Source organism: Bos javanicus, chromosome 1 (genome assembly GCF_032452875.1).
Source record: "Bos javanicus breed banteng chromosome 1, ARS-OSU_banteng_1.0, whole genome shotgun sequence".
Taxonomy (NCBI): Eukaryota; Metazoa; Chordata; class Mammalia; order Artiodactyla; family Bovidae; genus Bos; species Bos javanicus.
Genome location: NC_083868.1, coordinates 54,755,231 through 54,827,319, shown reverse-complemented (window position 1 = coordinate 54,827,319; position 72,089 = coordinate 54,755,231). Strand labels below are relative to the sequence as shown.

General features: G+C 38.9%; 1 pseudogene; it reads left to right on the top strand.

Moving 5' to 3' along the window:
- Positions 1–44,458: 44,458 nt before the first annotated feature.
- On the top strand, positions 44,459–45,257 carry LOC133254390 (cysteine dioxygenase type 1-like; annotated as a pseudogene).
- The last annotated feature ends 26,832 nt before the right edge of the window (positions 45,258–72,089 follow it).

The window sequence follows — 72,089 nt, the reverse complement described above, 5'->3', positions numbered from 1 at the left end:
AATGAACACCCAGGACTGATCTTCTTTAGGATGGACTGGTTGGATCTCCTTGCAGTCCAAGGGACTCTCAAGAGTCTTCTCCAACACCACAGTTCAAAATCATCAATTCTGTGCTCAGCTTTCTTTATAGTTCAACTCTCACATCCATACATGACTACTGGAAAATTCCATGTTCTAGCTACTGTAAATAGTGCTGCAATGAACAATGGGATACATGTATCTCTTTCAATTTTGGTTTCCTAGGGAATATGCTTAGGAGTGGGATTGTTGGGTCATATGGTGGTTTTATTCTTAGTTTTTTAAGGAATCTCCATACCACCTTCTATAGTGTCTGTATCAATTTACATTCCCACCAACAGTGTAAGAGTGTTCCCTTTTCTCCACACCCTCTCCAGCATTTATTGTTTGTAGACTTTTTGATGAGGGCCATTCTGACTGTTGTGAGGTTATATCTCATTGTAGTTTTGATTTACATTTCTCTAATAATGAGCGATGTTGAGCATCTTTTCACAAGTTTGTTAGCCATCTGTATGTCTTCTTTGGAGAAATATCTGTTTAGGTCTTTTTCCCACTTTTTGATTGGGTTGTTTGTTTTTCTGGTACTGAGTTGTATGAGCTTCTTGTATATTTTGGAAATTAATCCTTTGTCAGTTGTTTCATTTGCTATTATTTTCCCCCATTCTGAGGGTTGTCTTTTTCACCTTGCTTATAGTTTCCTTTGCTATGCAAAAGCTTTTAAGTTTAATCAGATGACATTTGTTTACTTTTGTTTTTATTTCCATTACTCTAGGAGGTGGGTCATAGAGGATCTTGCTTTGATTTATGTCATCAAGGGTTCTGCCTATGTTTTTCTCTAAGAGTTTTATAGTTTCTGGTCTTACATTTAGGTCTTTAATCCATTTTGAGTTTATCTTTGTGTATGGTGTTAGGAAGTGTTCTAACTTCAGTTTTTTTACATAGCTACATTTGTTGAATAGGCTGTCTTTGTCTCATTGTAAATTCTTGCCTCCTTTGTCAAAAATAAGGTACCCATAGATGCATGGGTTTATTTCTGGGCTTTCTATCTTGTTCTATTGGTCTATATTTCTGTTTTTGTGCCAGTACCATACTGTCTTGATGACTGTAGCTTTGTAGTATAATCTGAAGTCAGTAAGGTTGATTTCTCCAGCTCCATTCTTCTTTCTCAAGACTGCTTTGGCTAGTCAGGGTCTTTTGTGTTTCCATATGAATTGTGAAATTTTTTGTTCTAGTTCTGCGAAAAGTGCCATTGGTAATTTAATAAAGATCATATTGAATCTGTAGATTTTATTTGGCAGTATAGTCATTTTCACAATATTGATTCTTCAAACCTAGGAACATGGACCATCTCTCCATCTGTTTATGTCATCTTTGATTTCTTTCATTAGTGTCTTATAATTTTCTGTGTACAGTTATTTTGTCTTCTTAGGTAGGTTTATTCCTAGATATTTAATTATTTTTTGTTGCAATGGTGGATGGAATTGATTCCTTAATTTCTCTTTCTGATTCTCATCATTATTATATAGAAATGCAAGTGATTTCTGTGTACTGATTTTGAATCCTGCAACTTTGGTAAATTCACTGATTAGCTCTAGTAATTTTCTGATACTATCTTTAGGGTTTTCTATGTACAGTACCATGGCATTCACAAACAGTGAGAGTTTTATTTCTTCTTCTCTGATCTGGATTCCTTTTATTTATTTTTCTCCTCTGATTACTATAGCTAAGACTTCCAAAACTATGTTGAATAATAGTGGTGAAAGTGGACATCCTTGTTTTGTTCCTGATAGTAGGGGAAATGCTGGAGAAGGCAATGGCAACCAACTCCAGTCCTCTTACCTGGAAAATCCCATGGATGGAGGAGCCTGATAGGCCGCAGTCCACAGGGTCGAAAAGAGTTGAACACGACTGAGCAACTTCACTTTCACTTTTCTTTTCACTTTCCTGCATTGGAGAAGGAAACGGCAACCCACTCCAGTGTTCTTGCCTGGAGAATCCCAGGGACGGAGAAGCCTGGTAGGCTGCCATCTACGGGGCCGCCCAGAGTCAGACACTACTGAAGCAATTTAGCAGCAGCAGTAGTGGTAGGGGGAATGCTTTCAGTTTTTCACCATTAATAATAATGTTTGCTATAGGCTTATCATATATCCCCTTTACTATGTTGAGGTATGGTCCTTCTATGCCCATTTTTTGAAGTTTTAATCATAAATGGGTGCTGAATTTTGTCAAAGGCTTTTTCAGCATCTATTGAGATTACCATATGGTTTTTTTTTTTATTCAATTTTAATTAAAAAAAATTATACATGTGTTCCCCATCCTGAACCCTCCTCCCTCCTCCCTCCCCATACCATCCCTCTGGGTCGTCCCAGTGCACCAGCCCCAAGCATCCAGCATCGTGCATTGAACCTGGACTGGCATCTCGTTTCATACATGACATTTCACATGTTTCAATGCCATTCTCCCAAATCTTCCCACCCTCTCCCTCTCCCACAGAGTCCATAAGCCTGTTCTATACATCAGTGTCTCTTTTGCTGTCTCGTATACAGGGTTATCATTACCATCTTTCTAAATTCCATATATATGCATTAGTATACTGTATTGGTGTTTGTCCTTCTGGCTTACTTCACTCTGTATAATAGGCTCCAGTTTCATCCACCTCATTAGAACTGATTCAAATGTATTCTTTTTAATGGCTGAGTAATACTCCATTGTGTATATGTACCACTGCTTTCTTATCCATTCATCTGCTGATGGACATCTAGGTTGTTTCCATGTCCTGGCTATTATAAACAGTGCTGCGATGAACATTGGGGTACACGTGTCTCTTTCAATTCTGGTTTCCTCAGTGTGTATGCCCAGCAGTGGGATTGCTGGATCATAAGGCAGTTCTATTCCAGTTTTTTAAGGAATCTCCACACTGTTCTCCATAGTGGCTGTACTAGTTTGCATTCCCACCAACAGTGTAAGAGGGTTCCCTTTTCTCCACACCCTCTCCAGCATTTATTATTTGTAGACTTTTGGATCGCAGCCATTCTGACTGGTGTGAAATGGTATCTCATAGTGGTTTTGATTTGCATTTCTCTGATAATGAGTGATGTTGAGCATCTTTTCATGTGTTTGTTAGCCATCTGTATGTCTTCTTTGGAGAAATGTCTATTTAGATCTTTGGCCCATTTTTTGATTGGGTCATTTATTTTTCTAGAGTTGAGCTGTAGGAGTTGCTTGTATATTTTTGAGATTAGTTGTTTGCCGGTTGCTTCATTTGCTATTATTTTCTCCCATTCTGAAGGCTGTCTTTTCACCTTGCTAATAGTTTCCTTTGATGTACAGAAGCTTTTAAGTTTAATTAGGTCCCATTTGTTTATTTTTGCTTTTATTTTTGTCTTCCAATTTACTAATATGGTGTATCACATTGATTGATTTGCATATATTGAAGAATCCTTACATCCTTGGAATAAACACAACTTGATCATGGTGTATGAGCTTTGATGTGTTGTGAATTCTGTTTGCTAAAATTTTGTTGAGGATTTTTGCATCTATGTTCATCAGTGATATTGGCCTGTAGTTTTCTTTTTTTGTGTTGTCTTTGTCTGGTTTTGGTATCAGGGTGATGGTGGCCTCACAGAATGAGTTTGGAAGTGTTCCTTATTCTTCAGTTTTTTGAAAGACTTTTAGAGGGATAGGAATTAGCTCTTCTCTGGTGATTGACAGGGATGCCTGGTGTGTTGCAATTCATGTGGTTGGAAAGGCTTGGACACGACTGAACGACTGAACTGAACTGAAATGTTTGATAGAATTCTCCTGTGAAGACATCTGGTCTTGGGCTTTTGTTTTTTGGGAGATTTTTGATCACAGCTTCAATTTCAGTGCTTGTAATTGGGTTGTTCATCATTTCTATTTCTTCCTGGTTCAGTCTTGGAAGATTGAACTTTTCTGAGAATCTGTCCATTTCTTCCAAGTTATCTATTTTATTGCCATATAGTTGTTCATAATGGTCTGGTATAATCCTTTGTATTTATGCATTGTCTGTTGTAACCACTCCTTTTTAATTTCTAATTTTATTGATTTGACTCTTCTCTTTTTTTCTTGATGAGTCTATCTAAGTTTGCCAATTTTGTTTACCTTCTAAAAGAAACAGCTTTTAGTTTTACTAATCTTTACTATTGTTTCTTTCATTTCTTTTTCATTTATTTCTGCTCGGATCTTTGTGATTTCTTTCCTTCTACTAATTTTGGTTTTTGTTGTTGTTGTTGTTCTTTTCCCAGTTGTTTTAGGTGTAAAGTTAGGCTGTCTATACTATGTTTTTCTTGTTTCTTGAGGTAGGATTGTATTGCTATAAACTTCCTTCTTAGAACTGCTTTTACTGCATCCCATAGGTTTTGATTTGTCATGTTTTCATTGTCATTTGATCCTATAATTTTTTTGATTTCCATTTTGAGTTCTTCAGTGATCTGTTGGTCATTTAGAAGCATGTGGTTTGATCTCCATGTGTTTGTTAAAGCTTTTTTCTTGTAACTGATATCTAGTCTCATAGCAGCATTGTGGCTGGAGTAGATGCTTGATATGATTTCAATTTTCTTAAATTTACTGAGCTTTGATTTGTGACCCAAGATGTGGTCTATCCTGGAGAATGTACCATATGTACTTGAAAAGTAGGTGTATTCTGCATTTGGATGGAATGTCCTGAAGATATCAAAATGATCCATCTCATCTAATGTATCATTTAAGACTTGTATTTCCTTATTAATTTTCTGTTTTAATGATCTGTGTTCATTGGTGTGAGTGGGGTGTTAAAGTCTCCTACTATTTCTGTGTCACTGTCAATTTCTCCTTTTATGTCTATTATTGTTTGTCTTATGTATTGAGGTGCTCCAATGTTGGCTGCATAGATATTTACAGGTGTTATGTCTTCCTCTTGGATTGATCCCTTGATCATTATGTACTGTCCTTCCTTATCTCTTGTAATCTTTATTTCAAGGTCTATTTTGTCTGATACAAGGATTGCTACTCCAGCTTTCTTTTGCATCCCATTTGCTTGGAATATATTTTTCCATCCTCTCACTTTCAGTCTATATGTGTCTTGAGGTCTGAAGTGGGATTCTTGTAAACCACATATATATGGGTCTTGTTTTTGTATCCATTCAGCCAGTCTGTGTCTTTTGGTTAGAGCATTTAATCCATTTACGTTTAAAGTAATTATTGATATAATTACTATTATTGATTACTATTGCCATTTTCTAATTGTTTGGGATTGATTTTGTAGATCTTTTTTCTTCTCTTGTATTTCTCGACTATATAAGTCCCTTTAATGTTTGTTATAAAACTGGTTTGGTGGTACTGAATTCTCCTAACTTTTGCTTGTCTGAAAAGCTTTTTATTTCTCCATCAATTTTGAAAGAGATCCTTGCCAGGTACAATATTCTTGGTTGTAGATTTTTCCCTTCCAGCACTTTAAATATATTCTGCCATTCCCTTCTGACCTGCAGAGTTTCTGCTGCAAGATCAGCTCTTAAGTGTATGGGGTTTCCCTTGTATGTTACTTGTTTCTTCTCCCTTGCTGCTTTTAATATTCTTTCTTTGTGTCTAGTCTTTGTTAGTTTGATTAGTATGTGCCTTGGCGTGTTTTTCCTTGGGTTTATTCTGTGTGGGACTCTTTGTGGACTCTTGGACTTGATTGACTATTTCCTTTTCCATGTTGGGGAAATTTTCAACTATAATCTCTGCAAAAATTTTCTCATACCCTTTCTTTCTCTCTTCTTCTTCTTGGACCCCTATAATTCAAATGTTGGTGCATTTTATATAGTCCCAGTGACCTCTGAGACTGTCCCCAGCTCTTTTCATTCTTTTTACTTTATTCTGCTCTTCAGAAGTTATTTCCACCATTTTATCTTCCAGCTCACTGATTTGTCCTTTTAGATATTTTATTCCTTCTAATTTATTTTTAATTTCAGTAATTGTGTTTTTTTGTCTCTGTATGTTTATTCTTTAATTCTTCTAGGTCTTTGTTAATAGATTCTTGCATTTTCTCCATTTTGTTTTCAAAGTTTTTGATCATCTTTACTATCATTATTCTGAATTCTTTCTCGGGTAGTTTGCCTATTTCTTCTTCATTTATTGGACTTCTGTTGTTCCAGTTTGTTCCTTCATTTGTGCAGTATTTCTCTGTCTTTTCATTATTTTTTTTTTAAATTATCGTGTTTGAGGTCTCCTTTCCCAGACTTCAAGGAAAGTTGAAATCTTTTCTTAAAGAAGGTTGAGTTATTTCTTCCTTTTGGCTTCTGCCCTCCTAAGATTGGTCCAGTGGTTTGTGTGAGTTTTGCATAGGGTGAGATTTGTGCTGAGTTTTTGTTTGTTTGTTTTTCCTCTGATGGGCAAGGCTAAGTGAAGTGGCCATCCTGTCTGCTGATGCCTGGGTTTGCATTTTTGTTTTGTTTGTTCTTTGGATGAGGCATCCTGCACAGGGTGCTACTGGTAGTTGGGTGATGCAGGGTCTTGTATTCAAGTAGTTTCTTAAGTGAGTTCTCACTATTTGATACTCCCTAGGGTTAGTTATCTGGTAGTCTAGGGTCTTGGATTCAGTGCTCCTACTCCAAAGGCTGAAGGCTTGATCTCTGGTCAGGAACAAAGAGTCTACAAGTGGTTTGTTATGGCATTAAGTAAGATTAAAACAAATATCCAAAAATGAGAAACCAAAGATGAATTCCAGACAAATGGCAGTTACAAAATCAGGCAAATAATAATTAATATAATGGAATATACACATATACATATACACCCATAAGAAAAATCAAAACAGCCCAACAAAAATAAAGTACAACAGACTGACCCAGCAAACAAAGGAAACCAAAAATTATATCTACCAGAACAAAACTAATTAAAGCACAAACTGGAAAACAAAACTAAAACAAGGTGCCAATTGGGGAATAGAGCAATGAAAATAAAACTAACAAATATGTTGAGAGGAAAGGAGAGAAAGAAAAGAAAAGAAATAATAGATATGCAAAGTTAAATAGAGGTATATAAAGATTTATATATGTTAAAGATTAACTTCAAGGGGAAAAGAACAGTAGGAAAAGCAAACAATAGAATAAATGTAGGAAAAAAATAGGTTTAAAAAAATTAAAATTAAAAAAAGAGATAAGAAAAAAAAAATAGGAAAACTCCACAGAACTGCAAAAGCCCAAAGTAGACTCAGAGGTTTATGACAGCAATAAAATACGTGACTGAGGGGAGAAAAAAAAAAGCTCAAATGCTTAGGTGGGTTTCTTAGTGCCAATAAAATCGACAACTACAACAGACAGGGGAAAAAAGGAAAAAGAAAAAAAAAAATCCAAAAGACTCTACAAAACAAGTCAGAAAATAAGAATAACAAATGTTTCTTTGAGACACTGCTGTCAGAGTCCTTTCCCTCATTGGGAGTCACAGTCCACCTTACCTCCCTAGGATGCCCTCCAACACTGTGCTGATCTCTGGACCTGCTGTGTGGGCAGCTCAGATTCTAATCTGGTCCTACTCCTGTGTGTTCTTGCCTCCAAAGTCCACTGTTATCAGAGCTAGTGTGTTTTCTTTGTGTCCTTTTATATATTCCATCAACACAGTGTCTGCTTAGTTGATTATGTGGATTTAATCTGCAGCTTGTACAGCTGGTGGGAAGGTTTTGGGTCTTCTTCCTTAGCCACACTGCCCCTGGGTTTCAAGTGTGGTTTTATTTCCACTGCTATATGTGGGTTGTCCACTGGGGTTTAGCTCCCAAGGCTGCCCTGGAGGGCTTGGGTTTGCCCCTGTGAGGGTCAGGTGTGGAGGTGGTGCAGCTGCTTGGGTCGCAGGGGTTCTGGCAGCACCAGGTACTCAGGGGAGTTGGCCACTAGGGCAATAGGAAGTATAGTGCTCTGGAAGGGTATGACAACCAGTATTGGCCAATATGCTCCAGTGTTCTTGCCTGGAGAAGCCCCTCTCTGACAGAGAAGCCTGACAGACCACAATCTACAGGGTCGCAAAGAGTTGGACATGACTGAAGCAACCCTGTGTGCATAGACGCAAGACTTTTTTTGCCTGTGGCAGCTCTGCCTCACTGAAAGTTGAGCGGCACAGCTTCTTGGCTTTTGGGGACCCTGGCAGCACCGACTGTGCAGGGACATGGACTGCCTCCGCCACAGGAGTTATGGCCCTATCAGGGTCTTTTTTTGAGCCTCTTGTAGTTGGAGATCAGAAGGCCTCTTTGGCCAGTCTTTCTCCATAGCTCCACCTGTTCATGCACTTAGAGGGCTCCCTTGTCTGCAGTCCTCTGTTGTTCAGCTCATCAGGCACATAGAGGGGTTCCCCTGGCTGGGGTCCTACTCTGTAGATCAGCACATCAGGCACTTAAAGGGGCACCCTGGGTGGGGTCCTACTCTGTAGTTCAGTGTGTTTGATGGGCCAGCCTCTTTATTGTTCAGCTGCCGATGCTGATATGTGGGGAGAGAACGGCTATGGGGATGGCTCTACCCACTATGTGTGACTCAGCAGTATCGCCTTGCTTCCATGGCTGCCTGACTTTCCTCCACTGGCATTTCCCACGAGGATCTCATCCTTCATATCCCCTCAAGCCTTCTTTCCATGGTCAACAGCAGCCCTCGTTCTGGGATTGCACCACAATCCCTAAACTCCAGCTCCCAGCTACTGTGCCTTCCAAGAGACCAGTGTTCTGGTCCCAGGTATGTATGGCTGCAGCAAGGACTGTCTGATTCTCAAGCCATTTAGGCTTCCACAGATCAGCTGTTTCACTCTCAGCCTTAAATGTTTCTCCTCTGACTCAGACAACTGTCCCACTGTGGGGATCGACCCTTGTTTCATTTCCCCCACCCGCTGAGGGTAGGTCCAGTCCTACTAACACTCCTGTTCTTCCCCGCTTTTCCTTCATCCTACCAAGTTTTGTGTGGTTCTATATATTCTTTTCCACTGGTCAGGTACTCCTGTTCCCTTTCAGTTCTGTTGTTCTGCATGCACTTCTGTGACTGAAGGTATATTCCTGATGTATCCGTGGAGAGAGATGTACCCCACATCTACCTACTCCTCCGCCATCATGTTCTCCTCTTGGTTTACCTTTCTAAAAAGATTCTTCCCTCTTACCCATTAGGGAAAGTAGCTATCATGTAGGTTTGTCTTTAATCCTCTTCAGTCTCCCCAACAATAACAAAAAAATTCTCTCCCTCACTCAGCATTCATTAAAAAAAAAAAAAAGAGAGAGAGACAGAGAGAGAGGACTCTGATCCTACTTTTAGGGTTGTCAACATTTGGCAAACGAAAATACAGGACACCCAGTTAAAGCTGACTTCAGATAAACAATGAGTATTACCTGAGTATGAATACATCCCACTCAACATCTGACAAAATTACTACAGATGTAAAAAAATGCCATAGCTGAGGCCCCTCATCATTGTTTATCTAAGTTCACATTTAAGTGGGAATCCTGTATTTTATCTGCCAACCCTATATACTTCAGCCAAGCTCCCATCACAATCATTGCTCTCCAGGAATTGGGATCACGATGCTTGTCCATACCAACCAGTCCATCCAGTCACCATGAAAGTCAAGTCTGATATCAGAAGAGAGGCATATCCCACTCCAGAACAGAGATGAGTAGAGGTGGGTGAAGGGGAGCCAAGGATAATAAGACAAATTTATTCACCACAGGCATAGGGCTTAGCCTACTAACAGAAGATGCTGGTCAAATATGGTTTTCACTGTCGATAATCCACATTATTATACTTCACTGCTGATTATAGGTCCAAACCACAGAAAACACTCTTCTGATTTATTTTTTCTTTTTAGAAAACAAATTAATTCATATGTAATTGTACATTCTACAAAAAACAAGTGGTAGGAGTGGACTAAATAACTATGCTTTAATATTGGGGGCATTGCCAAAATGGTAGGCAGTCTTATTTTATGGTTTTCCTGGAGTTCAAGAAACTTCCTTGAGCTTCTCTAAATGGTATTTATAAAATAATAAGCAAAAAAATGTGTTGGCTCTGGCATCAGGCAAGATGACAGAAATGCAGGCTTGTCTGAATTTGGCAGCAGCACTCTTAATTACATTGACAATGTGTGGCTGTGTCATTTCTTAGGAACTAATTATTTCATTCCTTTGGAAAGAAAATGTCCCTAAGGACACAGTTTTTGAAATACAACTTTTGGACCAAAGACCTCAACAGAGTGAATCAAATTACGATCGTTGACTGCTAATAGGATAGTTTTAAACTTTAAAATAAGGATGTGTGTATTAGTCATCCAGTCATGTCCAACTCTTTGTGACCCCATGAACTGTAGCCCACCAGGCTCCTCTGGCCATAGGATTTTCCAGGCAAGAATACTGGAGTGGATTGTCATTCCCCTTTCCAAAGGATCTTCCTGATCCAGGGATCGAACCCATGTCTCCTACATTACAGGCAGATTCTTTACTAACTAAGCCAACAAGGAAGCCCCTTATAAATGTCTATCATCCTTTACAGAGATAATGTAAGTAGATATGTCTGTTAAATGACTACAAAATAGTCTCCTCGTAATATTTCAAAGGTTCAATGTAATTCATCAGTGGAGGATCAGGATTTAAAATCAATATTTTTTTGCAGATTGGCAACAGGAATGAAGTTTCTTACTATCAATTTAAGTGGGAGCAACCATTTCTGTGGGTACATAGTGATTTGTCAAAGATGGTTTGGCTATGATAAACTTAACTGAGAATAAAACTGAAAGAGATAGTGACAAAAATGAATGTACAGGTATGTGAAAGACACAGAGAGAAAAAGAGAGAGAGAGTGAGTTTACATCAGGAATAGAAGGCAACAGACTGCCTTCACTTTGAAACATTTGGACATCATGTAGAGGAATAGACATGGACTATGTCAACTGCACTCTTTGGAAGCAGTTGTGTTTCTCTGACTTCTCCCTCTTTCCCTTGTTGGCTTATCTTCCTTCTCCTTTTATCCTCTAAATGTGATCATTTCTCAAAATGTTTTCTCCATATATTCTCTCTTGGTAAATGTCCCTGAACAGAACATGCCTCTTATGGCATACATTCCCTACATGCGTTTGGTCAGTTGGTGCAATGTACGACTCATGGCCCACTCACACTGTAGTTCATGTGCCCAGCAAACTTATCAGCTTTTATGTGGCAGCTTGATGTGGGTGATCCAAATCTATCTCTACCTCCACTTTCTTCTGATTTCTACTCATGAACCTCTAACTTCTTACCCAATTATTTAACAGAAAATAAACACCAATTTTACTTATGCTCTTAGAGCAGGAGGAACTAAGAGCAGAGGTCTTCCTGCTCCAAAAGAAAATAAAAATTACATGAAATCATCCCCATTTGGTCAGTATTTTTGAACAAGTGGGCTGCTATTACTACTTGCACACATTTCCTCTAATACCATAGACACACAGTACCAAAGGAGATTCTCAAAGGACTTGGTTCTAAGAACACCACACAGTCACAGCAGTAAGGAGGGGCTGCTTGATGGGCAACTCCGTACATTAGACTGGAATGACACTATTCCAGGCTTTCAGCAGTTTCTGACTACTGGGGCAACCTCCAGTGGTAAGTACAGAGAAGAGAAAAATGTTCAGCTGAGACATTTGGGAGCGCTAGCAACACACATAGCAGCTCACTACCCAGTCTGCTCTGGTAGTCATGCTCCCGCCATTGCCCAAAGACACTATGTGAGCCCAAAGAGCCAGTACAGCTAAATGATCTGCCTGCTCAATGAATGATCTTATGCTCAGCTATCTTTCAGGTTATATGTTTCTCCCAGATCATGAGATCAGTGTGAATTTAGCAACTGCCACCTTATAAACCCAAAACTTTGACCTCCTTCCCTTGCTGATTTCCTGACTAAATCTGCATTGAGGCACTCTAAAACAAGTACAAATGACACACATTTTAAAATCTAGAGCTATGCATGCAAAGGTCCTTTCTGATGCTGCAAGGGTGCTTTCATCTCAGTTTTCTGAGGGAGACTACCCCAGTAACTCCAAGTTGTTTCACTTTGAAGTGAAGCTTTCTGAGTATCTGAGCGAATCTTCAATAAGACCTTACCTTCAATATCTTCCAAGTGGAGTTTTTCTTTAACACTTTTCTATTTAATGCCAGGAAAAACAAAATTTCCAATAACCTCTTTCAAAATTTTAAAGTAACCCTTATATCACCATGTCACTTATTGCTAAAACTTTAATTGACTTTCCATCATGCACAAACCTGGAATACTTCTTGGTGGCTCAGTAGTAAAGAATACCCCTGCAATGCAGGAGACCCAGGTTCGATCCCCAGGTCAGGAAGATCCTCTGGAGAAGGGAATGGCACCCCACTCCAATATTCTTGCCTGGAGAATTTCATGGACAGAGGAGCCTGGCGGGCTACAGTCCATGGGGTGGCAGAGAGTCAAACACAACCGAGCAACTAATACTTTCACTTTCATACACAAAACTTTTTAAAAAAATGATTACAAAGATTTTCTATCATATATGTACAGCACACAAATCTTATCTCACTTCACTGCCCTAGAATTACTGCACTGGACACCATTTCTCAATGCATTCCAAAACTGTATAGTAAGTTGTCATTATAGTCCCTGTACCTGAAATTCCATCCACTCTGCTGTCAAAAAGCTGCTCTTCATTCAAAGGATGACAGTAATTTCACTTCTTTCATGAAATAATTTTAGTCACCTTCAGACAATAGTAATCTCTCTATCTTTTAAATTCCACCAAGTACTGTGCCAAGATCGCAGGCTCTGAAACTCAACACAATGTTGTATGAATCCCATTTTCACCACTCAGCTCTGTGTCCAAGGGAAATGTGGGTAATTTCAAATTTTACTTAACATCTTTTTTTTAACTTATAAAATGGAAATAATGTTTTCCTTTCAGGATAACTATAAGAATACTGTAACTCACATAGCAGAGAGCAATGCACAAAATATGTAATTAGACAGCAGCCACTGCTATCACTATGAATCATATCTTCTATAACTTTGCCGGGTAAGTAATAAAAGACAATGCAAAAATATGGAAAACAAAGTGGGTCAGTTATAGGAGACGAAGGGTAAATTCTTAAGGAGTAACTGAAATAAAACAGGTCAGAATTTGAGGAGTGTTCATAATTGGCCCTGAGCTCAGACAAAATTCTAACCAATGTTTGAGTGCTGTTATTATTGAGCTATATTAATACTTCTTGTTGCGTATGTGGCTGTTTCTGCCACAAGAGTGCCTTAAGGATGTCAAGTTGCAATTTATGAAGCATTATAATCAATTACTATTCATGATCTAATTGATTACCATTGCTCTGCTTATACAACTATCTAAAAATTTCCTATGCTTAAGACATTTTCTCAATTTAAAATCTTATTGGGGATGACCATATCATGTTTTTTAATTCTTTATATTCCCCTTAGATCTGGATAAAGAATAGGTGTCAGGAAAGTACCAATAAACTGCTGAATTGGACTTAACTGCATACAAAGAAATGTTACTGACAAAGGCATGTTGGCATCTCTCATAGGGAAATAGCATATGTTAGTGTCTAGCAAAATAGAAGCACTTTTGGGCTATCCCCTTAAAGTACTATATGTGCATACGTGCTAAGTTGCTTCAGTCATGTCCAACTCTTTGTGACCCTATGGACTGTAGCCTTCCAAGCTCCTCTGTCCATGGGATTCACCAGGCAAGAATATTGGAGTGTGTTGTCATTCCCTTCTTCAGTTCTTACCACTAGCAGCACCTGGGAAGCCCAAAGCATTATATGTGTGTTTAGTTGCTCAGTCATGTCCAACTCTTTGCAACCCCATGGACTGCAACCTCCCAGACACCTCTGTCCATGGGTATTCTCCAAGCAAGAATACTGGAGAGGATTGCCATGCCCTCATTGCCATGTCCTCCTCCAGGGGATCTTCCCAACCCAGGAATTGAACTGAGGTCTCTTGCATTACAAGTAGATTCTTTACTGACTGAGCCACCAGGGAAGCCCAAGAATACTGCAGTGGTAGCCTATCCCTTCTCCAGGGGATCTTCCTGACCCAGGAATCAAACCAGGCTCTCCTGCATTGCAGACGGATTCTTTACCAGCTGAGCTACCTAATCTGGGGCAAATTTCCAACTCTCAGTGTCATTTATTCCTCTGTAACTTAAGACAGGAAAATGACAAAGTAGCTCAGGTGCAAAGGTAAGAAACTCCTTACAGTCTTGGATACCAATACTTAAATAGGAAAGAACCACAATTGAATCTTTACCAATGAACTGAAAATGGTTTTGATTTTTAGATTCTTATTTTCTAAAAAAAAAAAAGAAAGAAAGAAAAGAAATTCACTAACTGAAACATCCAAACCAAATTTTACCCAGGAAAATATTGATTCAGCATCTAGTATGTGCATTAATATGTTAAAGGTTGTGAAAGGAATAACATTTCACAATTTAGTGGTAAAAATATATATGTAAAAAGTTCAATGAATTAGGTGCTAGAGTAAATTATAAAGCCAATAAAGAAAAATGCATAGGCAAGAATAATTTATCTAACTTGGGGTAACCAGCAATGCTGAAGGAGGAGGTGGTATTTTATTTAATGCTTCAAGGATTTTTAGCTTTTGAACATGTGTAGGCAGGAATGAAGAATATTTTATGTAGAAGGAAAAATATGAGAAAAGACAAATGAGAGTGAGTATATGGCTTGTTTGTGGGCATCATGTATGAGTGATGTAGATCACATGTATTCTGGTTAAATGAAGTGTGTTTGTTTGTTTGTTTTTCTCTTTGCTGTGGAGCTGTGACCTGCCAGACCTGCCATCAAAAGTGTGGTGCACAGGCAACTCTTCCTCCTAACCTCCTATATCTTCTCTCTTTAATGCTGATCAATATAATTCATTAATCACATGACAATCATCATTTCATATACCTTTGATCACAAGTGCTCCATCTTCCTTCAGCTGTTTCCATAGTTCTTCTATTTAGCTGTTTTCTATTTCCATCAATAACCAAATCAGAAAAATAAGCACACCTAATGTCCTTTAAGGGGACTTCCCAGATGGTGCAGTGGTAAAGAATCCACCTGCCAATGCAGGAGACTCGAGTTTGATCCCTGGGTCGAGACAATCCCCTGGAGTAGGAAATGGCAACCCACTCCAGTATTCTTGCCTGGAGAATCCCATGGACAGAGAAGCCTGGGGGGCTATCGTCCAGGGAGTCACAAAGAGTCGGACACTACTGAGCAACTAAACAACAACAATATCCTTTAAGAGTTATGTAGAATTTGGCTATTATATTTTAGGGCATACCATCTTGTGATTGTGAAAAGTCTACTCTCTTCCCCAGTAAACCAGCATTTCTTAGAGGGCAAGATGAGGTAAGTATTTGGGAGTGAGAGTGTTGAGGTCAGATTAGGATGGGTATACATGTCCCTGGGCATCAGTGTCCCCAAGGTGCTGCTCATGTGGAACTCTCCATCTCAGTATCTCCTTTCAGCTCTTCTCTCTCTGTAACTCACTAATCTAGACATAAAGCACAAATCTCTTTCTTTAATCCTTCTGTGACACCATGCTGCTGCTGCTGCTGCTAAGTCGCTTCAGTCATGTCCGACTCTCTGCGACCCCATAGACGACATAGACCCCATAGCCCACCAGGCTCCCCCATCCCTAGGATTCTCCAAGCAAGAGCACTGGAGTGGGTTGCCATTTCCTTCTCCAATGCATGAAAGTGAAAAGTGAAAGTGAATTCGCTCAGTCATGTCTGACTCTTCATGACCCCATGGACTGTAGCCTACCAGGCTCCTCCGTCCATGGGATTTTCCAGGCAAGAGAACTGGAGTGGGGTGCCAATCCCCCCCTCAAAAAACATAGTTCCCCTGAGACTTTTGTGAATGCAACAGAGTATATTGACATTTGTAGCAATGGAAGAGATTTACAACACAAAATGCAAGTGCATTAGTTTGCTAGGGCTGCTGTAACAAAATAGCACAGACTGGATGCTTAGACAGATACTAATTTTCTTACAGTTCCGGAGGCTAGAAGTCTGAGACCAAGGTGTCAGCAGCCTTGGTTTCTCCTAAGGCCTCTCTCCTTGGCATGCACATAGCCACATTCTCACTGTGTTTTCACATGGCCTTTTCTCTACATACATATATCCTTGAAGTCACTTATGTCTCCAAACTTCCTCTTCTTATAAGGATACCAGTCACATTAGATTAGGGCTCAGCCTGATGGCCTCCTTTTAACTTAATTGTCTCTTTCAAGGCCTCATCTCCAAGGACAGACACATTCTGAGGCCCTGGGGGTTAGAGCTTCAACATACAAATTTTGAGGAGACATAATTCAGCCCATAATAACAATTAACTTCAAATTTAGTGTCAGGTACACTTGTTCCTGTTAAAGTTTCTTAGCACTCAGACACCAGGAATTCCTCCCAGGCCATTTTTCTTCAGAAATTCCAGCTTCTGTATAAACCAGTTGATAACAAATTTTCTTTTGTTTGCTCCCCCACCCAGTTATATGGACATAGAATTAAAACTACGGTTTATCCTTTTCAGAACATATTGATTCTAGCATCTCTCTGCTAATACTCAAAAAATCCATATATAAGTTTCCATTAGATTAAGCACCAAGAACTTTTCAATTGCTAATTATGTTTGCACTCAAGACAGGCTAATGCTGAAGTGAAGGAGTACTTAGCCTGGGATTCACACTAAGCATATCTAATCAGTTAGTTGTATGAGGGCTGGGCTGAATGTCCTTAGAGGAGGATACACTTTATGTATCAGTCAGAGGTCAGTAAGGAAACAAGAAACACTTTCAGTGTTTTAAACACAGGGGACTTAATACAGAGAAGAGGATATACAGATGATGAGAGACATGAGAAGCAAAGCAGGGTGTGGTGGAGTAAATAAATAATTGGAAACAGCAGAAAACCACCCATCACTTCTGGGACTGCAGGAACACAACAGAGAAGTGGTACTTCCAGAAATCACACGCTTGGGACATCTGGGAGTAGCTAGAACCCCAGAAGGGTTTACCTGTAGGGGCTGGGTTTACAAAGGGCAAGCTGTTCAGAAAGAACCTGTTACCCTAAAGACACAGCCACTCACAGAAACTGTTGTCTGAGGCAGAAGAAATTAAATTTTAGAAATACCCCAGCTTCTTTACTCCTGAATCCCTCCAGGATCCACCAGTGCTTCCTACAAGCCAAACATATCTGGAAACCCAAACCAAAGACAACATACAGAGAGTGTAGACAAAACAAGAAACATAACAGGGTACAAACTGGATCTTAGTGTAAACAGGCAATGAGTAGAACCATAAATTCAAAGAGAATTAAGGAGAGCAGAGTAAATCTCTATCACACAGATTGCATCCTCAGGTATAATAAATGGATTATTACCTGAATTTTACAAAGGCCAGAGGAACCGAAAAACACAATGGAAACAGTTGTTTACACCAAAACCTCTGTATGCTATTGGGGAATATGGTTGGCAGAATAATGGGCCCCCAACAATGTCCAGGTCCTAACCCTTGGAATCTGTGAACATGCCAAAGGGACTTCATAGATATGATTAAGATTAAGGACCATAAGATGGAAAGGTTATCATGGATCATACATGTGGGCCAAATATAATCACATGGGTCCTTATAAGAAATGAAAACACCCTTGTATGGTCAGAGAGGGATGTGACTATGGAAAAATTATCAAAGAGGCAATGTTTCTACCTTTGGAGATGGAGGAAGGGCTCATATGTCAAGGAATGTGGGCAACCTCTGGATGCCAGAAAATGCAAGGAAACAGACTTTTCCCTAGTCTTCAGGCAGGAACATGGCCCTGACAACACCTTGTCTTGAGCCCAGTAAGACCTGGGTCAGATTTATTATTTATACAACTAGAATATAATAAATTTGTGATGTTAAAAAGGCACTAAATTTGTTCCAGCAGCAACTGGAGGTAAATACAAGAAACAAAGAACTCTGCTTGGTATTGGTAACAACGTTGAGCTGAAAAAGGAGAAAGTGTAAAGAAGCATTCTCCCAACCTCTGCATGGAAAGCAAGCTGGCTTCAGTGCATTACGGTCTATAAAGAAGTCAACAACAGCATAGAGATCACCATGCAGAGCACAAACAATGCCTGATTAAAGACAGAGGAGTCCAGGAAAAGGCAGCTAGCTCAATGGCCAGCATTCACACAGCTAGTGGTGATAGGTTTGAAAGCAAAAAGATTTCAGCAGGAAGCGGCATTTGGATCCCAAGTAATGCTAAAAGGGGGCTTCTCTGATAGCTTAGTTGATAAAGAATCTGCCTGCAATGTAGGAGACCCCAGTTCAATTTGTGGATCGGGAAGATACCCTGGAGAAAGAAGAGGCTACCCACTCCAGTATTCTTGTGCTTCCCTTGTGGCTCAGCTGGTAAAGAATCTGCCTGCAATGTAGGAGACCTAGATTCAATCCCTGGGTTGGGAAGATCCCCTGGAGAAGGGAAAGGCTACCCATTCCAGTATTCTGGCCTGGAAAATTCCATGGACTGTATAGTCCATGAGGTCTCAAAGAGTCGGACACATCTGAGCTTTTACTTTAATGATAAAAGGACCTATGAGTTCCATATAAGGATGGACACGAATCTTTCATGAACACATGTGAAACTCACAGTGAAGAATTCTGATGGCCTTTTTCTATTCCTTTATTCTTGAATGAAGTCCTAAGTAATAAAGTGATACAATTTTGTATTCAAAACAATTCAAACAACTAAGAGATACTTGGAGAGATAAATTAGTTTCTAACAAAAATGCATAAAGAATTCTCCAATAGAATTACTGCTAATTATTTATCTGCACAAGAATAAATTAGACATGATAATCTGTTTATAGCAGAATGTAGTTAGCAGGCTTTGTTTAAGTCTACCCTAAGACTGGCTTGTTACTTTACCCTGAAGAACAAAATCAAAAACATTACTTATTCTTGAAAATATTTCTGCAAATATAATTTGGTATCTAAACATTATATCTTACTATCTTAGGTAATTGTACAATTCTGTAAGGACGCATTCCCAAGGATTCTATCCTCTCTAAAATATCCTCTACCCAAACCTGAGTCTCATTGGAGAAGGAAATGGCAACCCACTCCAGTGTTCTTGCCTGGAGAATCCCAGGGACGGGGGAGCCTGGTGGGCTGCCATCTATGGGGTTGCACAGAGTTGGACACGACTGAAGTGACTTAGCAGCAGCAGCAGCAGCAAACCTGAGTCTCACTTTTTCTCTATACCATCCCTTATATTGCACGGCAAAATAAAATGGTCAGGTAATGGAAGAAAAGATGGATAAAAAGCACTTGAATCTTTTGGAATGCTGAGTGTCACTGTGAATGACTAAGTATAAGAGGAAAATGTGCTTTTTTTACCTCGAATGAAATGTTTCTTAAACTAAAATGTTTTGATAGTCAAAGTAACAAGCTAAATCAACTTTTCAGTCTACAACTTTAGAATGTTTTTCTCCATGATGGAATTACTCATACTCTTTAGATTCATCTTCTTTCCAGGATGGAGGTTTAAAAATGGCTCTAATTTTAGCAACCAAAATACCATAACAAACCTGGGCAACTATTTTACAGAATGCATAAACACCAGAGTAAAATGCTCTCTATTTTCTACCCTTTTATTCATCCTTTGTTATTGGCCATCCACTTAATGGCCCATCTTTGATCAGTTCCAAACCATGGCAGTAAATTTCACTTCTTGCAGGATTTACATTGACAGTAGGTATGTTAACAATATACTATTTTAATTATCCTGCTCCCCAGGGGGTGATCACTTTTTTTTAATCTTTACCATATAATGCCCATCACTAGCATCAGGATTGGTAAGAAAAACAACAACCACAAAAAAGCAAAGACTGGCATGGCGTTTAGGATCCTAAAATATTTATGATATTTAGTCAATTCAGCAATGCTTGGTTGGAGATCATGAAAGTTATGATTTCTTAGGCTTAGTCAAAGATATAATTTTGGAGACAAGAAAGTGCTCTTTAACATTTTAAGTATTTTTTTCTTAATATAAAACCAATGCACAGCTTTGTATTGACTTCCTGGGTCCAGAAGATCCCCTGGAGAAGGGAATGGCTACCCACTCCAGTATTCTTGCCTGGAGAATTCCATGGGCAAAGGAGCCTGGTGGGCTATAGTCCATGGGATTGCAAAGAGTCAGACATGACTGAGGGACTTACACTTTCACTTTTTTCAAGTAATATGTATGGAATAAAAAGCTAAAGCCAAGGCAACAATGGTCACTATTTTAAATATTATTATAACCTTGTTCTCAAAGTATTATACAATTAAGTTATCTAAGAAATTATATTAAAACTATTGAGGGATAAAAGGGGGAAAATACTCATTTTTAAACGGTGATATAACTACACTGGAATCAAGATTGCCAGAGAAATATCAATAACCTCAGATATGCAGATGACACCACCCTTATGACAGAAAGTGAAGAGGAACTAAAAAGTCTCTTGATGAAAGTAAAAGAGGAGAGTGAAAAAGTTGGCTTAAAGCTCAACATTAAGAAAACTAAGATCATGGCATCTGGTCCCATCACTTCATGGGAAATAGATGGGGAAACCATGGAAACAGTGGCTGACTTTATTTTTCTGGGCTCCATAATCACTGAAGATGGTGATTGCAGCCATGAAATTAAAAGACGCTTACTCCTTGGAAGGAAAGTTATGACCAACCTAGATAGCATATTCAAAAGCAGAGACATTACTTTGTCAACAAAGGTCCGTCTAGTCAAGGCTATGGTTTTTCCTGTGGTCATGTATGGATGTGAGAGTTGGACTGTGAAGAAAGCTGAGTGCTGAAGAACTGATGCTTTTGAACTGTGGTGTTGTAGAAGACTCCTGAGAGTCCCTTGAACTGCAAGGAGATCCAACCAGTTTATTCTAAGGGAGATCAGTTCTGGGTGTTCATTGGAAGGACTGATGCTAAAGCTGAAACTCCAGTACTTTGGCCACCTCATGCGAAGAGTTGACTCATTGGAAAAGACCCTGATGCTGGGAGGGATTAGGGGCAGGAGGAGAAGGAGATGACAGAGGATGAGATGGCTGGATGGCATCACCAATTCGATAGACATGAGTTTGGGTAAACTCCGGGAGTTGGTGATGGACAGGGAGGCCTGGCATGCTGTGATTCATGGGGTCGCAAAGAGTCAGACATGACTGAGCAACTGAACTGAACTGAACGAAATTACATAGGTAGGGTTTCTCTTGTGGCTCAGTGGTAAAGAATCTGCCTGCCAATGGCAGAGACATGGATTTGATCCCTGGGCCGGGAAGATTCCACATGCCATGGAGCACTAAGCTCGTGAGCTATAACTACTGACCATGTGCTCCAGAGCCCAGAAGCCACACTACTGATCCCACATGCCACAATTACTGAAATCCATGCACCCTGGAGCCCATGCTCCACAGCAGGAGAAGCCACTGCAATGATAGTCCGTGCACAGCAACTACAGAGTAGCCCTTGCTTACCACAATTAGAGAAAAGCCCACACAGCGATGAAGATTCTGCTGCTGCTGCTGTTGCTGCTAAGTCACTTCAGTTGTGTCCGACTCTGTGCAATCCCATAGACGGCAGCCCACCAGGCTCCTCTGTTCCTGGGATTCTCCAGGCAAGAATACTGGAGTGGGTCGCCATTTCCTTCTCCAATGCACAAAAGTGAAAAGTGAAAGTGAAGTCACTCAGTCACGTCCCCATGACTCAGTCTTAGCGACCCCAGGGACTGCAGCCTACCAGGCTCCTCTGTCCATGGGATTTTCCAGGCAAGAGTACTGGAGTGGGGTACCATTGCCTTCTCCTGCATAGCCATAAATAAGTAAACAATTAACACATGTAGAAAACTGAGAGAATCAAAACTACATAGGACAGAATTTAGTAAAGCAGTTGATTACAAAACTAATATATAAAAATCAATAGCAAATATGCAAAGAAATTTTTATTGAGAGCAATAACAAATGGAAATATATTTAAGAAAGGTGCTGGGCCCATAGAAAACTACTATAAAAATCAACTGGAGGAAATGACAAAAATTGAAGTAAGATACATCATGTTCATGTCTAAGAGATGCTCAGTATTGTGAGATATGAGTTCTCCATAATTTACTATTTTATACAATCCTAATTAAAACAGCCACAACCTTGATGATTCTATAGATTATGGTGACAATTCAGCATTCTCTGGAGTACCACTTGAGTGCCTTTCTGGCAAGCAGTTTGGCAATAACTGTTGAATTTTAAACCTTTATGTCATATGATCTAGTAATTTATCTACTGAAAATTAACCCTATGTATATTTCAGTAGTCAGAATTCCAATGTAAAAATAATCATCAAAACCTTGTTTGCAACAATAAAACAAAAGAAAAAAATGCATCAATAAGGCACTGAATAAATCCATACTTTTGTATGAATAAACTCTTAGTAATTACCTTTAGATAAAAGAACATTGGTCTCAAATCTATGAAACAAAACCTGAAGCTTCAATAAAAAAAATAACAGCCATGACTGTAAGTAGACCATGCCCTATTCTGAAAGTATAAGAGTCAAGGTTCAACATTAAGAATTTGGGAAATCTATGTTTGTGTATATATACGTATATATATACATATATATTACATCAGAGATCAGATCAGTCGCTCAGTCGTGTCCGACTCTTTGCGACCCCATGAATCGCAGCAGGCCAAGCCTCCCTGTCCATCACCGACTCCCGGAGTTCACTCAAACTCACGTCCATGGAGTCGGTGATGCCATCCAGCCATCTCATCCTCTGTCATCCCCTTCTCCTGCCCCCAATCCCTCCCAGCATCAGAGTCTTTTCCAGTGAGTCAACTCTTCAAATGAGGTAGCCAAAGTACTGGAGTTTCAGCTTTAGTATCATTCCTTCCAAAGAAATCCCAGGGCTGATCTCCTTCAGAATGGACTGGTTGGATCTCCTTGCAGTCCAAGGGACTCTCAAGAGTCTTCTCCAACATCACAGTTCAAAAGCATCAATTCTTCGGCGCTCAGCTTTCTTTACAGTCCAACTCTCACATACGTATATATATATACATACATATATTACGTATATATGTATATATATATATACATATGCAGAGAAAATTTTCACAAAATTATGACTTAAAAGAATATTGGTCTAAAGACAGGAAAAGACTTTTCCTATATTTCACATTCTCCATTGTTAGATCATTTTTATTACCATTTGCATATAAAAGCATATTGACAAGGATCACCTTTATGGTAGACTATGTATGGGTAACTTTAATAATATATAATGCTCTGTACACCTAATGGATGACAGAACAGTGTTAACATAACTTTTATAAGCACTGGGAAACCAAAAAACTTGTGTGACTCAAGTTTATTGCAAGATTTGCTTATTGTGTTGGTCTGGAACTGAACTCACAATATCTGAGATATGTCTATATTCCATCAGACATTTTCTAGGCATTCACACATGTGATTAAAGACATAGAAAATAAGTGAAGATGATATAGACACAGGCACACTGACTACATTCATACAAGCAGATGTTTAACAGGAACTGAATAATATACTGTGTTACCTGCTGCTTCCCTCTAGTTTTTAAAAACGCATAAATTACTCAGAGATCTTTTCAGTTTTTTTAGCAACTACACACTCTTTTCTAGTATAGTTGAGTTGTAGTTATTTAATCACTTCCCTGTTCATATACATTTGAATTGTTTAAACTTCTCCATAATCACACATAAAATTGCAAAAAATAATTCTGAGCATGTACAGTAGGCCCTCCATATTTGTGGGTTTTACATTTGTGAATTCAACCAACAGTGGATGGAAAATATTCCCCTCAAATTTCAGAAAGCTCCAAAATGCAAAATTTAAATTTGCCACACATCAGCAACTATTCACACAACATTTACACTATTAGGTACCATAACTAATCTAGACATGATTTAAGGTGTATTGGAGGATGTGCATAGGTTATATGCAAATATTTAATACTATATCATCTTACATAAAGGACTTCAGCATCCACTGACTTTTGTATCCACAAGGTGTCCTGGAACCAGTTCCCCATGGATACTGAGGTATGACTATATCAGAAGCAAAATCTTTTAACTGATGTATATGTGCTTCTGAAGTTTTGATAACATCAATTTTCTCATCAAGATGTACAGCACTATCTATAAAATACCTACAGTGGTGCTTTAATCATTTCCAATTTTAGTTATAATACTTCAAATATTTTCAATATTTTTGGTTTCATTAATATAGTTTTCTACAGTTTTAAGATCTCCCCTAAATCCTTTATAAGCTGAAGAAAGTTTCATTTCTATAGCTTACTAACCATTCTTATCAGAAATTTTCATTTTTAATACAGTTAGCATTAATAGTTCATTAGATTGCCTAATGACTAAAAATATTCCATTACTGTGATAAACTCTATGTTATCAAGCTGATTTTAATCAGTTGAAGTTGTGCTTAGAGTTAGCTGCATTTCTGTTAATAAAGGAGACTGATGTAAATTTGTCTTTCAGTTTACTGCATTTTATTTTGTGTATAAGCACTGCTTTACAATTTGGGCTTAGACACGACCTAGTCTTGAAATGAGCTGAGAAGTTTCGAAAAGTATTATCTCCCCTTCAGTTCTCCACATTTTCCCTTCCCATCTTGCAGTTAACTATGCAGTTAACATAAAAGCAGTGGGGTTAAAATACTGAGGCACAAAATATGAGCAGCCCTGCTGACTAATTCACCACATCAAAGAGGGCTGCCTGAAATTCTTGCCTGTGACCTCAACAAATGTCATCCGACCAACAGGTAAACTTTTCTGTGTTAAACCACTGACGTTACTGGGATGTTTGTCACTGTAGCATCCTGAATTGTTTAGAAGCTTTCCTCTATTTAATGCTCAGACTATTTTAAATACTGTATTTAAATATTTGGTAAAATCACTGTAAAATATTTGGGTCCAATGAAATTTTTAGTGATGAAATTTTCCCACTTTTTGTTTCCTGTTTTGCTTGGGTATTCTACCTCTCCTTAGGTTTAGAATACTGTGTACTTTAGGAAACATCTTTTTTTTTTTTTAACTTCATGACTCAATTTCCAAAGTTATTGAAATGAAATTACACAAATGCTCCTAAGTTTTAAATCTCTATATTTGCATCTGCTTTATTATACCTATGTTCATTCACAATTTTATTTCTCCTGTTGATCATGCTCTCTTCTTTGTTGGCTTCTTCTTTTTCTCCTTTCCTTGGGTTTATATGGCTGTTTTATGTTTTTTTGTTTTTTTAATGAAGACATAGTTCATAAGGCTGTATTTTTTCCCAGCAAATTGTATTCAGTTCAGTTCAGTCACTCAGCCATGTCCAACTCTTTGTGACCCTATGGACTACAGCATGCCAGGCTTCCCTGTCCATCACCAACTCCCAGAGCTTACTCAAACTCATATCTATTGAATCAGTGATGCCATCCAACTAGCTCATCCTCTGTCATCCCCTTCTCTTCATGCCTTAAGTCTTTGCCAACATCAGGTTCTTTTCCATCAGGTGGAAAAGTTCTCTTCGCATCAGGTGGCCAAAGTCACATATATGACTATAACTTTGTTATTTTCCAAAATTTTTAACAATATATTTCAGTATTCCCTTTAATCTACTTATATAAATGCATTTTTAATAATTTCTAAGAAATGTCAGAAGTTTACTTTGAATATGAAATGAATGCATTTATTTCAATATACTTTTATGATTAACTTTTATTTTTACTGCAGGTGGTTCAGAAAACCTGTTTTGTGTAATTTCTCCTATATGGAATTAATAGAGATTATCTTTGTAGCATAATGACATGTTCAGTTTTTACAAATGTTTCACAGATATTTAAAAGAATGTATAGCTTCTGTTTATTTGTACAAAGTTACACATTGATACTTATTACACTGAATGTACTGATTGTGTTTGCTCCAAAGTTTGAAACTCCCAGCCTTCAGATTGCCCAGCCGACCTCTTCCACATGTTATTCAACTTTACATCACAACCCATGGACTTCCTCCGGTGTCCAGAACTGATGACAGTCTAGGAACCAAGTTATTAAGACCTTACCTGTATCCTTGAGACAAACGAAGACAAATTTTATTAAAGAAACAGTTTTTCTGGGTGATGCTGTCTAACAGACAAGGATAATACCAGATGCAGAAGATGAGGCTGTAGCCCCTCTTAATCTCTGACTATCTCTGATTCTCAGCCTCCAATACCTGAGCAAGTCCATCCAGAAGAGCTCCCCATCCCAGTTCAGAGCAAAACCATCTTCAGCAATGCCCGTAGTAGAACTTAGGTAAATAATCCTTGAAATGCATCCACAGAAGCAATGATTGTTGACACAGATGGTCTAAAAAGTGAGAGACTCTGACAATTCCTAGTTATTGTCATTAAATAAAATTTAAACTCAATGGTCCACAGTTCTTTTGATTTAAATAACTATGTTATTCTGTGTGCTCTCTTAGGTTCTTCCCAGCTGAATATTTCTATGAGCTACAGCAAAACAATGAGACATATTTCCCATAATGCTTGACGAGAAACATCTGATTTTAGAGCAGTGTGTTTGATATCCACATTTAGGACTTAGTATCCCTGTAAGTCAAAAGTTTCTGCATTTGATATAGTCTAATAATGAAACATAGGCTTCCCAGGTGGCTCAGTGGCAAAGAATCTGCCTGCCGATGCAGGAGATGTGGGTTTGATCCCTGATCTGGGAAGATCCCTTGAGAAGGAAATGGCCACTCACTCCAGTATTCTTGCTTGGGAAATTCCATTGACAGAGGAGCCTGGTGTGATATAGTCTATGGGGGTTGCAAAGAGTTGGACACAACTTGGTGATGAAACAACAACATAATGAAAAACAGCCTTGATAAATAGCAAATAGCTTGGAACTACAAATAAAGCCTTAAGGGGTTGTCCCACTCCAGTACTCTTGCCTGGAAAATCCCATGGACAGAGGAGCCTGGTGGGGTCGCTCCGAGTAGGACACGACTGAGCAACTTTACTTTCACTTTTCACTGTCATGCATTGGAGAAGGAAATGGCAACCCACTCCAGAGTTCTTGCCTGGAGAATCCCAGGGACGGTGGAGCCTGGTGGGCTGCCGTCCATGGGGTCGCACAGAGTTGGACACGACTGAAGCGACTTAGCAGCAGCAGCAGCCAAAGAATTAGAGGTGGGCTAAATTGAAGAGTCTTATTTCCCAGATCATGGTGAAGATCATTTTAGGTACAGCAAGAAGTTTGTCAGAGGCTCGTCTCTGCTGACGTCAACAAGGTACCGTGTAACAACAAATCTCAGAGTTGACATAACTGGACCGGAGGTCAGATTTCATTCAGTTCAGTTCAGTTCAGTTCAGTCACTCAGTCGTGTCCGACTCTTTGCGACCCCATGAATCACAGCACGCCAGGCCTCCCTGTCCATCACCAACTCCCGGAGTTCACTCAGACTCACGTCCATCGAGTCAGTGATGCCATCCAGCCATCTCATCCTCTGTCGTCCCCTTCTCCTCCTGCCCCCAATCCCTCCCAGCATCAGAGTCTTTTCCAATGAGTCAACTCTTCACATGAGGTGGCCAAAGTACTGGAGTTTCAGCTTTAGCATCATTCCTTCCAAAAAAATCCCAGGGCTGATCTCCTTCAGAATGGACTCCCTGCAGTTGGATCTCCCTGCAGTCCAAGGGACTCTCAAGAGTCTTCTCCAACACCACAGTTCAAAAGCATCAATTCTTCGGCGCTCAGCCTTCTTCACAGTCCAACTCACATCCATACATGACCACTGGAAAAACCATAGCCTTGACTAGATAGACCTTTGTTGGCAAAGTAATGTCTCTGCTTTTCCAACTATATGGGCTTGGGCAAAGAAATTACCCTCTCTAATGTTGTTGGTTTAGCTGTTAAATGGGATATTTTTATGTGTATTGCTTGCTTCAAAAGGTTATTGTGAAGCAAAATTATTTAATACATACTAAAAGGATTTGGATGGAGAAGGAAATGGCAACCCACTCCAGTGTTCTTGCCTTGAGAATCCCAGGGACGGGTGAGCCTGGTGGGCTGCCTTCTATGGGGTCACACAGAGTCAGACACGACTGAAGTGACTTAGCAGCAGCAGCAGCAAAGGGATTTGGAAACTGAAAGGATACATGTAATTAATTTTAAAGCTGTGTTTAGGGGAAAACTTAAGTGAGCAGAATACACTTCACATTTTTCAGAGGTCATAATCCTATTCTATGGCATGGAGCCGACTGATTAAACATCTTTTCCATGTCACATGTTAACAGCAAAGATTATAGGCCCTCATACTCATTTTTGTGATATTAAAATCCATGCATTAAACCACTATTTCTTTTTGTGCTATGAATCTCCCATCTGCTGTGTACTCTCTCCCCAAAAAGAGATGGGTTTTATTTATCACATGAGATGTCAGCTTTCAGGCTTTGGGGTTCCTAAGTGCATACAAGCTGGTGCAACCTCCACCACCAGTCATCAGAAGATGGATCTTATTAAGCCATTCAGATTACTGGAGAAGAGCAAGATTTGGAACATGGACCTGCTCAAGGAATGTATATATTTAGTAAAACACAATAAATGTGGTTTTAATTGAAATCATTTTTTCTTCTTATTTCCAATATTAAAAATAATAGTAAATAAAAATAGCTTTCTACTCATAGCACTGAAGAGTCCAAAGAAGGACCAGAAATACTTGGCATTTTGATGTTGAAGGAAAACCAGTCCTTTTTTGTTGTTATAATAAGTGAAGCCTGAAAGGAACATGCAGAGAGGGAGATGAATCTAAGCTACATTAAACTAGCAGGGAAATGGCACCTGTGAAGAAGCCTATTGCCAACTTCAATGATGATTTGTCAGGTTTTATTAAAACCTGAATTAAGCAGTTCTCATTAGAACCTCAGAAGGATGAATTATGCTGTGTAAATAGATTACTCACGCCCTGATAGAAACACAGGCACCACACACCCTGCTAGTAACTTTCAATTACATTGATAAATGAGAAGTTAAACTGTAATTTTTTTAGCACAATCCATTTTGTCTCTAATATCCTGCCACTTCTGTTTGCATTGTGACTGAAAAAATGAGGCTGCAATGAAATAAACAGTCCTCTAGATTAGTGTCACACTACAAACTAGGAGATCATCGAGGTAGAGTTATGGTTGGAAAAGGGACCCCAAGAAGAGTGAAAAGTGTTCTTTCTATATCTCCAATCTGCCCAGATATTTATTAAGGTTGTATAATAAGGGGATTTAGGGCTCATCTTCACTCATATCATAAATAAAATAGCCAGATAAAGGAAGAGAAGAACTAATGATAGTGTCTTGAAAGTACTACTGGAAAATTTAACTTCATTGGCCAGGGACTGGACTTCTTAACTAGCCAGTGAGTCAATAGGTTTCATTTGCCATAGTTAATCTTTATAGCATTTCAACAAAAGAGACAACAGCAAAAGCACTTAGCATATTGGTCACCATTTCTTCCTCTCAGCTGTTTATAAGCATTAAATAAATTTATATCTGATCTTATCCTTTTGGTTTGACACACAGTCATTTTTCTTATTAATGCTGATTGTTAAAAATTGGGCTAGGCATTCTGGGAAAGAGGGAAAACACCAAAAATGGACAGTTGTATTTTCCAAATGAAACTTTGATTTTTTTCCCTTGCTCTAACTTTGAGGATCATTTTAGCAATCCAGGGACTTCCCTTAAATGTAACTTAACCCAGTTAAGACTCTGCACTGCCACTGCAGGGGGCATGGGTTTGATCCCTGGTCAGGAAACTACACGCTGCACTGCACAAGACTTACTTATTGTAAAGCTACAGTAATAAAGACAGTATGGTATTAGTGAAAAGACCGACAAGTCAATGTCCAAGAACAGAGAGCTCAGGAATAGACACACACAAATACAGCCAGCTGATCTTTGAGAAAGGAGCACAGGCAATTCCATGAAGAAAGGATAATCTTCAAACAAATGGCACTGAAACAATACAGTCACATGCAAAAAATAAATAAACAAATCTAGATGCAGACCTTGCACATTTCACGAAAATAAACTTAAAATATATCACAGACCTAAAATTTGCATTTCACAAAAATAAACTTAAAACATATCACAGACCTAAAATTTAAAGTGTAGAACTATTAAAAAAGAATCCCAACTCCTCCAAGACTTGAAAACCAGTATGCCTACAGGGAAGTCTCTTTTAGAAGCAAAAAAGGAAGAACTCTATTATTGAACGACTCACAAAAGAACCTTCTTAAAATCTCTCCCCATATCTGTCTCTCTCTGGACATCCACTACAGGAAGGGGCTGGTAAAATTCTTCTTATTCAACCTCAAAATTCCTCCAAAATGTCTGAGTCTCACTACTTCATCTCCTCTCTTGCTGCCTTCTCCTTGCTTCTAAACCTTTTCTCCTCTTCTGGTCCCAATGAAGGCGGAGAATATAAATTTAAGTTTTCTCAATTTCCACCAGCTGTCTTCTCCATCCATGACTCTAATTAGACAATAAAGAACCATGATCCAAGTGGCATAATGAATGCTCCCGGTAAAAGAGGAGAAAGGATCTGAGCAGTAACCTCCGATATTTTCACCACAGTTCTATTCCACCAAGGGGCTGTGAAGACTTCTCCAAAAGAAATGAAGGCTAGAAATCAAACTGCTGGTGGTTTCTCCTGTCAAGGTTTGAAAGCAAATTCCTCTTAGCTTTTTCACCTCACCCCATAGTAGGTTTATGCCAGCTTACGCCAAAGGCTTTCAGAACCTTCTCCTTTTTATATAAAAGAACTTCCAACTTGAGAGGAAAGACATGTGAGGGGAAATTTTCAGTACAGAAACTTAGGAAAAAAAGAGAAAAAAGAAGAGAGATGCAATTTTAGGTAAGAAAGCATTGAGAACAAACTATATAATTCAAAGATTCCTGAAGCTTGGAGAAGGAAAAAGACCATAAAGAAATAAAACTCTGAATTCTGGAACTGAAATCCTGTTCTTCCATTTGTATTAGGAAAATCACCTACCTGGACCTCCATTTACTGTAAAATTATGGAATTTGACAAAAAGGAACTGATCCCTTGATCTTATGACTTCTTCATCACCTAACCTGCCTTCCTACACCTCTCTACCCACCTTCATCATTGCTATAATCCTCAGAACTTTAACTGTGTGCTTGTCCACACAGTCAGAAGACATGTTTTGCTTTATGTTCTGTGCAAACTATACCAGTCCCTGAATACCTGAACATTATCTCTAGTATTAAATTTACTTACAAAAGATAGTTTACTGGTTGATTATGATACTGCACTAAGTCTACAAAATAATGACCTCACAGGAATTAACAAATTAATATAAACAAAACTCCTATGAATGCTGGTAAAGAATCTGCCTGCAATGTGGGGGACCTGGGTTGGATCCGTGGGTTGGGAAGACCCCCTGGAGAAGGGAATAGCTACCCACTCCAGTATTCTGGCCTGGAGAATGCCATGGACTGTATAGTCCATTGGGTTGCAAAGAGTTGGACATGACCTAGCAACTTTCACTTCACCCATGAATTCAGCTATACATATAAAGAAAGAAAAAAAGCATTAAATCAAAATACATCTGACCAGTAAAATGGAAACTGTTGGATGTTGAGTCAAGAACTATATGACTTATATATTCAATGTATAAACTCTTTAGAAATAGTCACCTAGAGAAACAACTTTTAGCTGTGAGAACTGTTCAGAAGTCAAACACTAAACTCAGGGGAATTTCAATACTGTCTCACCTCAACTTTATTTCCCCAAAGGGAACTTACTTCCTCATCTAACTTATTCACTGCATTTAATTTCAGACACTTTTGTTTTATTCTTAAAATAGGGATAAAAATCATTCTTCAGCATCCAAGAGAAAGAAATTCAAAGGAAGAATTCTAAAATGACATGATGTGCTAGTATTATCTAATTCTCTAAGGTGAATACTTTGAAAAGAACAATACTTATCTGGAAGGAAAAACTCTGCATTAAGAAAAAATCAGATTCTCTTCAGTCATACATTCAACATATCAAGTTCATCTTGGGAGTAAGGAATGCTTTGGTGATAAGAAACCACTAGCCATCAGGACTCAGGATATGATGCCACCATGTACAGGCAAGGCTCTGCTCTCTGCTCAGCTCACTGCTGGCACTCAGTCAAAGTTGTGTGTGTCCACCTGAACAAGATGTGAATCTTACTTATATTTCAGAAAACTGAGGCTGTCATTGAATTATTTGCAGGAGACTGAATCTGAGATAGGATGAAAATTTTTAAATACCTGGTTTTATTCTAAGACTTAAGACACCTAGAATCAGAACAATGTTTGTGAAAAATTGAATTCTGATTACTTTGATATTTTGTTGAAAAAAAAATAGTATTATAAAATGGTCAAAAGAAAACATATTTTCTTTTGTATCTCCTTTTATCATAAAAATTCTTCCCTTCTCTCCAGAATACTGAAGTAATACTAAAATACAAATTCACTGTAATATTCATATGGACCCAAAATAAATTTGATTCCATGTGAGGGCCTGAGAGAATCTCTTAATCATCGAGTCCTACAATGAGGAGAGACAAAACATCCCTTTAATTATTTTTTTAAAGTTATTTATGTTGTTAAAAAATTCTACAAGACTTAAAATAAATCAAGAGTCCTCTGATTCTCCTCCCACACAGTCACACCTTCCTTCCATGACTCTGCAATGTCTTAAACTCAGAGTTTCTTTGACTTCACATCTCCAGAAAATCCACCTGCCTTCATTCAAGGGAAGGGAGCAATGAGTACGTGACAGTGTGGACTGGAGGAGGAAATCTGGGCGTTGATTTCTTAAACAGTATTTCTAATAATAACCCTGCTTTTCAGTCCTACTCATACTCCCAGGTTCAAAGATACCTCATGTCTCCATGTGGCCCAAAGTGCCTTGCTACCCAGTCTACATTTCAACTTCCTTTGTTCTGCTGATTTCCGTTTTCATCCATCTATGATGTTGACACCTCCTCTATGATTTTCTTGCCATTGTGGATTTACAACTTTTAAAAAAATCATCTTATTGTCTTTCTACTGGGGTTTTATGAAGAAGCATATGTTAAAATGTGTGTGCTATACTTAACAAAAAAATCTGCTATGTTTAGTCCAAAATGTCAACTTTCATTTTCTACTCTAAATATTTATATATTGACAACTTACTTGTGTATTTTATGTAATATAAAAATAACCTTTAAAATTAAGCCCAAAGGAATCCATGTTTCTTTCTATACTCACTTACTTTAGTTCTGTCCAATGGTTCTTTCCATATTCACAGATATATTTCTATTAAGTTAGCACCATTTTCTAGTCTATGGCTAATTCTAGGTGATTAAACTTGTTTGAAATTGGGTCTCTGAATTGGTGCAACCTGTGTAGGGTCCAATACATTCAAAATCAGTCATCTGAGTTGCTCGGTCGTGTCCAACTCTTTGCAACCCCATCACAACATGCCAGGCCTCCCTGTCCATAACCAACTACTAGAGTCCACCCAAACCCATGTCCACTGAGTCATTGATGCCATCCAACCATCTCATCTTCTGTTGTCCCCTTCTCCTCCTGCCCTGAATCTTTCCCAGAATAAAGGTCTTTTCAAATGAATCAGCTGTTCATATCAGGTGGCCAAAGTATTGAACTTTCAGCTTCAACATCAGTCTTTCCAATGAACACCCAGAACTGATCTCTTTTAGGATGGACTGGTTGGATCTCCTTGAAGTCCAAGGGACTCTCAAGAGTCTTCTCCAACACCACAGTTCAAAAGCATCAGTTCTTCGGTGCTCAGCTTTCTTCACAGTCCAACTCTCACATCCATACATGACCACTGGAAAAACCATAGCCTTGACTAGACGGACCTTTGTTGGCAAATAATGTCTCTGGTTTTTAATATGCTGCCTAGGTTGGTCATAACTTTCCTTCCAAGGAGTAAGCATCTTTTAATTTCATGGCTGCAATCACCATCTGCAGTGACTTTGGAGCCCAGACAAATAAAGTCAGCCACTGTTTCCACTGTTTCCCCATCTATTTCCCATGAAGTGATGGGACTGGATGCCATGATCTTAGTTTTCTGAATGTTGAGCTTTAAGCCAACTTTTTCACTCTCCTCTTTCACTTTCATCAAGAGGCTTTTGAGTTCCTCTTCACTTTCTGCCATAAGGGTGGTGTCATCTGCATATCTGAGGTTATTGATATTTCTCCCGGCAATCTTGATTCCAGCTTGTGTTTCTTCCAGTCCAGCGTTTCTCATGATGTACTCTGCATATAAGTTAAATAAGCAGGGTGATAATATACAGCCTTGATGTACTCCTTTTCCTATTTGGAACCAGTCTGTTGTTCCATGTCCAGTTCTAACTGTTGCTTCCTGACCTGCATACAGATTTCTCAAGAGGCAGGTCAGGTGGTCTGGTATTCCCATATCTTTCAGAATTTTCCACAGTTTATTGTGATCCACACAGTCAAAGGCTTTGGCATAGTCAATAAAGCAGAAATAGATGCTTTTCTGGAACTCTCTTGCTTTTTCCATGATCCAGCAGATGTTGGCAATTTGATCTCTGGTTCCTCTGCCTTTTCTAAAACCCACTTGAACATCAGGAAGTTCACAGTTCACGTATTGCTGAAGCCTGGCTTGGAGAATTTTGAGAATTACTTTACTAGCGTGTGAGATGAGTGCAACTGTGCAGTAGTTTGAGCATTCTTTGGCATTGGTTTTCTTTGGGATTGGAATGAAAACTGACCTTTTCCTGTCCTGTGGCCACTGCTGAGTTTTCCAAATTTGCTGGCATATTGAGTGCAGCACTTTCACAGCATCATCTTTCAGGATTTGAAATAGCTCAACTGGAATTCCAACACCTCTACTAGCTTAGTTCATAGTGATGCTTCCTAAGGCCCACTCGACTTCACATTCCAAGATGTCTAGCTCTAGGTGAGTGATCACACCATCATGATTATCTGGGTCGTGAAGATCTTTTTTGTACAATTCTTCTGTGTATTCTTGCCACCTCTTCTTAATATCATCTGCTTCTGTCAGTTAGGTCCCTACCATTTCTGTCCTTTATTGAGCCCATCTTTGCATGAAATGTTCCCTTGGTATCTCTAATTTTCTTGAAGAGATCTCTAGTCTTTCCTATTCTATTGTTTTCCTCTATTTCTTTGCATTGATTGCTGAGGAAAGCTTTCTTATCTCTCCTTGCTAATCTTTGGGACTCTGCATTCAAATGGATATATCTTTCCTTTTCTCCTTTGCTTTTAGCTTCTCTTCTTTTCACAGCTATTTGTAAGGCCTCCTCAGACAGCTTTTTGCTTTTTTGCATTTCTTTTTCTTGGGGATGGTCTTGATTCCTGTCTCCTGTACAATGTCACATTCAAAATGATATTTAGCAAAAAATAATCAATCAAATCACCAACATAATAGTTGTGAAAACCAAGTGTTGGTTTTCTTTACAAAATGTTTCCGGGTAAGGTTTGTGGAGGTATTTCCAAAAGTCCAAAGCAACTGTTTCCCCAGAGATTGGTCAGGTGACTGCATAAAAGTTACCTGAAACACAATTCTTGTGTTTATTCTCTCTTTTCCCTTTTTAAATAAACAATCTTACTTATTCTTCAAGGCACTGCTCAAATATTACTTCTCTTTGGCATCCTCTTTTCCCTTCCATTTCCCTGGCAAAATGAATGGCCCCATTATCTCATCTCCTCTAATATTTGGTATATACTTTTACATATATATATATATGTGTGTGTACATATATATATATATACAACAGTATACAACACATTGTACTGATATGATTTATTGTCTATACCTCTATTATATTTTGAACTCCTCAAAGGCAAAATTTGTGTTCCATTCTTTTTGGTATCACCAGTAACTAGTACAGTACCTATAATTCAAAAGACCATCAGCAAACAATCTTGAACTTAATTACATTGACACAAATACCTTCTAATATGAGAAAGCCCAAGATTACACAAGGAGAAATGAGTATAAAAACTCAATTGAAAGTCTTAAATAAAGAGAAACTTTACGTATTAATCCATGTCCTTCTCACTAAAACTACCTGAGAAAGCTATCATGTCTCTGACAGATGAAAGAACTGATACTCAAATAATTTGGTCAAGATCAAAGCTACTAAACATTAGAATAAGAGCATTTTAACCCTTATCTGGTTCCAAAGCTAGAGCTCTTGATTTTTTATTTTTAATGCTTCCTTCATTGAGACCACAGAATACAACATGCAAAAAATGAACAGTTTTTCATCTGTGTCTTTCCAGTTCTTGATATATAATTGACTATAGTCTTCAAATATAAGTTATGTCCAAATGATTGTTTTTGACTTTTTTTTTTACATTGTTCATTTCTGAGCCATTACATCTGCCATGGTTAGTTAAGCCTGCTGTGAACTTGTACAGCCGAGACTGCTATTACTTTAAATAGTAGTTCTTAGTGTGTGAAGATGATGCTTCCAACTGTTCCACCTTTAGGAAGAAAGGTGGGTACGTACAATTCTTTGACCTCTATTCTCAACTACATATTGTGCACTTGCAATACACATACTTTGAGAAGTGTGCCTACTGGGGCCTTGATTTTTTTGTGTGTTTAGAAAAGGAAAGTAAAATGTAATGTGCAATACATGCATAATACAATATACCTAGTTGGAACGCACACTTGGTGCTCTTTAATTTTGTTTGAATCTTTCATACACCTATATATTTGCCACAATACTTAAGTTTGAGTGTACATATCTACATTTCTACATATAGATTCCTATATAGTAATATATAACATATATATAATAAGACCACTGTAAAATGTGAACAAAAAGAGTTTTTATATCAATTTTGAATCCTTTTTCTTTTTATGTTAATTTCTAATCCTTCTTCTCCACTGACTATTAATCAGTGTGGCAAAAAAAAAAAGTGTTTCCACTGTGAAAAGTCTGATTTTTCTTTTTCTAGATCTCACAGGTGTCTAGATTCTAGATATATTATATCTGGATTCTTATATCTAGATGCCAGATATCTCATATCTGGATTCTCATATCTAGATGCCAGATATCTCATATCTCCTATGCCTGAGATATCATACTCTTCTGTGTCATGACAGGTAAGAAAGCAGATCATAAAACCTTGGCGTCCACCATTCCCAAACCTGCTGCAGGCATCTTAAAGTATTTGCAGCTCTTAATAGAGAGCTTTACCTACTTTCCAAAGAATGTTCCATCCAAGCACAGGTGAGTCCAGAGGAGGCAGAAAGGTGATGTTCCTGGAACAGCCTTCAAACACAGAGCAAGAGCAAGTCATATGTATCCTGCCCTGACTCCCCAAGGTATTCAATAGTACTAAGCCCTGCCGTGTCACTGTCGTATCTTCCCATTAGAATATCAGCTTCCTTCCTTTCTCTGCCTCACTTCCCTGCTGGTACTGCTGGGAATGCCTCCCATCTGAACTCCAGCCCTTAAGCCTAGAATAGAGAAAAGACCACTTTAAGAATAGTGTTTATTAGATGTTACTGTGGAGATTTGTTCCCTCTACCATGCAGAGAATCATGCCAGCTTCGAACTCTCCCATTTCACAATGACTGATTCTGCTTATTTCCTCCATATATTAGTTCTCTCTAATCTGGGTGTCCTGAGACCGGGTGGTCTATGCTCTGCACACTGTAGGCATTAAGGGCATTTTAAATTCCTTGGGGCAGGAAGAGTCACTGTCCTGCCTATGTCCAAGATAAAAACAGATCCCCTCCTACCCTGACGACCAAGCAGTACATGTTCAGTCCCAATCACTCCTTCCCCCCAGGCTGCAGGCCACATCTGGGGTTACTGGTAAACCATGTCCCTTTCTGTTAAAGCCCAGTCCTCTCAAGTGAGCATTTACCATTTTCCCCTTCTTGTAAAATACAGACACACACACACACTTTTATTTTACTTATATCTCCATTTCTTACTGTTGTTACTATAAAAGATCACCATTAATTTAGTTACATAAGGCAACAACAAAAATTATCTTATAGTTCTGGAGATGAGAAATCTGAAATGAGTCTAAATGAGGGCTTCAAACGGTTGCCTTTTCCAGCTTCCAGAGACAATCTGAATTCCTTAGCTCATGGCTGTATATATCTCCATTTTCAAAGCCAGCACCATTAAAATAAGTCCTTGTCACGCCACCATCCTCTGATTCTTTCTCTTTTGTCTCCCTCCTGCACTTATAAAGACCTTTGTAACTACATCAGGACCACCTAGATACCTCAAATTCAACTTAGTAGCAACTTTCATTCCATCTGTAACTGTAATTCCCCTTGCCATATAATCTAACATATTCACAGTTTCTAGGAACTGGGATGTAGAAATCTTTGGGAGATGGAGGCATTATCCTACCAGTCTCACAAGTTTAAAGATGCAAATAATTTTCCTTACTGCTTTCAGACCTAAATATTCTCGATGCAGTGTATAAGGATGATCCTATTACTCCACTCACTCTAGAAATAACACCTATCTAAAACACTGAAAACTATACCTTACCAATAGTTGCCATCATTCAGAACCTGTGATGTGTCATGTATTCTACATACTCAGCAATGTTTAATAGTTACCACACAGTCTTCAGCATTAGACTGGTCTAGAATGCAAGTTGTACTTTGCTCCCTACTAAATAGACAACATTCTGGACAAGTTAATTAACCACTGTAACTCTCATTCTATCGAATGTTAAAGAAAGAGTACACTTCCTCATAGTGGTGATTTGATCACTTTATCTTAACTGATATCAGAACTTCTTGGGTTTCCCAGGTGGCACAATAGTAAAGAATCCACGGGCCAACACAGGAGATGCAAGAGACACAGGTTCAATCCCTGTGTTGAGGAGATCCCCTGGGCAAGGAAATGTCACTCTGCTTCAGTATTCTTCCCTAGAAAATTTCAGTGACAGAGGAACCTGGTGTGTTGCAAAGAATCAGACATGACTGACTGAGCGCACACAGAGAATCCTTTATTGTAAGATGTGTCATTGTTTGGAAAAATTGGAAAGAATATTTGATTACATTTAGGATTACCTCATGTTGTTACCTTTTAATCCTCCCCAAAGTAAACCAAAATCACTACGAACAAAGCTAGTGGAGGTAACGGAATTCCAGCTGAGATATTTTAAACCCTAAAAGATAATGTTGTTAAAGTTCTGCATTCAATACACTAGCAAATTTGGAAAACTCAGCAGTGGCAATAGGACTGGAAAAGGTAAGTTTTCATTCCAATCCCAAAGAAAGGCAGTGTCAAAGAATGTTCAAACTACCACACAATTGAACTCATTTCACATGCTAGCAAAGAAATGCTCAAAATTCTCCAAGCCAGGCTTCAACAGTACCTGAACCAAGAACTTTCAGATGTTCAAGTTGGATTTAGAAAAGGCAGAGGAACCAGAGATCAAACTGCCAACATCCAGTGGATCATCAAAAAAAACAAGAGAATTAAAAAAAAAAAAAAATCTGCTTCATTGACTATGCTAAAGCCTTTGACTGTGTGGATCACAACAAACTGGAAAATTCTTAGAGATAGGAATACAAGACCACCTTACCTGCCTCCTAAGAAACCTGTAGGCAGGTCAAGAAGCAACAGGTAGAACCAGACATGGAACAACGGACTGGTTCCAGACTGAAAAAGGAGTACGTCACAGCTGTATATTGTCACCCTGCTTATTTAACTTATATGCAAAGTACATCAGGAGAAATGCCAGGCTGGATGAAGCACAAGCTAGAAACAAGAATGCTGGAAGAAATATCAATAACCTCAGATATGCAGATGACATCACCCTTATGGCAGAAAGTGAAGAAGAACTAAAGAGCCTCTTGGTGAAAGGGAAAGAAGTGAGTGAAAAAGCTGGCTTAAAACATAACATTCAAAAAATGAAGACCATGGCATCCAGTCCCATCACTTCATGGCAAATAGATGGGAAAATAATGGAAACAGTGACAGACTTTATTTTCTTAGGCTCCAAAATGGTGACTACAGCCATGAAATTAACAGAGGCTTGGTCCCTGGAAGAAAAGCTATGACCAAACTAGACAGCATAATAAAAAGCAGAGACATTACTTTACCAACAAAGGTCATCCTGTCAAAGCTATGGTTTTTCCAGTAGTCATGTATGAATGCAAGAGTTGGACCATAAAGAAGGCTGAGTGCCAAAGAATTGATGCTTTTGAACTGTGGTGTTGGAGAAGACTCTTGAGAGTCTCTTGGACTTCTAGGAGATCCAACCAATCAATATTAAAGGAAATCAGTCCTGAATATTTATTGGAAGGACTGATGCTGAAGCTGAAGCTTCAACACTTTGGCCACCTGATGTAAAGAGCTGACTCACTAGACCCTGGTGCTGGGAAAGATTGAAGGCAGGAGGAGAAGGGGATGACAGAGGACAAGATGGTTAGATGGCATCACCAGCTCAATGGACATGGGTTTGAGCAAGTTTCAGGAGATGGTGAAGGACAGGGAAGCCTGGCGTGCTGCAGTCCATGGGGCCACAAAGGGTCAGACATGACTGAGTGACTGAACAACAAAACTAAACCAGACGTGAATTTGATCCCTGGCTCGGGAATATCCCCTGGCAATCCACTCCAGTATTCTCATCTGGAGAATCCCCATGGGCAGAGGAGCCTGGTGGGCTACAGTCTATAAGGTAGCAAAGAGTCAGACACAACTGAAGCAACTTAACATGCATGCAAACTGAACTAAAATGACAGTTGAAAAGTTAGCATGCTAGTAACTCATAACGTTGAGAATGAGAGAGCAGGAAACAGAATTATTCCAACAATTATTTAAGAGATGAAAAATAGATGCAGGAGTGGTAACTGAAAGTCAAAACACAGGAAGCCAAAGCCTACATAGTGTAAGAGGGTGCCTAAAAGGAAGCTAATCAATTTACCTGACAAAACACCTGGAAGCCAGTCTTTAAAGCCAGTCAGCACTGAAACAGGAAGGGGTGGGGTAAGCAAAGAGAAATGGCTAAAGACCGACACAGTGAGAGGCAAGGAGACCTTTCCAACCAGCTTCTCTTTTTCAGTCTGTGCAGCCAAACAACTTTTTCTCAACCTGAGCTCTGTGAGACAGGGACGATGTTTTTCCTGTGGAGAAATGGAGTCAGTTAGGTTCCTAATGTAGGAATAACAGACACATGGAAAAGGGAATGATTCATGGTACTGAAAAGCAGGGACTTGTATATAAGTTCACGTACTGAACTATAGGACTCTTAAACTCAATCCTCATCAGGACAAAAACTAGAGAATTTTTGGTTAGGGTAACTAAACAATTCACACACTGAACTTTGAGTGGCCCTCAGTTAAATACCTGGCTTTCTATACAAAAGTCATCAGACAACATACCCATCTATCCCTAAACAGAACTTCTGACCAGAATTTTAGTGACAAACAAATGATTGGAAAGTTAAAGATTATCAGACACCTGAATAAAATATCCAATGTGAAAGATGAAAACAAACAGAAATCAAAACAAGGATAAAAGACAATGAAAAAGAAAATCAACACAACACACAAGATGTTCAGAGAGATGTAATTCTTCTAAAACTAAAAAAAAAAAAAAAGATGCAATGGGAGAAAAGAAGATTGGCTTTTTTTTTTTTTTAAAGAGCACCTGAAAATTAAAGATTTTATAACTGATTTTTAAAATAAAAGCAGAGATGGAAGCTAAAGTTAGGAAATCCAGGAACATAGACTAAAATGCAATATGACATAGAAATAGGAAATATATAACTAAGAGAACTGCACCCTGCTTTCTAACATCTAATAGGAATTCCAGAAATCCTGAATACAGATATTATCAAAGAAATAATATTGAGTTTCCTTGAAATGAAATAGTCTTCTAGAAAGAGAGTACACAGGAATGCCCAGAACAATAAGTAAGAAACACCATTAGAAATTTTATCAAGAGGTTAAAGCAAGACACTGAAAGTTTATAAGATAACACACACAGCCCTTATAAAATAACAAGCATTACATGACACCAGCAACACAAGAATGTTAAATGACAGCAAAGCTAAGCCTCTCAACTGCTGATATAAAATCATTCTTAGTCTAGAATTCCATACTAACCGTATCGGTCTTCATGGAAAACAAGAGAATAAACCCTGTAGGCTAAGGGAAAAATGACTTTCTTAAAGGACGATAGATGGCTCACTCAATCATTAGGAGGGCTGGAGAAACAAGCTCAAGATCAGGGTTCCAGTATCGAGATCCAGAACTACACTGCAGAACCACCCTGATGGAAAAACCATTTTATCCTTCCACCAATCATTCACTGCAACTTCTCCTGCCATGAACACCTATGACACTAGCACCCTTGAAAACCACCTCTGAACCTGCAGCAGCAAAATGATTGCCGCCTACAAAACACAAGCTACTTTCTTCTGAATGTAACCCTGTACTGGTTTGTCTGATAAGATGAACCCACGTAAGTGTACCATAACTGCACAGGAAGTTGGTAAAAGTATTCTGAATTGTACCTTGTAAGGACAGAATTCACAGAATGGGGAAAATAAAAATATAAGGAGGATTTTTGAGATATACTCAATAGTCACTATTCCAACCAAATAGGCAATGCGTACTGCTCCATCAAATTATCAATCAAGTGTGAGGATAGAATAAAAACATTTTTAGACATGAAGGAAATTCAAATAAAATGTTATCACCCTTCATTAGAGAGATGCTGGAAGATGAGCTTTCATCTTCCAGCATAAAGGAATACACCAAGAAAAAAGGAGTACATGGAATCCCAGACACAGGATCAAACACTGAAAAAGAATGAAGGGAGTTACAGAAGAACATGTTTTCATGGGGTTTAGAGTGTAATTAGCTGAGACTGGAGAAGGATATGGAAAAACAGGAGGAAGGCTTGTAAGCACAAAAAAAGTTTAAAAAATTGATTTATTATCTTTTACATTTTAACATTTGAAAAAGTATTGGTAAGTACTTGACAGCTTTATTGGTGCTTTTGAAAGATATGAAAGATAGAGAAATATAAGCAATAATACAAATACTAAAATGATAGAGTATATTTGGGAAAGAAGAAAAATATATTACTATGCTCAGTAGTAAATAATTTTCAACTATTCAGTATCTATGGAATCTAAGTACTGAGTTAATTAAATATATGCTAAATTACACTGAGAGAACAGTACAAGAGAACACATGTATATGTGGTAAGGGGTGTCTTAAGAGTGATAAATTCTGAATTACCAAATAAGAAGTCTAAAAACACTAAGGTTGAAAAATTAATAAACAGCATCACAAATATAAATATTGAAAGATGTTGGAAAATTGTAGAAGATATCTACAAGATATCTGTAAAAGAGATGAAATTGACACTTTAGGAGTGCAAGACTTGAGAATAAAGAATGGTACAGGAGTCTATATTTTATTCAAAATATGTCTTTTAGTCCTTTTTGATTTTTAACTATGTGAATGAAATACATTGATAAATGTAGAATTTTTTAAAAGAAAACTATCTTGGTAAATTATGATGTAGAAAGTGGGATCTCAAGAGCCTAGATCAGATCAGTAGCTCAGCCATGTCTGACTCTTTGCGACCCCATGAACCACACCACACCAGGCCTCCCTGTCCATCACCATCTCCCAGAGTTCACTCAGACTCACGTCCATCGAGTCAGTGATGCCATCCAGCCATCTCATCCTCTGTCGTACCCTTCTCCTCCTGCCCCCAATCCCTCCCAGCATCAGAGTCTTTTCCAATGAGTCAACTCTTCGCATGAAGTGGCCAAAGTACTGGAGTTTCAGCTTTAGCATAATTCCTTCCAAAGAAATCCCAGGGCTGATCTCCTTCAGAATGGACTGGTTGGATCTCCTTGCAGTCCAAGGGACTCTCAAGAGCCTGGATAACAGATATCAATACTTTAAAAAAAAAGGACAACTAGTTTTTCATGAGAGAAGATAACCAATTTGAAGTTCCCAAGGAAATCCAAGAAAAAAAGAAAGTAAAGCAAAGAGGACAGTAGAGAGAGGTGCAAAGCAGTAGCCAGCAAAAAGGTAACAATCTATTCCACACTATATAATTCTTTCCCTTGACACTGCAAAAATCACCAGTATCATATTCTAAACTGAGAGGCTAGTGAGTGATCTCTAACCAAAAAAAAAAATTTTTTTTAATGAAGAAGGAATTATTCTTTCAAACATAGTTGGCACCAAATGATGAGAGACCCAATAGACTGAGTTAGTCCTTAGAACACAAGGTCATTGAAAATGAACAGATATATTAGAAATACTTTATTTCTAATATAGAAATAAAGAAATACGTTATTTCAAATCTCTAAATCTTGTGGATCCAAATCTTGTGGATCAAGGAAATGGAAAATTTAATATCATGATTCTATGCTGGGGTGAAGGACATGGCAGCAGTATCCATGATCACACTGATTCCTATTGCTTTCTGAAGATGCTGCAGCGAAATTGTGTATACCTGTGGCGGATTCATGTTGATATATGGCAAAACCAATACAATATTGTAAAGTCCAGGTTCAATGCACGATACTGGATGCTTGGGGCTGGTGCACTGGGACGACCCAGAGGGATGGTATGGGGAGGGAGGAGGGAGGAGGGTTCAGGATGGGGAACACATGTATACCTGTGGTGGATTCATTTTGATATTTGGCAAGACTAATACAATTATGTAAAGTTTAAAAATAAAATAAAATTAATTTTTTTAAAAAAAGGATAAAATAAATAAATAAATAAAGGAGACACTGTTTGCCTGGGCTGACAAGAAATCCAATGAGATGATCAAGAAGTCTGAAAGAATCTTGAGGGAAAACCAGTGTGCCTACATCAACGATTTGATTGGCTTACATCGAGTAGAGAATATTAGCCATACAGAGCCTGCCATGAGCCTTCACTTGTATAGTCCGCCTTTTGACACATGCCATGCCTTTGATCAAAGAACAGGACATAAAAGCAAAGTCACCATGACATTCCATAGCAAATTTGGAATCAGGATTCCATTTACAACTTCAGGATCACTGGAGAACAACTAAGGGGCACCAGGCCCTCTGAGGTTTTTTTAAGGTCCAGTGAATTCCGCCTTGGACAGGAAGGTCTGCTACCACTTGCCTGTCCAGTAATACACTTTACAAGGCCAATATTAGATCTACCATAAGGCAGATGCTAATTATAAGGCATTAAGTAAGCAAATCAGAGAAGGCAATGGCACCCCACTCCAGTACTCTTGCCTGGAAAATCCTATGGATGGAGGAGCCTGGTAGGCTGCAGTCCATGGGGTCGCTAAGAGTCGGACACGACTGAGCGACTTCACTTTCACTTTTCACTTTCCTGCATTGGAGAAGGAAATGGCAATTCACTCCAGTGTTCTTGCCTGGAGAATCCCAGGACAGAGGAGCCTGGTAGGCTGCCATCTATGGGGTCGCACAGAGTCAGACACGACTGAAGCGACTTAGCAGCAGCAGCAAGTAAGCAAATAGTGCCCCGAGCTACTAGAGAAGAAAAATCCCACTAAAGATAAAAAGGCTTATGATTTTAAAGATCAAATCAAGCTCCACTCGTTTTACCTGCTAAACCCATCAGAACCATACTAGGAATGTCAGTGATGGTTTTTATAGTTTTTGGAAACACTTTGGTCTCTGGATTGTAATTAGCAATAAAAAAAGGAAGATATCAAACCACTCGCCTTGTTACTTGGAAGGCTAAATGTAGATGTCTTCAATATACTTTATATGTTCTTAATATTTGAGGAGAACTTTTTGAATCTGTGCATTTTATTTTACCAATCTTATTTTACAAATTCCTGTTCTATAAATAATAGGGTAGTAGATAGAGATTTGATTTTTCCTAGAACTTGAGAAGCAGCAACGTATCCTGATTTATTGTGGGTTATACACAAAACAATGCATCTGATAAGCTTAGCACAATGCTGCATATTCAGTAGAAGGTAGAGATGATATATAATCTCACACATTCCTCACAACAACCCTTCAAGGTAGGCAGTAACAACTGCACATTTCCTAAGGAGGAAGAAGTTTACAGACACGATTTTCTCAAGATCACACAGACCAGTGCCTTTCAAAGGTCTTTACACACACCAATAGAATCATCAAGTTCATCCTAAGGTAGAACTGAAACCATACACACTGATCAGATCACTAGTGTCTTATCCTCTGTATACTATCTTTATATAGTGTGGCAAAAAGATGAGAAAATATATGCTCTTTCACTTTGGAATCTAAGATACTCTATTCTTAAACAGATTGAACGGGAAAAACTGAGTAGGAGGGGAAATGATTGTGATAATGCAGAGAAATTTTTAAACATGTCCATATTTTACGTAGGAGAGCTGTTTTATTTTTTAAGATATCCTTTTGTGGGAGGCTAACTTCCATCTTTAATCTGTTTTAAGAAGCTCATTGCCCCAATAATGTAATATATTAGATCATGAATGTTATCCTGGATTCTGTTAGGAGTACTAGATCTTCAACTACACAAAGTCTAAAAATAGCATCTAAAATTAATTAATTAAAAATGCTCATTCAATGAATTTATTTAGAAAGATGCTATAAAATTCTATGTGAACATGATTCATCAATGCTATCAATTATCGATAAACAGGTTGAGTAGGTGAAAGTGCTGATAGAATCCTTTAGCTTTCCACCGTCCCAATTTACTACATTTTTATGCTAAATATAGTGTATTTAAAAAGCATTAATTGAAAATATTTTGTCCTATGGCTTAAGAGTACACTCTTTTCTCTTTGATTATTTACCAACCATTCATTTCTGCATGAATGGCTCCATTCATCTCTACAGTGATGTATCTAGAACTTCTCAGAGGATCCATGTCAACAAATCTGTTGGACTCTAAAGCACTAATGCTTCTAAGAACTAACCAGGGAATAAAACTGGGGAAAACAGCAGAGGAGGTGGAAATTGTGATGAACTATAAAATGCATGTCCTTTAAAAGTATTTCTGTCCCAGTCAACAGATTCTTGCCAGTCTTTGTTCTATGGTCTACCAGATGGTAACTTCTTATCAAAAGTGCCCTATATGACACCCTTTTCAAAATCAGAGTGTCGTCATCCTCCACAGTTCCCACTGATGCCTCAAAGGTCATCTACAAGGATACAGAAAACTCTTTCATTCCCTGGAGGTGTGCTAGGTCCCAACTATGTCCCAGGCACTGTACTAGCCACCAGGGGAATAGCAGGGAAACCAACAGACATAGCATCTGGAGTTTAGAGAGAAAAGTAATTATTGGAATGGCTACAAACAAATATATACTCACAAGTTATAGCATACACTGCCTTACAGGGTACTAGGAGAGAATATAAAAGGACTATTGATTTGTCTGAGGCTGTCCTGGTCTTCAAGGTCATATTTCATCTAGTAGGAGACCTGAGCTCATTTAGATCTGTTAGGTGCCATCTCATAAAATCCTCACCCATATAGATTTAAATTCCCCTGTCACCAATATTTGCTTTACCCTCCTATGGTTTGAAGATCATTCTATCTGACAGAGAAGACAAAAGCAAAACAAAAGTTGAGGGTTTCTGCTTCTCTATATTACTCATCAATATTGTAATGTTGGCCCTAATCAACACAGTTACTTATTGATCTTTTTCCTCAAATGCAGCTTTTTAAAAATGCATTCCTGACAGTTTTTGCAAGCTTCTTCTAGTCTCAGATCAATTTGGATTTTAAACAAGCAGCTTAGTTTAGGAAAAAGACAGCTTTGGCTCAGTTGTGAATCCTTAACAAACACTAACAAGTTGTTTTATCAGAATAAATAATTTTCTCTCTCAGCTTCAGCTTCTTCATTTAAAAATGAGAAGAATGATTCAGTTCTGTGGTGAGTATTAAATTAGATCCTGGGAGCAAAACATCTAGTACAATGCTTGGCACCGAGCAGGGAACACCAAACAACTGATGAACCACATGGTACACATCAGGCTTGTCCTCACTGGTCCTGTGGCTTTCTTAGGGACAAAAACCAAGCTTTCCACTTCTTTTCTCTCCCACATAATGTCTAAGGCCAATTAAGAGAGCAGGCAGGTGTGTTGATCATTAATAACCTTGGTGAAAAACATAAAAGGAATTCCACAGTTGAAGATACTTTTAAGTTTACCAAGGAATAATAGCTTTCATCTTGTAAATGCTAAATTGCACACTTCTTTTCTGGTTAAACACACAGTTTATTTACAACTAATTGTCACTTAATGGCTTCTGCTCCAATAAATGTTCATACACTGTGTTTACAGGCTTATGCTTCTACTGTGCCCCTGTTCTAATAGAACATATATACTGCATGATGAGGGCTTATCTCTTCATACCAAACAAGCCTCTGCCTGAATTTTTCACTGAATAAGTCAGTGTTCAGTTATTTTGATTCCTGCTAAGCAAAAGTAAATTTCATCAAACACCATTAGAAATGAGGCACAGAAAAGAAAACCTAGTCCTACATATAACAGACTGTCTATGACAATGAATGCCTAACTCCAGGTAGTTATGCCAAGGAAGAAAGAAAGGAGCCTTTACTATTCCAGTTATTAAAGCACTACTGTAAACATGTTAACTGTTTACAGGCAAGCCTCACTTTACAAAATAGAAAAGCAAACGGTTTCCAATTTATGAACCAGTTGAGTTCTAGCAGTTCAGTCCAGCAAATAATTCACTTGAAGTATCAGAATAAGGCTATGTTCTGAAACTCTGCTCAATGTTACAGTGGCAGCCTGGATGGGAGGGGAGTTTGGGGGAGAATGAATACATGCATATTAAGGTGAGTCCCTTCTCTGTTCACCTGAAATTATCACAACATTTTTAAGCAGTTACACCCCATTACAAAATAAAGGTTTAAAAAAAAAGAAAGAAACTATGTTCTATTTGTTAACTAAATTAAACCTCTCTAGGTCCCTATCTTGGGCTTCCCAGGTAGCTCAGTGATAAAGAATCCACCTGCAATGCAGGAGTCACAGTAGACACAGATTCAATCCCTGGGTTAGGAAGATCCCCTGGAGGAGGGCAACACAACCCAATATTCTTGCCTGGAAAATCCCATGCACAGAGGAGCCTGGAGGGCTATGGTCTACTGGGTCTCAAAGAGTTGGACATGAGTGAAGCGACTTAGCATGCACACATGCATGCACAAAGGCTTATCTTAATGATACAGATAAGCCTGTTTTCTCTCATACCCTGCCACATGTTTCTGTAATAATAACCAGAGTCCTGCTGCAGTAGATTCTGTGGATGCTCCACCCAGACACCTTCTAGTCCCTTCCACAGCTCCCATGTGCCCCAACTAGGACTTCATTGTTCCTTTTCTTGTAGCACCATACAAAGGACTCCTTTTGGAGAACTCTATGTTGCTAGCTTCAGTTCAGTTCAGTTCAGTCGCTCAGTTGTGTCCAACTCTTTGCGACTCCATGCATCGCACCACGCCAGGCCTCCCTGTCCATCACCAACTCCCAGAGTTCACCCAGACTCACGTCCATCGAGTCAGTGATGCCATCCAGCCATCTCATCCTCTGTCGTACCCTTCTCCTCCTGCCCCTAATCCCTCCCAGCATCAGAGTCTTTTCCAATGAGTCAGCTCTTCGCATGAGGTGGCCAAAGTACTGGAGTTTCAGCTTTAGCATCATTCCTTCCAAAGAAATCCCAGGGCTGATCTCCTTCAGAATGGACTGGTTGGATCTCCATGCAGTCCAAGGGACTCTCAAGAGTCTTCTCCAACACCACAGTTCAAAAGCATCAATTCTTCGACACTCAGCTTTCTTCACAGTCCAACTCCCACATCCATACATGACCACAGGAAAAACCATAGCCTTGACTAGATGGACCTTTGTTGGCAAATAATGTCTCTGCTTTTGAATGTGCTACCTAGGTTGGTCATAACTTTCCTTCCAAGGAGTAAGCATCTTTTAATTTCATGGCTGCAGTCACCATCTGCAGTGATTTTGGAGCCCACAAAAATAAAGTCTGACACTGTTTCCACTGTTTTCCCATCTATTTCCCATGAAGTGATGGGACTGGATGCCATGATCTTAGTTTTCTGAATGTTGAGCTTTAAGCCAACTTTTTCACTCTCCATTTTCATCAAGAGGCTTTTGAGTTCCTCTTCACTTTCTGCCATAAGGGTGGTGTCATCTGCATATCTGAAGTTATTGATATTTCTCCCAGCAATCTTGATTCCAACTTGTGTTTCTTCCAGTCCAGCGTTTCTCATGATGTACTCTGCATATAAGTTAAATAAGCAGGGTGACAATATACAGCCTTGACGTACTCCTTTTCCTATTTGGAAAGAGTCTGTTGTTGCATGTCCAGTTCTAACTGTTGCTTCCTGACCTGCATACAAATTTCTCATGAACAGTAAGAAAAGGCAAAATGATAGGATACTGAAAGAGGAACTCCCCAGGTCAGTAGGTGCCCAATATGCTACTGGAGATCAGTGGAGAAATAACTCCAGAAAGAATGAAGGGATGGAGCCAAAGCAAAAACAATGCCCAGCTGTGGATATGACTGGTGATAGAAACAAGGTCCGATGCTGTAAAGAGCAATATTGCATAGGAACCTGGAATATCAGGTCCATGAATCAAGGCAAATTGGAAGTGGTCAAACAAGAGATGGCAAGGGTGAATGTAGACATTCTAGGAATCAGTGAACTCAAATGGACTGGAATGGGTGAATTTAACTCAGATTACCATTATATCTATTACTGCGGGCAGAAATCCCTCAGAAGAAATGGAGTAGCTATCATGGTCAACAAAAGAGTCCAAAATGCAGTATTTGGATGCAATCTCAAAAACTACAGAATGATCTCTGTTCGTTTCCAAGACAAACCATTCAATATCACAGGAATCCAAGTCTATGCCCCAACCAGTAATGCTGAAGAAGCTGAAGTTGAACGGTTCTATGAAGACCTACAAGACCTTTTAGAACTAATACCCCCCCCCAAAAAAAGAGATGTTGCTAGCTTACCCTGCTACTATTAGACTTAAAATATCTCAGTGCAATTTTAAATGTTATTTCTAAAAAGGGATGAATTTCTATTTTAAAATTAGATTCTAAAAGTGAATTTTTGCATCTATATTCACCAGTGATATTGGCCTGTAGTTTTCTTTTTTTGTGACATCTTTGTCTGGTTTTGGTGTTAGGGTGATGGTGGCCTCATAGAATGAGTTTGGAAGTTTACCTTCCTCTGCAATTTTCTGGAAGAGTTTTAGTAAGATAGGTGTTAGCTCATCTCTAAATTTTTGGTAGAATTCAGCTGTGAAGCTGTCTGAACCTGGGCTTTTGTTTGCTGGAAGATTTCTGGTTACAGTTTCAATTTCTGTGCTTGTGATGGGTCTGTTAAGATTTTCTATTTCTTCATGGTCCAGTTTTGGAAAGTTGTACTTTTCTAAGAATTTGTCCATTTCTTCCACGTTGTCCATTTTATTGGCATATAATCGCTGATAGTAGTCTCTTAAGATCCTTTGTATTTCTGTGTTGTCTGTTGTTATCTCTCCATTTTCATTTCTAATTTTATTGATTTGATTTTTCTCCCTTTGTTTCTTGATGAGTCCGGCTAATGGTTTGTCAATTTTATTTATCCTTTCAAAGAAGCAGCTTTTGGCTTTGTTGATTTTTGCTATGGTCTCTTTTATTTCTTTTGCATTTATTTCTGCCCTAATTTTTAAGATTTCTTTCCTTCTACTAACCCTGGGTTTCTTCATTTCTTCCTTTTCTAGTTGCTTTAGGTGTAGGGTTAGGTTATTTATTTGACTTTTTTCTTGTTTCTTGAGGTATGATTGTATTGCACATTAAAAAGATCATACACCATGACCAAGTGGGCTTTATCCCAGGGATGCAAGAATTCTTCAATATCCACAAATCAATCAATGTAACACACCACATTAACAAATTGAAAAATAAAAGCCATATGATTATCTCAATAGACGCAAAGAAAGCCTTTGACCAAATTCAACATCCATTTATGATGAAAACTCTCCAGAAAGCAGGAATAGAAGGAATATACCTCAACATAATAAAAGATATATATGACAAACCCACAGCAAACATTGTCCTCAATGGTGAAAAATTGAAAGCATTTCTCCTAAAGTCAGGAACAAGTCAAGGGTGCCCACTTTCACCATTACTATTCAACATAGTTTTGGAAGTTTTGGCCACAGTAATCAGAGCAGAAAAAGAAATTAAAGGAATCCAAATTGGAAAAGAAGTAAAAGTCTCACTGTTTGCAGATGACATGATCCTCTACATAGAAAACCCTAAAGACTCCACAAGAAAATTACTAGAGCTAATCAATGAATATAGTAAAGTTGCAGGATATAAAATCAACACACAGAAATCCCTTGCATTCTTATACACTAATAATGAGAAAATAGAAAGAGAAATTAAGGAAAAATTCCATTCACCATTGCAACGAAAAAAATAAAATATTTAAGAATATATCTACCTAAAGAAACTAAAGACCTATATATAGAAAACTATAAAACACTGGTGAAAGAAATCAAAGAGGACACTAATAGATGGAGAAATATACCATGTTCATGAATCAGAAGAATCAATATAGTGAAAATGAGTATACTACCCAAAGCAATCTATAGATTCAATGCAATCCCTATCAAGCTACCAAGGGTATTTTTCACAGAGCTAGAACAAATAATTTCACAATTTGTATGGAAATACAAAAAAAACTCAAATAGCCAAAGCTATCTTGAGAAAGAAGAATGGAACTGGAGGAATCAACCTGCCTGACTTCAGGCTCTACTACAAAGCCACAGTTATCAAGACAGTATGGTACTGGCACAAAGACAGAAATATAGATCAATGGAACAAAATAGAAAGCCCAGAGATAAAGCCATGCACCTATGGACACCTCATCTTGACAAAGGAGGCAAGAATATACAATGGAGAAAAGACAATCTCTTTAACAAGTAGTGCTGAGAAAACTGGTCAACCACTTGTAAAAGAATGAAACTAGAACAGTTTCTAACACCATACACAAAAATAAACTCGAAATGGATTAAAGATCTAAATGCAAGACCAAAACTAAAAAACTCTTAGAGGAGAACATAAGCAAAACATTCTCCGACATAAATCACATAAATCCTCTATGACCCATCTCCCAGAATATTGGAAATAAAATCAAAAATAAACAAATGGGACCTAATTAAAATTAAAAGCTTCTGCACAACAAGGGAAACTATAAGCAAGGTGAAAAGACAGCCTTCAGAATGGGAGAAAATAATAGCAAATGAAGCAACTGACCAAGAATCAATCTCAAAAATATACAAGCAACTCCTCCTGCTCAATTCCAGAAAAAGAAGTGACCCAATCAAAAAACGGGCCAAAGAACTAAATAGACATTTCTCCAAAGAAGACATACAGATGGCTAACAAACACATGAAAAGATGCTCAACATCACTCATTATCAGAGAAATGCAAATCAAAACCACTATGAGGTACCATTTCATGCCAGTCAGAATGGCTACAATCCAAAAGCCTACAAGCAATAAATGCTGGAGAGGGTGTGGAGAAAAGGGAACCCTCTTATACTGTTGGTGGGAATGAAAACTAGTACAGCCACTATGGATAACAGTGGAGAAACATTATGGAGATTCCTTTAAAAAACTGGGAAAAGAACTGCCTTATGACTCAGCAATCCCACTGCTGGGCATACACACTGAGGAAACCAGAATTGAAAGAGACACGTGTACCCCAATGTTCATCGCAGCACTGTTTATAATAGCCAGGACATGGAAGCAACCTAGATGTCCATCAGCAGACAACTGGATAAGAAAGTTGTGGTACATATACACAATGGAGTAATTACTCAGCCATTAAAAAGAATACATTTGAATCAGTTCTAATGAGGTGGATGAAACTGGAGCCTATTATACAGAGTGAAGTAAGCCAGAAAGAAAAACACCAATATAGTATACTAACGCATATATATGGAATTTAGAAAGATGGTAATGATAACCCTGTATCAGTTCACTTCAGTTTAGTTCAGTCGCTCAGTCGTGTCCAACTCTATGACCCCATGAATCACGGCATGCCAGGCCTCCCTGTCCATCACCGTCTCCTGGAGTTCACTCAAACTCACGTCCATCGAGTCGGCAATGCCATCCAGCCATCTCATCCTCTGTCGTCCCCTTCCCCTCCTGCCCCCAATCCCACCCAGCATCGGAGTCTTTTCCAATGAATCAACCCTTCACATGAGGTGGCCAAAGTACTGGAGTTTCAGCTTTAACATCATTCTTTCCAAAGAACACCCAGGGCTGATATCCTTTAGAATGGACTGGTTGAATCTCCTTGCAGTCCAAGGGGCTCTCAAGAGTCTTCTCCAACCCCACAGTTCAAAAGCATCAATTCTTAGGCGTTCGGCTTTCTTCACAGTCCAACTCTCCTCAACATTCAGAAAACGAAGATCATGGCATCTGGTCCCATCACTTCATGGGAAATAGATGGGGAAACAGTGGAAACAGTGTCAGACTTTATTTTTGGGGCTCCAAAATCACTGCAGATGGTGACTGCAGTCATAAAATTAAAAGACGCTTACTCCTTGGAAGAAAAAAACCCTGTATGTGAGACAGCAAAAGAGACGCAGATGTATAGAACAGTCTTTTGGACTCTGTGGGAGAGGGAGAAGGTGGGATGATTTGGGGGATTGGCATGGAAACATGTATAATATCATATAAGAAACGAATCGCCAGTCTGGGTTCGATACAGGATCCTAGGGGCTGGTGCACTGGGATGACCCAGAGGGATGGTACAGGGAGGGAGTTGGGAGGGGGGTTTAGGATGGGGAACATGTGTACGCCCGTGGCGGATTCATGTTGATGTGTGGCAGAACCAATACAATATTGCAAAGTAATTAGCCTCCAATTAAAATAAATAAATTTAAATTTAAAAAAATAAAAGTGCATTTAACTTTATAATGCAAAGACTATCCACACTGGTACCAAAGAGGTTCCCTCACCCACAGAATAACAGTGATAACAACTCTATCTGTGACCTGAACTACCAGATGTTCCTACACTGTTACCTTTAGGATCAATGCTATGGATTCCTCAGAAGCACCTCAATCTGGAGCTGTAGAAAATATGTACACACAAACATGCACACGAATATTTTAGTACCTCATTCAACTCCAATGCTTAAACAAGTGAATATTTTATAAAAGGCACTCAATGCATGTTTGATAAATTACAGAATAAATGACCAAATGAGTAAACAAATAAACTAATGGATTTAACAGACCCCTACTGAAGACATTTCATGTACCACATACTGGATTAGGTTCTAGGACAGCACAATCAGCAATACCATTCATAGATTCTACCCTTACGGAGTTTACACTGTGGTGAGGAAGACTGGTTTGTAAGGATAAAAAAAGATCCAACATGGAACCCACAGCAAAGACAACAGTGAAAGAGTAGACAGATCTCCTACCCACTTTGGTACTTCCCCCAGTGGCTCCTGAAGTGACGGACAGCAACTCATATGTATGTATCACTGTGTATGCCAAGGATGGTCAGCATTCTCGGTAAGACATCAAAATATATGTATTTACAAAGAGAATTCTATTTTCAGGAAACTCTTTAACTCATTATATATCAAATATTCATGCACAGTAAGGAGTCATAGTCTCTCATCAGTTTCACAACCTATCTTTATGGTTCACTCAGAGTAAGATGAATGTAATTAAATAATAATGTAGCAAATTGTTAAGAGCCTAGAATGAAAGGAAGGTTGTAATGAGTTTCAGCAAAGGTTGAGAGAATTTGGCTCCCTCCACAAGATGCACGTTTTCCTCACTCTTCTGAAAGTATGAGTAACCTCACCCTATGGATAACATGCTACTATCAGCCTGAGGATAAATGCTAGCTTATGGAATTATGTTAATTTTTCCTGACAGAATAAAGAATCCAGTTTAATTCTATTAACTGTTAGCTTACTTTAGTAAAAACAGTATTTATTATGTTTCTATGGGAACTTACTGCAACTCCCTGCAGCTGTGCTGGCAAGCCTATAAACAGTTCTACTCATTCTTAGAATATTTCCTAAATTTGAGAGAGTCGCATGACAGCTAAAGTAATGACACCATGAGGGTACTACACAGCGACATCTCTGCTGCTACAGGAGGCGAAGTGATTAAGTAAATTCCTTTGTAAACTTACTGGAAAGGAAAAAAAAAAACAAGGTAGAAGACAACATGATAAATACAGCATGATACATAAATACAACAAGGTAAATACAACATGATAAGTAATGAACTTTACATCCAGAAACTGTATATTGTAGCTACAATATTTTTTTCTCATATTTTAGACCAAAGTTGCTCAGATGCTTTGGTCTTAAAGCATAAAACATTGCCACCAACATGCTGTCAGTCTTCATGGAGGTGCTGGAAAAAATAACCTATTTTTGACGTATCAGAGGTAGAAATTACTTATACATGGGGAAAAAAAGGAAAAGGTAGAAGAAAATCTTTAGCCAACTCTGACATCTTGACTTGAGACTGCCTTGTACGGTCCTTTACCGTGTCTATCACTCACTGGGTCTTCAATCACACAGGGAGCGTATGTGACAGGGAATGGGATGTGGCACTAACGGCCGTCAAAGTCAGTAAACTCTGGGTTAAACTGGTTTGGCCACATAAGAGGTGTGCCATACTGAGGTCTTCACACTTTGAGTATGACCTTCCTCATCAACAAAAGGAGTAAGAATGTATACTTTATAGACTGTTGTGTGCTTAGTTCCTCAGTCATATCTGACTCTTGCAACACCATAAACTGTAGCCTGCCTGGCTCCTCTGTCCATGGGATTCTCCAGGCAAGAATATTGGAGTGGGTTGCCATTTCCTTCTCCAGTGTATTTTCCTAACCCAGGGACCAAACCCAGGTCTCCTGCATTTCAGTCAGACTCTACCAACTGAGCTATGAGGGAAGCCCTTTACAGATTGTTAAGAGGGCTAAATGTGATTATACATGTACAAGTTTTTTCATGGTCACATGGCTGGTATTTAATAAATGTTCAAATAAATATATGGTTGTCATCATCTCACCACTAAGGAATGAAGAGTGAAGATTTGTACAATTACAGTGACTCCTTGGGGTACAATCACTAAATTTTTCCCTCCTTCCTCCTCTAATTCACTTCCAAATTAGAGAACTGTTTGGCATCCTCCTCATCTCTACAGGGATTTTATACTAATGTCCAGTTGTCCAGAGCCTTTCACATGTGACATCCACTCTCCCCTTTTGAACCCCATGCACCTCCAAACAAATACCCATAAAGCTTTACTCTGATCATATTTTATTTCTCTTCAACCTCTAGTGACTCCCAAATGCCTGCAGCAAATGTTCAAATTCTAAGCTAGGGTGCTGAAGATCCTCCACTCTCAATATATGCATGTAGACAGAATAAGAATAGAAAAATCTATAATTAAAATGATTATCAAAATCTACTATTAATAATGTAAATTATAAACCACAGTACAACAATCTATATCTAAACAGATTGAGAATCTGTTATACAAACATATAGTGAGTCAATAGCAGATGTCTTTGAATCCTGCTCTCCTAGAACTGCTAGATTGTCTCTAAAATATTATGAGCATTATGCTCTCTTACAACAGGTAGAGAGGTTATGCTGGGATGAATAGCAAAATGGCATGAATAAAGTATTGACTTGTAGAGACTCAAATAGAAGAATACCAATAATAATAGCAACTATTCAATAATGCCTTTCTCATTGTAATTTCCCTAGAAAGACTAAGTCAAAAGCTTACTACTAACAACTTATTAGAAAGAACAGTTCCAGAGAAGCAGGGGTAAAGGACAAAGGTACTAAGGAGGGAGAGAACATATAAGGAAATATATTACTGAAGTGATCGCAGCTTTGTAGCATGGTCCACTGACTGCCCAAGCTCGAGAGATAGCAGCCTTAGAGAAGCTGTGTTTCCAAACAGTCCACCAAAAAAGAATAAGAAAGAATTTCCTGGGGCTTACCTGGTGGCTCAGTGGTAAAGAATCCATCTGCCAATTCGGGAGACATGGGTTCGATCCCTGGTCCAAGAAGATCCCACATGCCACCGTGGAGCTACTAAGCCCAGGCACCACAACTATTGAGTCTGTGCTCTAGAGCCCAGGAGTCACAATTACTGAGCCTGTGTGCCACACCTACTGAAACCTGCATGCCCTAGAGCCCTTGCTCCACAACAAGAGAAGCCACTGCATGAGAAGCCCACGCACATCAACTAGAGAGTAGCCCCTCTCGCCACAACTATAGAAAGTTTGCGTGCAGCAACAAACATCCAGCACAGCCAAAACTAAATAAATAATAATTTTTAAAAAAGAAGGAACTTTTTCACTGGTTCCTTCCTGACTCCTATTCCTTGAATAGCCAATGTTCACACCATGGGAAATTAATTCCCCACATCTTGGTGGCATCACCTGCTCCTTCAGCAGGTGCTGAGGAGGCCAGATTCTGTGCCCATCACCTTGGTACTTTGAGGCAGGAGCTGGTGCAAGAAGCCAGATCCTTGTTTGAAGTACTGGATGTCACAGGCATCATAGAGTTGGTCATTGAAACAATGGAGTTTTACCACAACAGGTGGCTAAGTGAGGTCCATGTCAAGTCACTCATAGAATCCCTTCTACCTCTGTTCAGAATTAAACGGATTATTGTCTGATACTGCTCATGAAATATAAAGATAATGCAAGAGGAAGCAGATGGAGCAGGAAAACTCTTCAGCCATTCAGCAGATCTGACACCTGCGGAAGGAAAGGAGGAAGGGGGCAGGATTGGGCTGGGTGAGCCTTGTGTCCTGAGGCAGGTCCCATAGGATGCTCTGGAGCAAAGGCACTCAACAGAGGAGCTCCACACTAGGCAGAAATGACCAAGCACGAGTACCCCTACCATGTTCAGTGATGTGCTGAAAGCTACCAAGGAGGATAGTGACCTTGGCCCAATGCCATGGTAGATCCTAAAGGTGCCAGAGTTGGTTGATGCTTGATAACTACATCTCACAGCTTAAAAATAAGTCCCTTCTTGAAGGGAAAAACAATCAGGGCCTCTCTCGGACTCTCACACCCACAGAGACCTTGCCTTAAGAGCAGCAAAGTTAAGAGAATTTAATGAGACTGATCCCCTAATTGTAAAATTCAAGGCATGGTTTTCTTGTTTGAACTTTCTGATTTGGATACTGTTAACCAATCCCTTCTAGCTAATCCTGACTGGTACCCAGCATATATATATTACTGCATAGCAGTAACCTTGGCAGGAAAAAAAAAATGGCTGAAATTATTTAGAGGCCATTTCAAAATAAAATCCAGAGATATGCATAGCTAAAGAACCAAAAGTTTTCATTCTCTTTGGACCAGTTCAGCAACACAGAGCAGGTGATAGACAGGAACCTGTTCCAAGATGAGAAATGGTGATGAATGGCAGGACTGACTGATGCGGGTGAAAAAAAAAAAAAAACACCTAATTTGCACAGAAGTTAGTCTTTGTGGTTACTGAGAAAGATCAAATAAGTCTGTAAACACTTGGCATGTAAAATACTAAGGAAGAAAACACGATATGTAGAAATGCAAGAGATATCAGGCAATGTAAATCTTCTAAAAATAAATATTTTTTGTTGAATGGCAAGGAAAAAAACTTGCTGACCTAAAGAAGCTTATGAAATTTTATTTAAAAGTAGACTAGAAAGAAACAGTATACAATTTTGTGCCATTCCATAGGGGAATCAAGTTATTGGATTTTTCCCACTTCTCGTTTATCTCCTTCTGTGTCTATACCACAACTTTCCAGAGACTTTATTAGTGCTCTTGGCAACTCTGGGCACAAATGGATAACTAATGATTTCCCTGTGGAAGGGTCAAATATTCTGGGAGAGAAAGCTGAACTGGAATTTTTCAGGCAACTACCATATTCTCTCCTAATGGGGCAGCTGGTCTGCTGGAGAGAAGTACAGAAAGTTCTGTAGAGTAGTCTGTGTTCTAAAAGCTGAAAAGTGAAAACTCCTGCATTCCAGTTCCCATGGAAAATGTAACCATTAACAATTAACTATCATAGGGAAGAATCACCTAAATCAAGTCTGCTTAACTCCTACTCTACCCGAAGTGTGGGGTTCCAAAAGGTGGCGCTAGTGGTAAAGGACCTGCCTGCCAACACAGGAGATGCAAGAGAGGTGGGTGTGATCCATGGGAGGATATGGCAACCCACTCCAGTATTCTTGCCTGGAAATTCCATGGACAGAGGAGGCTGGAGGACTATAGTCCAAGGGGCTGCAAAGAGTCAGACACAACTTAAGGACTGAGCACTACCAGAAATGCGGTGATAACTGACCTCCTGTGCACTTGTATCATTCCTAAACACCTGCTTCTATGGGGAAATGAGTTACAAACAAACAGAACATCAAAAAGACAAAACTATCTTGCTACCCAATAAGGGTGGACACTCTCTCAATTCTTAGAGCTGCAGTAGGACAAGTGGAGCAAGGAGAGGTATCCTGTACTATTATAAACACTCAGGGCTGGCTATGTGGGCATACAGTTTACGTAGTCACACAGGGATCTGTTCTTAGAAGAACCCTGTCTTTGATTTAAGGCTCTGCTATCAACGTCCTTTGAAATTTTTAATAGTTTTTGAACAGGGGACCAGTATTTTTATTTTGCACTGGACACCACAGATTATGCAGCCAGTTATGTTAGCTCTATCTTACAATTAACAAAGTGAATTTCCATATATTACCTGTACCTCAGTTTATTCTTACAAATGCCTGTGAAGAAGGTAAGGTATGCTTTACTGTCTCTGTCTTGCTGTTGTTGTTCAGTTGCCAAGTCATGTCGGACTCTCTGCAACCCCATGGACTGCAGCACTCCAGGCTCCTCTGTCCTTCACTATCTCCCAGAGTTTGCTTAAATTCGTGTCCATTGAGTCGGTGATGCTTTCTAATCATCTCATCCTCTACTGCCCCCTTCTCCTTTTGCCTTCAATCTTTCCCAGCATTGTCTCTGTCTTGTGATGGATTGTTAGTCACTCAGACAAGTCCAACTCTTTGTCATCCCATAGACTGTATCCCACCAGGCTCCTATGTCCATGGAATTATCCAGACAAGAAAACTGGAGTGGGTTGCCATCCCCTTCTCCAGGGAAACTTCCCAACCCAGGGATCAAACCCAGGTCTCCTACACTGCAGGCAGATTCTTTACCATATGAGCCACCAGGAAAGTTCTGTCTTACAGCTATGTAAATGGAGTCTCAAAGGAAATAAGGCATTTGTTTCACAAAGTTAAATACATGATAGAGCTAAGACCTAAACCTGTGAACTCAGACTTCAAGGCAATAGCTCTTTCCATTAGCCAGTACTGCCTCCAGACATCCTGACCTGTGGTTCATCAACAGAACAATATAACATAAGGGCTTGGGCAGGTGAAAATAACCTCCTCTTCTCAGTAGATTTACATCACTGGTATTACTTCATCTCAAACTCTTTCTCTGTAAGTGACAAGATCTTGCTCTTTTTTGACAAGTTCAGGTTCTTTGTATTTCAATTTCTTATAGACCTTGAAATTTGGCTATTCAGTCATCATCTAGATTCCACAGATCGTTATGTATAAATGGCTTTTCTCTAATAGGCAGGGTTATATCTGGGTTTCGTGTGCTTGTTTGACCCTTGACAGTACACAGAAATGATCTACGGTTTTGCTAGCTGAGTGTGTGGGATTTCTTGTAACTTTTTCTTAGCTTTATATAGTAAGAAGGGGAGTTCTAATTAGGAATCCCATGAGGTATAGCTGAAAGATGTTGAATAGCATGTGATAAAGTGCATCTATCCCTGCTAGAAAATGCCTAGGGCTATCAGATGAGGAAAAGGAGCAGCAATGAAAGATAGCAGGTGATGAGGATTACAGAAATCCCTTGAAGATATACAACGTGGCAGGAATGACCAAGGCTTCAGATCTGAAGACAGGAGATTTCTCAAGACTTCTATTTTTAAGTATAAAAACAGGCTTAAAGCTCCTGATGACAAAAAGGTTACTTTTCTCTCTAAGGTGCTTAAGACAGACAGGATCATATCTAACTCAGAAGGCCTTTGGTCTCGGGAGACAGTAATAGCAATCCTAAAGGAGAATATGAATAAACATCAAGGCTGAAGGCAAGTGAGGTATTTAGTATACTATACTATATGAGAGAACCAGAAAAATCATTATAAAAATTATATACCAATAGTACCCCTCAGTTTCAGAAAACTAGTGAGTGTAAAAACAACATTTAGCTTAATATATTCTAAATCTCAGCACCATGTACACAGTACACAGTACAGAGGAAAAAGCCAGCGTTCTTGAGTCATACAGACACAGGATAGATTCCCAGTATACTTATCTCATAGTTCTGTGAGCTAGGACAATTTATTCAACTTCAATGAATTGTTCTGACTTGATAAGAAAAGGGGAGACAATAACATCCACATAAGTTTGTTGGAAATAATAAACCCTATTTCACAGTGCTTGACACAGAGTCTGTGTTCAAAAGGGGGAACTGTTATAATTATTTACTCCACTCCAAGAAAATGGCAGCCCACTCCAGTACTCTTGCCCAGAAAATCCTATGGACAGAGGAGCCTGGTGGGCTACAGTCTATGAGGTCGCAAGAGTCAAACACAACTTAGCAACTAAACAACCACCAACCACCAACCAAGTTTAGTCAGAACACTTGGCTTGCCTGAGAGACATTCTTTCCTATTCTGAGATGATTCCTTGCCTAGTAGCACAGAATCTATCATTGCTAATGGCAAAAGAGATAGGCAGATCCTCCATTTTCAGGTAACAGAATCTTAAAACTAGAGAGGAGGGAAATACAGTCTTCTTCTTATGTTTGCTCAAGTTCTGGCACTCCCACACAAAAAGTAAATTTAAAATTATTCTGCCACATCCTCCTTGTCATCCATCACTGATCCCAGCTGAATACTGGCATGGCCAGATTCCAAGACCAACTTTATTCTCAGAGGATCTGTTATTTAAGACACCACTGTGCATTACAAGAGGGGAAGCATTTTAGTACTCTGATTACATGCTGCTTCCAAAACAGAGTCATTTTGTGTAAGCTGCAATTAAACATTTACAATTCATTTAAGAGCAGTAAAAGAGACATGGTTTTAAAACATAATTGTGATGTTGGCTTTACGGGGTTTTTCTTTATATCTAAATATTTGCAATCATGTAGTGTTGATACACATGTAGAAACTACCTAAGGAAGAAGAAAATACTCCATAATTTTATAAAGAGGCATTCTGAACTTTTTACATATGCCACATTATAAGCAATATTTAAAACATTTTAATATAGTCTAAGGATTGTATGAGTTTTTCATATTTTGAACTATGATAATTTTTATTTTTATGTGTAAATGGTAACAATCAACATCTTATTTTTCTAAAAGAACTATCATTTTCTAACTATAAACTGATGAAACTGTTTAACAATAGCTTGAGTCACTTTGTGGTTAATTAACTCTTAATTCTCAATAATTATAACTAAAGATTTTTTCCTTACAGTATAAACTTTAATAATTCTATCAAGTTTCGCTAAATCTGTCTAAAGATAAAGTTACCATATGTATGATTTGTGTCCCTTGCTTATATACTTGGCTGTTAATGTACTATACTGTTTTCAATATACAAAAAAAGCCAGCACAGTAGGACATAAGGACATCACATAGTTAGAATGTCCCAACTATGACAGAGAAATGAGTATTGTGTATGGAAAATCTGTCTTTAAAGAAGTTGAGTTTCTGTTTTTCAAACAAATATTGTGAATGAATGTAAGAATAAAAATGGTACTGACACTGATTTGGGTTTGTGATAATGTGTAATATTTTATGCCTTTACTGTTTGTTGCTTTATTACTAACAGAAATAATGTTTTCTTTATTGAAAAAAACCTAAAAAGTTTATCACTTCAAGTTTTTATTCAAAACCAGACCCTGACTTACCTATCCACAGTCAGCTGGATTGGAACATGTCAAAATGCAGACAGTAAGCAAGGTAGGTAACGGGGGATGTGGTTTAAATTTTGGACATTTGATATTTTAGAACCCCCTTTTTCTTTTGGTCTGCTGATTTCCACCAGATGAATTTTTTTGTAATGCATAAATAATAGCAACTTGAATAATAATTGATAGACTTTCACTATCAATGGTGACTCCACTTTTCATTTCATTATGGTAGCAACTGTGTTTTCTTTCATGCCTGTACTCCCTCCTCTCCCCAGTATTCAGCATAGAACTCTGATCAATAACAATCAAGTAATGAAGAAGATGGCTAGCTGGTTCAAGTGTTAAAGGGCTCTCCAAAGGGTTCACTGGCCTCATATGTGCTCTTGATCTATTAAAGACATTTTAAAAAAAGAAAGACAGACATCACAAAATTCATAGTTTAAAAACATGGGCTCTATTTCCTACTTGCTATAGGCTAAATATTTGTGTTTCCCCTAAATTCTCATGTAGAAATTCTAATGCACAGGGTGATGGCATTGGGATGGGGCTTCAGTGAGGTGATTAAGCTGTGAGGCAGAGTTCTCATGAGTGGAATTAGTGCTCTTATATGAAGGCCCGCTTGACAGAAAACAACAAAATCCTGTAAAGCAATTATCCTTCGATTTAAAATGAAGTAAATTTTAAAAAAAAGAGAAGGCCTGAAACAACTCTCTCATCCCTCCCACCATGTGAGGGTACAAGGAGAAGTCTGGAACCCAAAAAATGGTCATTACTAGACCATACTGGCACCTGATCTCAGACTTTCAGCCTTCAGAACTCTGAGAAATAAATCGTTTTCACTTATAAGTCACCCAACCTAGGGTATTTTGCTATAGCAGCCTGAACACGTAAGACACTGCTCTTAAGACAATGTGAATATGTGTTTTTTTAATTAATTTTTATTGGAGTACAATTGCTTTACAATGTTGTGTTAGTTTCTACTGTACAGCAAGGTGAATCAGCTCTACATACACATATATCCCCTCTTTTTGGATTTCCTTCCCACTTAGGCCACCACAGAACACTGAGAATGTGAATATATATAACATCACTCAATGTCATATATAAAATTTTTAAAATAGTAAATTTTATGTTATGTACATTTTACCACAATAAAAAGAGGAACTCAAAAAAACAAATAATAAAAAAGAATGGATACTGCTATTGAGTTTGCCAGTACTTAACTTTAAACTAGTGACTTCACTTTTCTGAGTCACTTTTTCCTTACTTGAATCTTACAATATGGCCAAGATGAACCAAGATGAACTCTTGTGACCCAGCTTTCCAGGCACATTATTCTGATGTAAAAAGGACAGACCCACCCACTGCTTCATCCTCTCGCCTGGTCCCGTGGCCATATTGTGAGGAGATATATATATATATATATTCTTCCAGAATGAATGAAAGAAAATCATGAAAGAGACAAATGGGAGAAGACGTATGACTTGAGTTTTTTTCCCTAATTTTGCATTAGTGAATTGTTAGTTCACATCACAGATCATATGGGCCTTTAAAAGCATCTATATCATATGCCTAAGTTAATACACAGAAACTGTCCAAGCTTGGTGAAGTGGTGGCAAAGTCAGGACTAAGGCTGGGCTTCCATCATCTGTGATAGTTACTGATCTGTAAATGGGTCAGAGTTCTAATGTTAATGTGACAATGGGTGAGATGACTTCGAGAAATTCTGCAAAGTGATATTGAAAGCCACATTGCTCAGTTTTGTGTACTTTCCAGTCATTTCTGTTCCAGTAGCATGCAAAAGTGGGGAAGAAAGAACAGCCTGAATAAAGAGAAGATAAGATGGGTCTCTCACTTTCTTGTGGCCTCCATAGATGCTATAAACCACCTTCTTATCAGTTTTTAGTAGTAGCCAGAACATGTGTCAATTAACATGGCTGGGAAAAAACCTGGTCTTTAAAAAGTAACCTCACAGAGACTGGCAGTATATTGAATAACTTGCTTATGGTCACACTTAGGCTTGCCTCCATTTCTTCTCTGTATTTCTCCCTAATTTGCCCTGCATTGTTTCTGAAATATGTATCTGACCTCTAGCACTTGATTTCTCCTTTGTAATTGGGCCTATATTACTCAAGATCTTGCCTAAAGTGCCTCAAAGATTAGAATGGGGTGGTGTTGGCCTGGCAGCCACACATAGGCAGGCACTGGTAGACAAGAAGTGGTTGAGCTTCACCATCTCAAATGATCAGCAAAAATCCCTAAGGCAACCTGGTCCAGTTACACTGAGAAAAGCCAGAACTAAATCAGAGCACGATCACCACATGGCCCCAAGGTAAATGCCTCACTAGTCCTTCAGGGGTCGAGATATCTGAAGGAAACGTTAGCTTTCAAGAGCTCTAAAGGTGCAAGAAAACATTTTCAGAAACAGAAGGTAAAAGATCACAATCCCTCTGGACATTGGCATTTGGTTTCTTTTGGATTCTTATACAACTTGTTTCACAGTGACTGTTGCTTTCCCAGGTTATTTCATATATAAATTGTAATCTGAAGGATTGACTGATTTATTCAACTTAAGTTTTAAAAGCATATTTACCATGCTGCTGCTGCTGCTAAGTCACTTCAATTGTGTCCGACTCTGTGCGACCCCATAGACGGCAGCCCACCAGGCTCCACCGTCCCTGGGATTCTCTAGGCAAGAACACTGGAGTGGGTTGCCATTTCCTTCTCCAATGCATGAAAGAGAAAAGTGAAAGTGAAGTCCTCAGTCATGTCCGACTCTTCGCAACCCCATGGACTGCAGCCTACCAGGATCCTCCGTCCATGGGTTGCAGAAATTTATAGTTCCTCATCAAAATCTGTGTTCCTCTTCTTCCTGGTCTCAATTTCAGTGTGACATCTCTTTTCTAGTGAGAATCTGACTGACACAAATGGTGAAAAGAGGACACCAGTGGTCCTTCAGATGCCCTCTCAGTGCCCCCAGTCAGAAGAGTCAGGCTTTGCAAAGAGACAGGAAGGATGTCAAGGACAAAGACAAACACCTCATCCTCTCTGGGGCAAGGGAGATGGAGAGAATAAAGAGATTAGAAGAGGCCCATGTATAAATATAATATGAACTTTTAAAACAGCAAAGAAATGAAGACTATTAAATAATGAATAGTGTTGGAAGGATGAATCAATATAGAAAATATGCAAGGGATGGGAAATCGAAGGGAAGGTTTCAAGTAATATTAGGAAAACAAATTGGCTAAGATGACTTTACAATTACTAGTTCACTAATCAGAGATTGTTTAAGTGTGTTTCTTAGTTCATGTGGGTGTTCAGTTGTTCAGTCGTGTCTGCCTCTTTGTGACCCTATGGATTTAGCCTGTCAGGCTTCCCTGCTCATGGATTTTCCAGGCAAGAATACTGGAATGGGTTGCCATTTCCTCCTCCAAGGGATATACCCGACCCAGATATGAAATCCACAGCTCCTGCATCTCCTGAATTGGCAGGCAGATTCTTTACCACTGCCCCACATGGGAAGTCTGTTTCTTAGTTTACCTGTAGTCATAAAGAACCCAGGGGCAGAAGTAGCCTTAGATTTTTACTTGACTCTCTAGTCCATTACCTCTAGGATGTGATCTTTCATATACAATTCCCTTTTAAAAAATATTAGTGACTGAAAACCACAAACAAGGCAGGCATGATTCCTGTAAGAGAATGAAAAAGTTACCAAAGGGTTTTCTGAACACAAAAAAATACAAAAAAGCTAACCTTCTGTGTTTAAAATCACATATAACAGCATTTATTATAAACCTAAAGATTTCTTTATAAGTGACATTTTATAAATATATACTTCTGCTAAATCACTTCAGTCATGTCCGACTCTGTGTGACCACAGAGACAGCAGCCCACCAGGTTCCCGTCCTTGGGATTCTCCAGGCAAGAACACTGGAGTGGGTTGCCATTTCCTTCTCCAATGCATGAAAGTGAAAAGTGAAAGTGAAGTCGCTCAGTCGAGTCTGACTCTTAGCGACCCCATGGACTGCAGCCTACCAGGCTCCTCCATCCATGGGATTTTCCAGGCAAGAGTACTGGAGTGGGGTGCCTACAAGGGCACAAATCTAGGCTTCATTTTTTATAATAGGTATAACTCATTAACAAGCATCAATTCTAATATCTATTAACTCTCTAGCTAATATCCACAGCCCAAATGTAATTTAATGACCACAAAAGAAGACAATATTTTTGGTTAATTATATACAAAATGAAACATGAAGTATACTCTAATAATATATATAATGCATATAATAATATTGAAGGCAGGACAATTTAGAGCCTCTCTTATTCTTAGGTATTAAATTAATTAGGTTAATCACTTTTTTTTAAGAGCTTAGAAACCTCATCAACTAGTAGACAAGCTGGAATTCTACTGTGAAGTATGTTCATTTCAAAATTATAGTAACATTTGAAAGCACTTTTTAAAATTTAGCAGGTATCACTGCTTGATGATTTTTACATGAAACATATCACATCCTACTGCTGCTTAGGATGTGCTGGCATTAGAGGGATATCTGAGGCCATCATGATTTTGGTCAACACCCATCCATCATTTTTTAAGATGGTTCCAGTTCACTTCATCAGTGAAAAATAACTATTCTGGTCCTCTGAAACATGGGTGGTGGCAGCTCATGTTGAATTACTATCAGATCAGATCAGATCAGATCAGTCGTTCAGTCGGGTCCAACTCTTTGTGACCCCATGAATTGCAGCACTCCAGGCCTCCCTTCCATCACCAACTCCCGGAGTTCACTCAGACTCCCGTCCATCGAGTCAGTGATGACATCAAGCCATCTCATCCTCTGTCGTCCCCTTCTCCTCCTGCCCCCAGTCCCTCCCAGCATCAGAATCTTTTCCAATGAGTCAACTCTTCGCATGAAGTGGCCAAAGTACTGGAGTTTCAGCTTTAGTATCATTCCTTCCAAAGAAATCTCAGGGCTGATCTCCTTCAGAATGGACTGGTTGGATCTCCTTGCAGTCCAAGGGACTCTCAGGAGTCTTCTCCAACACCACAGTTCAAAAGCATCAATTCTTCAGTGCTCAGCCTTCTTCACAGTCCAACTCTTATAGCAATAACCAATATGTACATCCTTGTGCTTGTGAACATGTGTGTATACTTACATGTTTAGGAAAAGTTGTCTTTAAATTGGCAATAAGGGTATCACATTCATAAATGTTTGGCTTCTTCAGAAAAGCTATATCCTAATTCCTAAACTGGAATTAAGACCCTCCAAAAGCATGACTCATACTCTTCCAATTTCATTTCTAAATACTAATCTTCTCCATTCTGTGCTGCTCATCTATTTATCTCTCTGTTGGCCTTTTCTTTCTCCACACTTTCGTTCATGCTGTTCTCATTTGTCTTTTCCTAACCAAATTCTATCCATTATTTATTGCTCAGTTAAAACTCTGCCTCTTCTATAAAATGGTCCTAAAATATTTCAGCCAATATTCATCCTCATCTAGCATTGAGTTCATCTTACTAATTTTAGAATTAATTATTCACTACCATATCATAGATATATTAATATTGAAGCTAGACTCTTAAGATAGAGAAGGCAATGGCACCCCACTCCAGTACTCTTGCCTGGAAAATCCCATGGACAGAGGAGCCTGGTAGGCTGCAGTCCATGGGGTCACTAAGAGTCGGACACGACTGAGCAACTTCACTTTCACTTTTCACTTTCACGTATTGGAGAAGGAAGTGGCAACCCACTCCAGTGTTCTTGCCTGGAGAATCCCAGGGACGGGGGAGCCTGGTGGGCTGCCATCTATGGGGTCGCACAGAGTCAGATACGACTGAAGTGACTTAGCAGTAGCAGTAGCAGTAAGTGCTACCAGAAACTTAAAAAAAATCTCTTCTTAGAGAACTGGAAAAACAAAGCAATAAGGAATGATAATTTATTTACAAAATTATAAAGAAATATACATCTTTGCATGATTAAAATGTCCCATTTCATCTCTTTCCTTCCTTTATACACAGATATACAGAGTCACTCAGGAAAGTTCCAGTAATTATGGACATAGTAAAAACAATAAAACTCTTAAGAGGCTGCTGCTAAGTCACTTCAGTCGTGTCCGACTCTGTGCGACCCCATAGATGGCAGCCCACCAGGCTCCCCCGTCCCTGGGATTCTCCAGGCAAGAACACTGGAGTGGGTTGCCATTTCCTTCTCCAATGCACGAAAATGAAAAGTGAAAGTGAAGTCGCTCAGTCTTGTCTGACTCTTAGTGACCCCATGGACTGCAGCCCACCAGGTTCCTCTGTCCATGGGATTTTCCAGGAAAGAGTACTGGAGTGGGGTGCCATTGCCTTCTCCGGGTAGCACTTAACACATCAATAAATACCTACTGAGCAATCAACATTAATTTAACAGATCTGCAGAACCAGAATACTGATTAATACACTTAAGCCTAGTGTTGGAGCAGGTATCAGGAAAGAAATGAAGTCAAAACTATAACAATAATGAAAACCTATGTTATTTTTGGTTGTCATATCTCTCTGTCTTAAACCCACATCCAGCAATCCCACTGCTGGGCATACACACTGAGGAAACCAGAATTGAAAGAGACACGTGTACCTCAATGTTCATTGCAGCACTGTTTATAATAGCCAGGACATGGAAGCAACCTAGATGTCCATCAGCAGATGAATGGATAAGAAAGCCATGGTACATATACACAATGGAGTATTACTCAGCCATTAAAAAGAATACATTTGAATCAGTTCTAATGAGGTGGATGAAACTAGAGCCTATTATACAGAGTGAAGTAAGCCAGAAGGAAAAACATCAATACAGTATACTAACGCATATATATGGAATTTAGAAGGATGGTAACAATAACCCTGTATACAAGACAGCAAAAGAGACACAGATGTATAGAACAGTCTTTTGGACTCTGTGGGAGAGGGAGAGGGTAGGATGATTTGGGAGAATGACATTGAAATATGTATAATATCATATATGAAACGAGTCACCAGTCCAGGTTTGATGCATGATACTGGATGCTTGGGGCTGGTGCACTGGGACGACCCAGAGAGATGGTATGGGGAGGGAGGAGGGAGGAGGGAGGAGGGTTCAGGATAGGGAACACATGTATACCTGTGGCAGATTCATTTTGATATATGGCAAAACCAATACAATATTGTAAAGTTAAATAAAATAAAACTAAAAAAAAAAAAAAAAACAGAAAAACTTCTTTGGATAGTGAAATAAATACAAACTAAGCAGCCCTTGCAAGCACAATTCCAAAAAGAAGGGAAAGTAACTGACAAACATCAAAACTAAAGTAGCCAAAAAGCTCACAATGTCCCCATGCCTTAAACATATTAGGAGTATTCCCTGAGGTTAGCTTCTTGAAACTCCCCTCAGGTCTGTTTCACCTCCTTCTGGAGGGGCAGCCCTGGTGGTCTGGTCACCTCTTGGCTGGTATCACCCCCTACCTGTGCTCTCCCTATCCAAAGATCATCTCTGGATACTCCAGTGTAAGTAAGAGGCACTGGTAGAAGACTGAATATGCCAGATCAATTACAGCTCCCCTGCAGATCCTCTAGCTCAGACTATAAAGCTTCCCTCTTAATGTGTGTCCTCTGTTTGGAGAGCTATTGCCTTTGCATAAAAATTCTCACTTGAAATGAGGTCATTCTGTTTCTTCCCTGTTTTTTCTTTGTAGTTAAAATTATGCCTGAGCTTCAAGAATAACTTAAAACCTGTTCTGCCCTGGCATTCATTTTTCTCTAAGCTTTAGGCATTTACTTCTCAAACTACGGCTAAATCCTGGCACCCTACACACACACACTGTAGAGGATTGGGGGGCAGCAACTTACTTTCCAATTTCTCTCATTAAACTTCATGTGGGAGCAGTCCAATGTTCCTCAGCTAGGTGAAAAATTTTCTTCTTTTGGACTGTTTCAT